Here is a 72089-nt window from a genome sequence, read left to right as displayed (position 1 = left end):
TCTCCTGCCTACTCCCTATAGCCTTACCAATTGGGAACCTATCAACCTCTGTGCCAAATATACCTGATTGCTTGGTCTTCTCTATATTCTGTTGCAATGAATTCCACAGATTCACCACTCTCTGGCTAAAGAATTCCTCCTGGGAAATTGGGAGTGACTGTCCACTCAATCTATTTGCCCTTATTATCTTATACACCTCTATCAAGTCACCTCTCATCTCCTTTACTCCAAAGTTAATAGCCCTAGCTTGCTCAACTTTTCTTCATGAGACATGTTCTCCAATCTAGGTAGCATCCTATTAAATCTCTAATGCACCTCTTCTAAGGCTTCAACATTTTTCCTATAATGAAGAAAATAGAACTGAGCTCAAAGCTCCATTGAGGGCTTACCTGGGTTTTATAGAGCTGCAACATTACCTCACAACTGAGTTCAAACCCACAGCTAATGAAGGTCAGCACATTATATGCCTTCCTAACCATCCTATCAACTTACTCAACAGCTCTGAGGGATCTCTGGAACCCCCCCGTACTTCCACGATGCTAAGAGTTATGCAACTTATGCTTCCAGTTCTGACCTTCCAAAGTGAGCTGACTTGGCAAGATGGAGAATGGTTTCGAGCTGGGTAGCCCAAGTGCATTGTGGCACTGGAGTCCGGGTCCTAGAGCGAGACACTACCTGGTGCTTTAAACCGTGGCACAGATAGTCTGGAAGCCCGACTGTCGGGAACAAAGGCGAAGGTCGGCCTAATTTCACTCACTCTCCCGTGAATGTTCATTCATTTCTCCATGGTGATGAGGATGCTCTTTGTTTTTGCCCCGCTGGTATCATGAGCTGGGCCCAAGGTTTGGGCCTACTCTGTCTGCTCTGGGAGTGGATCTGGGACTCAGTCTAGTTCAGAATGCTGTTGGCTTGCTTCTATTGTCTGCATGATTTGTGTTATTTTCTCTCTTTCTCTGCACAGTGGTTTTTGATCTGTCTTTTTTTTAATTGGGTTATCCGGGTTTCTTGTTTTGTGGCTGCCTGTAAGCAGATAAATCTTAAGGTGTATAATTTATTCATTCTTTGATAATAAGTGTGCTTTGAATCTTTGAATCTGTGAATCACTCCACACTTTCCCAGAATGAACTCTACCTGCCACCGCTCTGCCCAGCTCTGCACACTGTCAATGTCCAATTGCAACAACCTAATCTACACTGTCTACTATACCACTAACACTAACCTTTGCATCATTGCCAATTATGTTTGGTTATGCTGTCTAAAGTGACTCAGGAAAAGACAAGAAGAGAAAGTTTGATTACAATAAAGGACTTTCAGTCTCAATGCATTACTGCTTGATACGGCAGCTACTCTGCAAGAAACTGCAGAGAGTTGTGGACACAGCTCAGCACATCATGAAAACCAGCCTCCCCTCCATGGGTTACACTTCTGACTTCCTCAGTAAAGCAGCCAGCATAATCAAAGACATTCTGTCTCTCAGGCCAAAGAACAAAAGCCTGGAAGAACCTACCACCAGGCTCAAGGACTGCTCCTACCCAGTGTTATCGGACTTTTGAATGGACCTCTTGTAGAATGAGAATCACTCTTGACCCCATAAACTACCTCGTCATGATCTTGCACTTTATTGTTAACCTGCACTGCACTTTCTCAATTGCCTTTACACTTCATCCTGCAAGTTATCCTGTTAACTTATTATAGCTCAATGCACTGTGTAATGATTTGATCTGTATAAACAGTAAGCAAGACAAGCTGCTCACTGTATCTTGGTACATTTGAGAATAATAAACTGATATTAATACCAATTAATCTCATTCAGCCAGAAGTTTCAAACAAGTGATCAGGATGGAAAAGGTTAATAACTGAGCTGTGATTATTATTGTGGGCAGATGGTAACTCATTAATTCTCCTCTGCTTGGTAGAGTGCCAAGGAATGTGATATGATGGTTAATTTACCAGACCAGCAGTCTGTGTTCTGGGGCATTGATCCAGGAGAAGTGAGTTTGAATCCCATCATAGCAGCAGGGAAAATTATACTGAGGAGTAAATGTGAGTAAATCATGTTTACTTTGTGAGTAAATCTGGAATCAGAGAAAGGTTAGTTTCGCTAATGGTAAAAATGAAATCACCAGTCAATTCCATACATAGCACCAATGAAATTCAGGGAGTAAGACCCTCCTTTCTTAACCACTCTGGCCTGTATGTGACTCCAGTAAGGTTGGGATGGCACAACAGTGTAGAGTTAGCACAATGATATTACCACACTAGTGACTTTATTAGGTACAACTGTACACCTGCTCCCTAATGCAAATATCTAATCAATCATTCATGTGGCAGTAACTTAATGCACAAAAGCATGCAGACATCGTCAAGATGTTCAGTGCTGTTCACTATACTCAGTCCCACTTCCAAATTGTTAATGTATGTCATTAACCCTGCACCAACACATAAGATACAGGAGCAAAGCTAGGCAAATCGGGCCATCGAGTCTGCTCTGCCATTCCATCACGGCTGATTTATTCTCTCTTTCAACCTCATTCTCCTCCCTTTTCCCCATAACCTTTGAGACCCTGACTAATTAAGAACCTATCAAGCTCCAGTTCAAATATACCCAATGACTTGTCCTCCATAGCCGTCTATGGCAATAAATTCCACAGATTCACTGCCTTTTGGCTAAAGAGATTACTCCTCATCAGACATCCCTCTTTTCTGAGGCTGTAACCTCTGGTCCTAGATTCATCCACTATAGAAAATATCCTCTCCACATCCACTCTAACTAGGCCATTCCATATTCGATAGATTTCAATGAGGTCCCCACCTCATTCTTTTAAACTCCACCGCATACAAGTCCCGAGCCATCAAACACTCCTCAAACGTTTGAATGAAACACTCCTTTCATTTCGGCAATCATTCTTGTGAGCCTCCTCTGGACCTTCTCTAATGCCAGCACGTTTTTTCTTAGGTAAGGGACCCAGAACTGGTCACGATACTCTGTGTTGTTGCCTTATGTAACATCAGTATTACATCCTTGCTGTTATATGCTAGGCCTCTCAAAATGAATGCAAATATTGTATTTACCTTCTTTACCACCAACCGAGCCTGTAAGTTAACCTTTAGGGAAACCTGCACAAGGACTCCCATGTCCTTTTGCACCTCTGATTTTTGAATTTTCTCCCTGTTTTGAAAATAGTTTATGCCTTTATTCCTTATACCAAAGTGCATGACTATACACTTCCCTACACTGTATTCCATCTGCCACTTCTTTACCCATTCTCCCAATCTGCATAAGTCCTATAGACTCCCTGCTTCCTCAACACTATCTTTGTATAGTCTCCAAACTTGGTCACAAAGCCATCAGTTCCATCATCCAAATCATGGACATGTAACTGACTCCTGTGGAACCCCACTTGTCAATACCAGCCGAGCTTTATTCCCATATTTTGCTTCCTGCCAATCAGTCAATCTTCTATCCATGCTGGTATCATATCTGTAATTTGATGGGCTCTTATCTTGTTTAGCAGTCTCACGTGCGGCACCTTGTTAAAGGCCTTTTGAAAACCCATGTATACAACATCTACTGACTCTTCTTTGTCTATCCTGCCTGTTATTTTCTCAAAGAATTCCAAAGGATTTGTCAGGCAAGATTTCCCCTTAAGAAAACCATATTAACTTTGGCTCATTTTATCATGTGCCTCCAAGTACCCTGAAACCTCATCTTTAATCAATCCAGATAAGTGTGAGGTGATGCATTTTGGAAGGACAAACCAGAAGGTTCTGTACAGGGTTAATGGTCGGTTACATGAGTGTGGATGAACAGAGGGACCTTGGGGTTCAAATCCGTACATCCCTCAAGGTTACTGCATAGGTTGATAGGATAGTTAAGAAGGCCTATGGGATGCTAGGCTTCACTAATAGGGGGATTGAGTGATGGGGTAGACCTGTAGTACTTAAAGTTTTTAATGCCTAGTGGGGTTTTGTGATTATGATTTTAAAAAAAGGGAATAGCACCTTTGGTTGACCTTGTAGAAGCTGCTGCATCTGAGCACATCACCATCACGCACACAAGTAAGTAAATACAGAAACTCCCATCAGTGTCATTTTACTCTTGCAGTTTCTAATTCTACCTAAGGATTGGATTTCAGTTTTTTATCAACAGAGCCATCCCACCCCATCTGCTTGCCTGCCTGTCCTTCCGATACAACATCTATCCTTGGATGTTAAGAGCTCTGCTGCACTCCACTCACTTCTGACTGCCAACCAGAGAAACACCCACTTACCCCAACTCCCTGCCTTCTATCCATGCTAATGCATTACCCCCAACTCCCTGCATCTTACCTTATGGATGTCTTTGATGTGGCAGCTTATCGAAAGCATAATGGTATCCTAGTATACAGCACCCACCTGTCCCACTCACTATTTCCTCAAAGAACTCCGGGAAGTTTGTCAAACAGGACCTGCCCTTCATGAATCCATGCTGTGTCTGCCTGATGGAACCATTTCTAACCAGAAGTCTTGCTATTTCTTCCTTAATGATAGCTTCAAGCAGTTTCATATCTACAGACATTAAGCTAATTGGCCTGTGGTTACCCAACTGCTGCCAACATCCTATTTTAAACAGTGGTGTGACATTCGCTATCTGCCGGGATCTGCCCAAAGCCCAGAGAATGTTGGTAAATTATCACAAACGTGTCTGCTACAACATCCACCCTTTCTTTCAGTGCCCTGGGATGCATCCCATCAGGACCAGGGGACTTGTCTACCTTTAAGATCAGTAGTTTGCTCCCCAATACCTCTTTAGTGACAACAATTGTACTGAGGTTCTCACCTCCCATCGCATCCATAACATCTTTTTCATGTGTCCTCGACTGAGAGGATTGACACAAAATAGTCATTCAAGGCCTCAGCCATTCCCACATTACCCAATATTATTTCTCCCTTCTCATCTTCCAAGGGACCTATGTTCACTTTAGCCGCCTCTTTTCCACTTTATGTAATTATAAAATCTTCTACTGTCTATTTTTATATTTTGTGCTAGTTTATTTCATAACCTGTCTCCCCTTTCCTCATTGCATGCTTTGTGTTTCTTTGTTACTATTCATGGTAGTGAATAGAATCTTGGTTCACATGAATGAGTTGGACTGAAGCTGTGCTGTATTAGTCTCCTGTGCTGTCTATGACTCTATGAGAGAAAGAAAAAGGTGAGAGAGGGAGAGACTGAGAAAGAAAGATATAGAGTGAAACCCTCTCTTGCTGCTCCCCCTCTGTGATCTCCGCCACCCTTTTCCCCAGCCCTTTATCTCTTTCGCCAATCAACTTCCCTGTTTTTTACTTCACCCCTTCCCCTCTCCCAGTTTCCCACCACTCTTGATGACTTTGTAGACATGAGCTTTTAGTTTGAGCTTCTTTCACTTCCTCAGTTATCCAAGGCTGGCTCTCCCCACCCGTACAGCCTTTGCTGCTAACTGGGATATATCTTTGTTGAGCACCATGAAAAATAGCTTTGAATGTCCTCCACTGTTTCTCAACTGTCCCACCATATAGCCTGTGTCTTCAGTTCCTTCCTCATCCTGGAAACCAGAGCACCGGAAGGAAATCCCTGCAGTCTGGGGAGAAGGTACAAACTCCTTACAGACAGCAGCAGGAGTTGAACCCTAATCTTCTGATTGCTGGCACTGTAAAGCATTATGCTAACCGCTGCACTACTGTGCCATTCTATGCAAAATAGAAGACTATTTTGCCTCATCTCCTCTTTAGTACCTCTCCATATTACTTTGAAATACATCACGGGCACATCCCTCCAGGAGATGCCACCTCAGGAAGGCAACACCCTTCATCTGGGCCATGCCATCTTCTCACAGCTACCATCCGGCAGGAAATGTAGAAGCCTGAACTCCCACACCACCTGGTTCCATAACAGTTACTTCCCTTCAACTTTCTGGAAAGTAGGAGAATCAGAGACAACCTTATCAAAATATATAAAATTATGACATGCATAGATAAGTCTTTTCCTCAGGGTAGGGGAGTCCAAAACTAGGGGGTGTTGGTTTAGGGAGAGAGGGGAAAGATTTAAAAGAGATCTGAGAGGTAACTTCAAGCAATGGGTGTTCTATATAGAGAGTGAGCTGCCAGAGGAAATGGTTGAAACAGGTACATTGATAACATTTAAGAGGCACTTGGACAGGGTACATGGATAGGAAAGGCTTTGAGCAATATGGGTCAAATGCAGACAAATGGGACTAACGTAGAGAGGAATCTTGGTTCACATGAATGAGTTGGACTGAAGCTGTGCTGTATTAGTCTCCTGTGCTGTCTATGACTCTATGAGAGAAAGAAAAAGGTGAGAGAGGGAGAGACTGAGAAAGAAAGATATAGAGTGAAACCCTCTCTTGCTGCTCCCCCTCTGTGATCTCCGCCACCCTTTTCCCCAGCCCTTTATCTCTTTTGCCAATCAACTTCCCTGTTTTTTACTTCACCCCTTCCCCTCTCCCAGTTTCACCTACCACCTCGTACTCCTTCCGCCCTTCCCCCCACCTTCTGACTTTCCCTCTTCCTTCCCAGTCCCGACGAGGGGTCTCAGCCCGAAACGTCGACCGTTTACTCTTTTCCATCGATGCTGCCTGGCCTGCCGAGTTCCTCCAGCATTTTGTGTGCGTTGCTCAGGATTTCCAGCATCTGCAGATTTTCTTGTGTTTTAGATAGAGAGAGAACGGGGGGAAACAGTGAGAAAGAGAGAGAGGGAAAAGTAGAGTGAGGAAAAGAGATGTAGAGAAAGAGAGAAGGGGAGAGAGAGAGATAGAGAGACTGAGAAAGCGTGAGGGAGAGATAGAAAGGGTAGACCAGTAGATTGAATAGAAAAGCATCTCCTGATATACGAACCCTAATTGCCTTTTCATCCCCGGTGAATGAGCGTCCAAAATAAAGGCGAGCTATTTTATTTCATTGCCCTTACTTCTGAAACTCAAAGTTTCAGGTGGACAGTTTAAAGCAGATGAACGTATCCTGTTGTTGATCCTGAGTATCCCTGGGCACAGATCAAAGCAACAGGATCCCATTCCTGCCAATTATAACAGATCTCCACACGGTATCCACTTACCCACAGCAACAATGAAATCTCAGTTGGTGAGGTGAAGGCTTCAGAGAAAGGGAAGAAGTGGCCAGTGTTTCTAGTAAAGTCGAGACTCCTGTCTCTGAAATAACTCATACAGATATAATCCCTGAGAGCATGAATGTCCTTGGTCACAGAGATCGATGCAACCAATAGCAAAATTTATCTCAAGTGTCACGTTACAAGTACTTTAACTCTATAATTCCATTGTAAGTAGCCTTTGAGAATTTGTCCATTATGTAATTTATTTTTTTATTGAAGTTCATCAAACAAACATTTTCAAAAGATGTATTTCAGACATTGTACATATATATCATATAATCATATATATCACAAAATCTCCACAAAGTATTTATCTGGGGTATACACTTATAGAAAAGAGTGGAAAGAAAAAACAAGCAAAAGGAAAGAACTATGTACAAGTAGGGAGTGATCTGTTTTTTGATAATTTTGCCAAATCTTTTGGCATAATGATGCCCAAATATTTGAAAGACTCTGTGTGCCATGCCCAGGGGTATCGACTTTCAATTTCTCTTGGTGGGCTATAGTAATATGAAAGTAATTGGGTTTTATCTATGTTGATCTTGTATCCTGTTAATTGACCATATTGTTCAAAGGATTGCATCAATTTAGGTAAAGAGTATGTTGGTTGCCCTAGATATATCAAAATGTCATCCACATAACAAGTCAATTTATGCTCTGTCCCTTTAATAGTAATTCCCCTGATATCTTCATTTTGTCTGATGTATTGAGCTAATGGTTCTAGATATAATGCAAAGAGTTATATAAATATTATATTAGAATTTGTCCATTATGAAAGGTGAAATTGACCAAAGTACAATATAAACAACACAAACAAAATTGCTGGAGGGAGGACCTTCTAAGGAAGGAAATAAAAAATTGACATTTCAGGCTGAGACCTGTCATCCCCTCTATAGATGCTACTTGACCTGCTGTGTTCCTCCAGAATTTTCAAAGATCAAAGTACATTTATTATCAAACTATATATACATCATACAGTCTTGAGATTCGTCTCCTTACAGGCAGCCACAAAAAAAAAGCCCCAAAGAACTCATACAAAAAGATATTCAAACACCCAATGTGCAGAGAGAAAAAAAATCATGCAAACTATTAAAGTAATCAAGATTAACCAATATTGATTTAGGATGCTCAAAGCTGTTGTGCAGGTTGACTCTGTGGTTAAGAAGGCGTATGGTGTGATGGCCTTCATCAATCGTGCGATTGAGTTTAGGAGCCGAGAGGTAATATTGCAGCTATATAGGACCCTGGTCAGACCCCACTTGGAGTACTGTGCTCAGTTCTGGTCGCCTCTCTACAGGAAGGATGTGGAAACCATAGAAAGGGTGGAGAGGATGTTTACAAGGATGTTGCCTGGATTGGGGAGCATGCCTTATGAGAATAGGTTGAGTGAACTCAGCCTTTTCTCTTTGGAGTGACGCAGGATGAGAGGTGACCTGATAAAGGTGTACAAGATGATGAGAGGCATCGATCGTGTGGATGGTCAGAGACTTTTTCCCAGGGCTGAAATAGCTAGCACGAGTGGGCACAGTTTTAAGGTGCTTGGAAATAGATACAGAGGAGATGTCAGGGGTAAGTTTTTTTTATGCAGAGTGGTGAGTACGTGGAATGGGCTGTTGGCAATGGTGGTGGAGGCGGATACGATAGGGTCTTTTAAGAGACTCCTGGATAGGTACGTGGAGCTTAGAAAAATAGAGGGCTATAGGTAACCCTAGGTAATTTCTAAGGTAAGGACATGTTTGGCACAGCTTTGTGGGCCGAAGGGCCAGTATTATGCTGTAGGTTTTCTATGTATATAGGTATAGGAAAGTTAAACTAAAGAAAAGTATCTATTCTATGTCCTAATCCAACAAGGCTGTACAAGGGAAAACATTAACAGAATGCAGAGTAGAAGTTACAGTTACAGAGGAAATGCAGTTACACGGACAGTCTTGAATTCCTGAAATGACATGAGGGTGGGGAGATGGTGCAGTCCTTTTACAGTTTACACAGGACCCCTAGATGTTTAGTCTCTTTCTGACAGAACCCAGAATAGTTTTGAGAGTCCTTTAGTGACCATTCAAACCAATCCTAACCAGCCCTACTGCATGCAAAACCAGTGATCTCCTCAAGCTGAAATATCACAGCAAAGGTTAATTTGGTGCCTATAACACTAACAATGCTTCAATTGCAATATTGGAACTGGAATTGGTTTATTATTGTCACATGTACTGAGATACAGTGAAAAGTTTGTCTTGCATACTGTTCGTACAGACAAATCAGTAAACTCCAAGGCCTGGGCCTCAATACCCCCTTGTGCAATTGGATCCTGGATTTCCTCACTTGTCAACCCCAGTCAGTTTGGATTGGCAAAGACATCTCCACAATCTCCATCAGCACAGGAGTACCACAGGGATGTGTGCTTAGCCCCCTGCTCTACTCACTTCACATTGCTGACAACACCACAGTCATGGGCTGCGTCAAAGGAGGTGATGAATCAGTATACAGGAAGGAGACTGAACACTTGGCTGAGTCACGTAATAACAACAACCTCTCAATCAATATCATTAAGACCAAGGAACTGATTGTAGACCTCAGGAAAGGGAAACCAGAGGTCCATGAGCCAGTAGCCATTGGAGGATCAGAGGTGGAGAGGATCTTTAAATTTCTAGGTGTCACTATCTCAGAGGACCTGTCCTGGATGCATCATATAAATATTACCGTGAAGAAAGCACGACAGCGCCTTTACTTCCTCAGGAGTCTGTGGATTCAGCCTGTTATCAAAACCTTGGCAAACTTCTATAGATGCGTGGTGGAAAGTGTGTGTGACTGTCTGCATCACAGCCTGGTGTGAGGACAACAATACCTCTGAGTGGAAAACCTAGTGGTTTTGGCCCAGAATGTCACAGGTAAAGCTCTCCCAACCATTGAGCAATGAAACGTTCCTGTAGAAAAGCTGCATCCATCATCAAAGATCCTCATCACCCAGGCCATGCTCTTTTCTCACTGCTGCCACCAGGCAGAAGGTACAAGCGCCTCAGGACTTGCACCACCAGGTTCAAGAACAGTTACCACCCCTCAACCCTCAGGCTCTTGACAAGGAGGTAACTACACTCATTCTACTTCTGGTGTTCCCATAACCAATTGTCTCACTTTCATGCTCTCATTATTTATTGCTATTTACTTATATTTGTATTTGCACAGTTTGTTGTTCATTGATCCTGTTTACGGTTACTGTTCTATAGATTTGCTAAGTATGCCTGCAGAAAAAGAATCTCAGGGTTGTATGTGGAGACATGTATGTACTTTGATAATAAATTTTACTTTGAACTTTGAAAATCATTACACAGTGCAATGATGGCGAACAAGGTAAACCAATAACAATGCAGAATACAAAGAAGGTGAAGTGCAGGCAGGCAATAAGGTGCAAGATCACAGCGAGGTAGGTTGTGAGGTCAAGAGCCCATCTTATCAGACTTAATGTTATATTAATGTGTTCTACATATTTAAACAATGTTAATAGTGTGTTTCAGTTTTAATAGATCTTGATCTTGGATATGTCAGTGACATTCACACAAATTCAGCCTCAGTGAGAAGCAAAACATGACACTTATTGGAAATGTGAAAAAAATTTGCGACTGCACAGCAGATCAGACAGTGTCTACGGGGAGAGAAACAGAGGTAAAGACTTTGGCCAGTGATCTTCCATCAAGACACCGTAAATTTGGAGGTGAACAAGTTTCTGTGATATAGAGGAAGGAGGGAACAGGTGAAAGGTAGGAGAGATAACGACCGGTGAAGGGGAAACATGGAAGAGAGTGATAAACTCCAGTGGACATCTAAGCCAGAAACAGTCACAACATACATTACAGCACAGTACAGGCCCTTCGGCCCACAATGTTATGCCTACCTTTTTTACCATGTTTGATGTGACAACATCAGTCTGGTCTCCAAGCTTTCTTCAACTCGGTTACAACGGTGCAAATAATTGAGCCCGTGATGTAGGCCTGTTTACATGATCCCATTCTTTTACGTTTGGCTGATAAACACGGACCTCATGGTCACTTCATTTTGCCAACCAGATCTCCTGAGCAGCCTTTGCTCTGCAGACAATGCCGTCTGTCTGTAAAGCAGTCTTTTAACTTCAAACTGATAGACTGGTTCTGACTTGAATTAATATCTACTATGTTCACATAATTGCATAACACTCAGCAAATCAGAGAGAAAAGCAGAATGAATGGTCAATGTGAAGCATTAATTTTGTTCCCCGACTCCATAGATGCTGTCTGACTTGCTGCGAACTTCCACTGTTTATTGCTTTGTTTCAGATTTCCAGCAACTGCAGTATTTTGCTTTCTTTCTTGTATAGAATGACAGATGATAATAACGGCCTCAAGCAGGACTTGACAAACAAGGGAAAGAATAAACCAACTGGGAATCAGAAACATATTTGACTTTAGCAGAAAAATGGGTATTTGTTCTTGCAATGGCTGCAGGGTTTATTTATAAAGGCTTCTACAGAAGCTTTGGTGTGCTAGTACTTTCTTGATATAATACACCTCTTGTGATTGAGTTAACAATAACCCTCTTCACCCTGTCATGTAACAGCAACCTACCAAGAGAATGAAGAATAAAATGGTAAATTAATACGTTGTAAAATAAGACATCTGGTGTAGAGTCAAAAACAGGTCAACCTGTCAAATTATTGAAGAAAATTCATCTCGCGTTCAATTGCAGATGAGAATTATTCTTGATATTGATTTCATGTTCCAGCTAAGAGGTTATAGAAGTCATTATAACTATAAGAGGTTATCATGTTAACCAAACAAAGGGTTAGCCTTTTGCTGTGAGAGTTACTTTGCTATGCACAAGGGTCAGGATTTTGCAAAGTTCTATGACAGCTGCCTGGGATGTTACTGGTTCCGTTTGGTATCATGGAGGTTTAGAGCATAGAAGAGCCTATTGTATGCAGTCAGAGTAAAACATAGAACAGTACAGGCCCTTTGGCCCACGTTGTTGCACTAACCATTAACCTACTCCAAGATCAAAATAACCCTTCCTTCCCACATAGCCTTCCATTTTTTCTCTTTCATCCATATGCCTATCTTAGAGTCTCTCAAATGCTGTAACACCGCTGGCAGTGCGTTCCAGGCACTCTCTGTGCAAAATAACCTACTTTTGACATTCCCCCCTATACTTTCCTCCAATTGCCTTACAATTATGCCCCCCAATGTTAGGCTTTACTGCCCTGGAGTAAAGTCCTTGGTTGTCCACTTGGTCTATGCCTCTCATCGTCTTGCACACATCTCATCCGCCTTCTCTTCAAAGAGTAAAACCCTAGTTCTTTCAAGCTATCATCATAAGACATGCTCTCTATTTCAGGCAGCATCCTGGTAAATCTCCTCTGCACCCTCTCTAAAGCTACCACATCCTTCCTGTTTCATACAGCGATGCAGATTGGAGGTTAGAGAGACTGGGCTTGTACACGCTGGAATTAAGGAGATTGAGAGGGGATCTGATTGCAACATATAAGATTATTAAGGGATTGGACAAGATAGAGGCAGGAAATATGTTCCAACTGCTGGGAGAGTCCAGTACCAGAGGGCATGGTTTGAGAATAAGGGGTAGGTCATTTAGGACAGAGTTAAGGAAAAACTTCTTCTCCCAGAGAGTTGTGGGGGTCTGGAATGCACTGCCTCAGAAGGCACTGGAGGCCAATTCTCTGGATGCTTTCAAGAAGGAGCTAGATAGGTATCTTATGGATAGGGGAATCAAGGGATATGGGGACAAGGCAGGAACTGGGTATTGATAGTAGATGATCAGCCATGATCTCAGAATGGCGGTGCAGGCTCAAAGGGCCGAATGGTCTACTTCTGCACCTATTGTCTATTGTTTTAAGGGAATGGGTTGAGGGATACCCTTTATCTCTAGAACATGGGAATGGGTCACCCTGTGTGTGATGTCATAGATTCATAAAGTCAGAATCAGAATTATTGCCACTGGTATATGTTGTGAAATTTGTTTTGTGGCAGCAGTAACAGTGGAAGACATAAAAATTACTGTAAGCTGGAATAATAAGTAAAGAAATAAATAGTGTGAAAGAGGAATAGAGAGGTAGTGTTCATGCAATGTCAGAAACCTGATATGGAGGGGAAGCTGTTCCTAAAATGTTAGGTGTGGGTCTTCAGGCTCCTGTACCTCTTCCTTGATGGTAGTAAAGGGAAGAGGGCATGTCCTGTGCGGTGAAGGTCCTCAATGATGGATGCCGACTCCTCGAGGCTCTGCCCCTCAAAGATGTCCTCAGTGGTGGGGATAGATGTGCCATGATGGAGCTGATTGAGTCTACAACCCTCTGCAATCCAACATACCAGGCGATGAGACAACCAGTCGGAATGCCTTCCACTGTACATCTGAGCAAACTTGTCTGAGTCTTTGGATGACATATTGAATCTCCTCAAACTCCTAATGAGGTGAAACTGCTGATGTGCTTTCTTCATGATCGTGTTGGGCTCAGGTTTAGATCGTGGAGCATGGCAGCAGGCCTTTTGGCCCAACTCATCCATGCTAACCACTAAGCTAGAACCTTTTGCCCATGTTTGACCTGCGTCCCTCTAAAATATTCCTGTCCATGCACCGATCCTAAAACCTTTAAATGTTGTTAATGTACCTGCCTCAACCACTTCCTCTGGCAGCTCATTCCAAATGCGGACCACCCTCTGTGTGGAAAAAGGTGCCCCTCAGATTCCTACTAAATCTCTCCACTCTCACTGCAAAGCAATTCCCTTAGTTCTTGATTGCCCCAACCCTGGGAAAAACCTTATAACAGGAGGCAGTTTTCTGTAAATTTCTACTTACTGCCTCGAGATGCCCTCCCTATATAGTCCAGGACTCAGAAGTAAATGGAAGGACTGAAGCTTTGCACTGGGTTTGAGGTCTCGATCTCCGAGTCCTTTTTACTCTCTTTGACTGAAGACGAGGGTGGGCTTAATCACCGATGTCTACTTCTGTTGAGGGGTGGCTCCAAGGATAGGGAGGTGGTTCACATTTTCCAGGGATCCCTGAGCTTCATCGTCAGGCATGATGTACACAGGGTGGGGGGGGGGGGGTGTAATTTATCGCAGGACCATTGTTAATGTAGGGACCAACAGCTGAGCACATATTTACCCCTCAGGATACCACAGTACCAGGGCACCACGGTAGTGTAGAGGTTAGTATTAGCCTTTACCACACCAGGAAATGAGGTGCAATTCCCGCTGCTGTCTGTAAGGAGTTTGTATGCTCTCCCTGTGACTAAGTGGGTTTCCTCTGGGTGCTTTGGCGTCCTCCCACAGTCCAAACACGTACTGGTTAGTAGGTTAATTGATCATTGTCTTGTAATTAGGCACATGTTAAATAGATGGGTTGTTGGGTGGGGCAGCTAGTTGTGCCAGAAGGGGTGTATCTCTAAATTTTTTGAGCTGGGGGTAAGGGTATTTGCGGGTCACTGATCTTGCAGCATTTTGTGAGGGTGGGGGGGGGGGAGTTGAGGATTGATGATCATGTTGCCATTCTTTTTCTTTGTGGGGGACTTGGGTTTGCTGCTTCTTTTTGAACTGACTTCCATGGTTTTGTTTCGTGGCTATCTGGAGAAGACGAATCTCAGAGTTGGATGCCGCATACATACTTCGATTATAAAAGAAACTGTGAACCTTTGAAAACAAGATGAATCAGGACAAATCATCAGATCATTATCATCTTGCTATTCATGGGAATTTGCAGTGCCTAAGATGACTACTGCATGCCCAATGTCAGAACAATGATTGAAGGTTTCAAAACTCTTTAGGACCTCCTGAGTTTATGAATTATTTTATGGGACAAAATAATTTCAAGACATTTTATATTAAACATTTCCCACTATGGCAAAAATTATTTTATTATTAATAGTAATATTTACAATAACAAATACATTACATAACACCTTCCACCAATATAGAATGTAGAACAGAACAGACCCTTCAGCCCACCATGATGTGCCGACCATTTGAGAAACCTTTCACAGTTCTGTGTAAAACAAAAATTGTCGACATTTTGAAAAACAAGAGATTCTACAGGTGCTGGAAATCCAAAGAAACACACACAAAATGCTGAAAGAACTCAGCAGGTCAGGCAGCATCTGTGGAGATGAATAAACAGTCAACCTTTCCTGCTGAGAGGCTTCAGTGGGACTGGAAAAGAAAGGAGCAGAAGGTAACGTCAGGTGGTGGGTGGGAAAGGCAGGTGAAAATGATTCACAAATGTGAGGAGCTTAGGAAAATACTGAATTAACAACATGTCTAACTACTGGAAATTCAGAGCAAACACACAAAACCAGGAGCCCTGATGGCCCAAAAAGTTAGCTGTTTATTCCCCTCCATAGATGCTGCCTGTCCTGCTGAGTTCCTCCAGCATTTTGTGTTGTCGATATTTTGCACACAGGGACACATAAAATTACGTTTATCAACAGAAGACAAGTAACAAAGTTAATGAAGTATATTTTTGACTTATTTTATATGTATATTCTGTGTAAATACAACTTAAGATCACATTTCAAAATCATCAGTTAAGTATACTGAGTATACATGACAGATATTGCATTAAGGTAATATATTCTGCATAAGGTAATATATTCAGCACCAGTTCATACATATAGTTACATTTGATAACGTGAACTAAATCTGAATAAGCATTTCACATTATGCCACTCAACCAGATCACAGTGTTCTACTAATTTCATCCCAAGACACTAAGGATATGTTGCAAATCAGCTGAAAATCCTGTTCACGCCGCAGTTGGGAGTATGGTTCACTAGAATGATCATGGGACTGAAAGGGTTCATGTGCAAGGACTCTTTGATGGCTCTGGTCCTGTACTCACTGGAGTTTAGAAAAATGGTGTGGGGGGGGGGGGGGGAAATCTCATCAAAACCTATGGAATATTGAAAGGCCTGGATGGAATGGACGTGGAGAGGATGTTTCCCCATCAGGACAAGTCCAGTACCAGGTGGCAAAGCCTCAGAATAGAAGAGCACCCCTTTAGATCAGAGATGAGGAGGAATTTCTTTAGCCACAGATCAAGTCATTTGGTATATTTAAAGCAGAAGCTGAAAGTTCCTGATTAGCAAGGACATCAAAGGTTACAGGGAGAAGGCAGGAATGGGGTTTAGAAGGATTATAATCAGCTATGTAGGCAAAAGACACACTCGAATTTCCAAAGAAATCGGTTACGTTAGTATGGAGAATGTTGGTCTGCAAAAAGATGAGAAATTATTTTAGAAATATAACATGGGAGGGAGGGTGGGAAAGGGGCTGCTATCTCATTGCTGGTGTTGTTCTGTGGAGTATCGCGGCATGCTATGCTGGTGTCGGAATCTGTGGCAACACTTGTGGGCGGCCCCCAGCACACTCTTGCGCTGTTAACGCAAATGACGTTTCACTGTACGCGACGAATGAATCTGCATCGGAAATTCAGTTCCGTTCACCAGACAGAAAAACAGGACTTCCGAAAATGAGTTGGACAGCGAAAGGGTTTATAAGGAAGGAGCACAGTAACAGAGATGTGGAGCCCTTTACAATGTTAATTTGCAAGTTATATAAAAATACTTAATTAAATACACTTTATCTGCAACTGAACTCATTAGAATTACAGACTCAGGACCAAGAGCCACTCTGGGCCAGTTTTAACTGGTTTTAAAACATTACAGAAATTGTTGGCAAGCACTGTATTTTCATCAACAGAATGGACCTTCCCTTAACATCATCGAAAAGTCTTGTTCATAAACTTAAGATCTCATATTACCGCTTTGAGAATCATATCCTCCTTCGTGTAATTATAACCCTTAATAGATTACTTAATATGAGGCAAAGTGTCCATGAATGTCTCATTAAGGACAATATTACAAAACATTTCTGAAGACTTGACAAAGGCACCCGTCAATATCTTGTGTAAAGTGAGCAGCTTATTAATCACTCTATTTGTCTGAATTGATAAAGCATGTGCAGTTGAAGTGTTAGTGACTTGTTTGCCATACTCTTAACCATTCTTCGCCTGCAGCCACACCCAAAAACTATTGTAGACTTGGCCTTTTTGGGTGCAGGGGCACGGTGTCCCGATGTCAGCGTTCAAAGTTTGTGCATGTAGTGTGCAGATGCAAACTCCCTGGATCAGATGCCCACACACCCTTTGACATGGCCAGCTGGTGAATGATCAGGCTAGCATCGTAGTGTACACTTAGTGTAATGCTATTACAGCAACCCGGGTTCAATTCCCACCGCTGTCTGTACAAGTTTGTACGTTCTCCTCATGACCACATGGCTTTCCTCTAGGTGTTCCAGTTTCCTCCCACTTTTCAAAGATGTGCGGGTTAGTAGGTTAATCGGTCACAAGCGTGTAATCGGGCGTTGAGGGCTCACTGGGCTGGAAGAGCCTGTTAATGTGCTGTATCTCTAAATAAAATATGGCATCAACAGATTTATCAACAGTTTGCAGACTGTAACCATCATATGCAAGCCAAGGCTGGAGGCAAGTACAGTATATGACCAGATATCATTTTGGATTCTCAGCTCTGAGGTACATCAAGACGATGGCTGTCATGATAACTTGGGCAAGTAAATTCCAAGTGTTACACTGTCTTTAAACAGCCTTTCCCTCCTACATAGCCCTCCATTTTTCTATCATCCAAGTGCCTATCTATGAGTCTTTTAAATGCGCCTGATGTATCCGCCTTTACCACCACACCTAGTAGGGTGTCCCGTGCACCCACCACTCTGTGTAAACAAGCTTACCTCTGACAACCTCCCTATACCTTAGAAGTACGTCCTCTTGTATTAGCCATTTCTGTCCTGGGAAAATGTCTCTGGCTGTTTGCTCAATCTATGCCTCTTATTATCTTGATGGAGGCATGGAAGTCACCTCTCATCCTCCACTTGCTCGCTCAACCTATCGTCACAGGGAATTTTATGAAAAGGTTTGAGAAAGCTTTTCTCAGAGTCAGTAACCCAGGAGTCCCAACGTTACCCAACTTGACATGCTGCATAGTCCAAACTAAAGGAATGAACATTGCATAGCTTGGGTGAGAGCCTAGAACAGAGATCAGTACAGCACAGGAACAGGCCCTTCAGCCCACAAGGTTGTGCCAAAACAATTAAATTAGTAAGTTACTGGCTAACTTAACCAATCCCTTCTGCCTACACATTGTCTATATCCTTCCATTTTCCTCACATTCATCTAAACGTCTTTTAAAATACTCTGATGTTTCTGCCTCTACCATTGCCCCCAGGCAGTGTATTCCAAGTACCTACCACACTCAGTGTCAAAACCTTGCCACTCACATCTCTTCTGAAATTACCCCCTTTCACCTTAAATGCATGTCCTTTAGTATGAGGCATTACAGTCCTTGGAAAAATATATTGTCAACTCTATGTCTCTCATAATCTTATAAACTTCAATTAGATCTCCCCTCAGCATCCAGAACTCTGGAGAAAAGTGAGGCTTCATATGTTTCACTGGGTTAATTTGTTTCCTGTGGGCTCATGCCAAGACTGGCCTGGGTTTGCTGGGATTCTTGAGAATATCTGATGGATGTTGATCACGCAGGTACCTTTTTTTCTGGACACACGTATCCGGTTAAATAGTGCCTTCCCCATCTCGCATTCCCAGGCAATCGAATGCAAGTTCACACCCCAACAATTTTCTGTGGAAATCCTTTTGGTTCAATCCAGAGGCAGCGTAGAAAGAGCCTGCATCCTTATTCCTGAATTTATTTATTTATTTATTTTTTTTTTTAAAAAGAGCATTATAAATATTCCCAGAAAAGATCAGTCAGGGTGTCATTGATCCTTGCTAAGCCTCAAAATACCCAACCTGCGCAGTGCTTCTCTACGGGATTCATCATTGGAATTGCGGCCTGAGAACTGGACAGTAATCCCCGGTGTCCGGAATCCCGATGGCTGCTGGAAAGAGCTTGCTCTGCGCACCACTGGAGAGTCAGGTAAGTCAGTCCGGGGGGCAGAGTCCGTGGTTCCGGATGGCAGGGAGGCAGATTTCAGGGTGAGGCCGGCCGGGTGAGTGCCTTTGGACACAGCGGGGACCATCATGGACTGGCTCGAGCCAGAGCCCCTGACCTTTGGTCTGTAGCCATTCAGTAGCCCCGAATCGACTTCGTCCGGCGATTCGTTGACTGAGCCCAGCTTTGGCGCTGCCATGCCCGCCGGTTCATTGGACACGGGATGCTTCAGAGACCTGCTCCTTCTGGGGCTGTTGACTAAGCCCCGAAGTTGACTTGGCTCTGACTCTGCGGCAAGAAGGCTGGTGCCGCCAAGGTTTGCCAGCACTTGAGCTTTGCGTTCTTGCACTTTGACCGCCGCCTTAGAGATGGTGTTGTTGTACTCCTTGTTCGGCACAGAGATGCTAATGTTGGACGGGAACCTCTGGACTTTGATGTTTTTGTACGGGAGCGCCTGACCTTCAGTGAGCGAGCTTGTACTTGCTTGCTCCTTCTCCTGGGTCAACGGCTTCCTCTCGGTCTGAGGCGTGGGCCACGGGATCCCGTTTCCCACACTCTTCTCGGCAATCTTCTGCGCGATGACCATCGGGGTTGGCACCGACCCTGGTGGCTTTGTATGACTGCAGTACGCTTGTACGGGCTCTAGTGCAGATTCGGGAGAATTCCTCTCAAAGCTCCTTTGCTTTGTTAACTGCAAGGGAGAAAGGGTGTTTGGCTCCTTCACCGCAGGCTTCTCTTGGTTCACCTGGACTTCCTCTTCACCTTCATCAACTGGAACAAAGAAAAGAAAGCAACTTTTCAAATACTAGAAGACAGATAATGGCATGGTAGCATAGTGGTTAGTGTGATAATATCACAGCTCGGGCATAAGAAGTTTGTATGTCCTTCCTGTGACTGCATGGATCTCTTCCATGTGCTCCAGTTTTTTCCCATAGTCAAAAGACGTACTAGGTAGTAGATTAATCGGCCATTGTAAATTGTCCTGTGATTAGGCTAGGGTTAAGGAGGTGGGTTGCTGGGCAGTCCCTTCGTTTGGCCAGAAGGGCCTGTTCCATGCTGTTTTGCTGAATAAGTAAGTTTCACCACAGTGTAGCAGCTTGAAAGTTTGCTGCTCACAACTCCAGCAACTTGGGTTCAGTCTGTGTGTGGAGTCTGCATACTTGCCCTGTGACGGCATGGGTTTCCTCCCACATTCCAAAGATGCGTGAGCCAGTGGGTAAAATGGTCCCTGGGAACAATCACTGGTGCGTGGAAGAGTGGAGGAATTGGGGGGGGGGGGGGGGGGGGGAGTTGATGAGGTGGGGAGGACAAAATGGGATTGGTGTAAATACGTGCTTGATCGTCAGTGCAGACTCTGTGGGCCAAAAGGCCCGTTTCCAATGCTGTCTGGGCCAATGACCTTTGTGGATAGTCAGAGACTTTTTCCCAGGGTGGCAAGGGCTAAAATGAGGGTACATACATCATTTTTAGGTGATTGGAGGAAAGTATATGGGGCGTAGGAACGGGAGGGATATCAGAGGTAGTTTTTTTGACAGTGAATGTTGGGTGTGTAAAATGATGATAAAAAAAATGAAGTGCTATGTGGGAGGGAAGTGTTAAATTGATTTTAGGAGTAGGTTAAATGGTTGGCACAAGATGTGCCGAAGGGCCTGTTTGCATTGTAATGTCCTATACTCCTCTCAGCCTCCACTGCTCCAGAGAAAACAATTCAAGTTTGTTCAACCTCTCCTCAATACCCATGTTCTCTAAATCAGACAGCATCCTGGTAATGCTCTTCTGTATCCTCTCCAAAGCCTCCGCATCCATCCCATAATCGTGTGGCCAGAGCTGAATGCAATTCTTCAGGTGCAGCCCAACCAGAGTTTTATAAAACTGTAACATAACTTTCCGCCCTCAAACTGAATTCCTTGAGTAATAAAGACAAGCATGTTGTACTCTTTCTTTTCCACTCTATCGGCCTGTACTGGATCTGTGGGCTTTGACCCCAAGCTCCTCCTTTACAAACAGCATTTATTTCGATGATCAAGCCTCAAGTTAAACACATTGAAATCCATGGAACAGAATATAGTTCAGTAAATAACGTACCTGGAAACACATTATCATATTTAGGGATGAATTCCACCGGCTGAGATTTGGTGGCCACTAAGTCAATGATTTCCTCGTTTTCTGAGTAACTTCTTTGCAGTGTGATAGGATCCTTGACTCTTGGGCTGGAGTTTGAGCTGTAGTCCTCAAAATCATCATTCAGAGAGTCAAGTGTATTCTCGAAGAACAAAATACACTCTTGCTCCTCGCGAGACAGGTAACTCATGAACTCGTCATCCTACAGAAACAAATGAATGAATAGGCTTCAAAAGGCAAATCATCAGAGCTCAGTGGAAATGCACACCGGTTCGTCCCTGGCTGTCAACACCGCTGAAAGTTGATCTTGGGCCCAGCGTATTGATGCAATTATGAAGAAGGCACGCCAGTGGCTATACTTCATTAGGAGTCTGAGGAGATTTGGTCCGTCACCAAAGGCTCTAGCAGGTATCAAGGAAAACATTTTAACTGATTTCATCACGGTTTGATATGTTGGGGCCACTGCACAGTATCGGATAAAGCTGCAGAAGGCTGTAGACTCAGCTAGCATGATCGAGAACACCTTCGAAAGGTAATGCCTCAAAAAAAGGTGCCATCCATCATTAGACCCACACCACCCAGGACATGGCCTCTCCCCATTACTACCAGGTACAGAAACATGAATACACACTCACTGCTTTAGAAACAGTTTCTTCCCCTCTACCATCAGATTTCTAAATAGACAATGAACCCATGAACATCACTTTTCTATTTTTTGCTCTCTTTTTTGCACTACTTATTTAATTGCTTGTTATTTTTTAATCTATATTTCTTACTGTAAACTTATGGTATATTTTATGTATTGCAGTGTAGTGCTGCTGTAAAACAAAAGAATTCACAGCATGCACTCAATAACCACTGTATTGGATACCTCTTATACTTAACGAAGTGGCCACTGAGTGTATGTTCATGGTCCTCTGCTACTGTAGCCCATCCACTTCAAATTTCAACATATTGTGCATTCAGAGATGCTCTTCTGTACATCACTGTTGTAACGTGTGGTTACTTGAGTGACTGTCACCTTCCTGTCAGCTTAAACCAGTCTGGCCATTTTCTTCTGACCTCTCCCATTAACAAGGCACTTTTGCCCACAGAACAGCTGCTCACTAGATGCTTTTTTTTTGTTTTTATGCACTACTCTCTGTAAACGCTGGAGACTGTTGAGTGTGAAAATCCCAGATCATCAGCATTTTCAAAGATACTCAAACCACCCCATCTGGCACCAACAATTATTCCACAGTCAACATCACTTCGATCACATTTCTTCCTCATTCCGATGTTTGGTCTGAATGACAAATGAACCTCATGACCATGTCTGCATGCTTTTATGGACTGAATTGCTGTCACACGATTGACTGATTCGATATTTGCATTTACGACCAGGTGTATAGGTGGACCTCAAGATGGCCACTGAATGTACCAGTGATAACAAACCCGACTCTGACTCACTCCTTGAAAGAGCAGAAAGTTGAATCCACCTGAGGTGGACATCAAAGATCCCTTGGTGCTTAAAGAACAGGAGGGTAGACCCAAGAGATTGGACTTGCTGGAATCTGCAGGAACACTCTGCTTGAGGATCTCAGTGAGTCGAGCAATGTGTGTGGGGGAAAAGGAATAGTCACCCTTTATAGAACTTACACAGAAAAAAAACTTCAGTGAAACGTCATCTATCCCTTTGCCTCCACAGATGCTGCTCGATCCACTGAGTACCTCCAACAGACCTGCTTATTTTTATCTGTCTCTTGTGATTGGCCAGTAATTATTCTTCAAATGAACACGGAACACTAGTCAGATATAGAATAAGGAAATTAAGCATTAAAGCAGCTGGAGCTTCAAAGATTAAAGCTTTGAGCAGTGCCCATTTGGAGACTGGAAACCTGAGAGGATGTAGTTCACTGATTCACTGACCAAACAGAAAAGGCAGGACTCGTGGCAGCTTGGAGCCTTGAGCGGCAGCCAATCAGTGTTCAGGATCGATTGACAAGAACAAATAAAAGTATGGCAGGGGCAAGTGGAGTGGCTATTGCTGGAGCGGCCAGCATTGGAGGAGTCAGAGTTATAATGGGGATTTTGAGGCTCTAGCTCTTCGAGGATTATTTCAGAGAAGGCAAAAAAAAAAGGGTGTAGGTAGAGTTTATTGTTTTTCCTTCTTTATAGCTGCTCAGTTAGGAACAGTAGAGATGCCAGGCAGGATAGTGGAATGCTCCTCTTGCAGGACGTGGGAAGGCAGGGAGACCTCTAACCACACCACCTGTGAAAAGTGCATCCTCCTACAGATTCTAACACTCCTAGTTAAGGAGTTGGAGTTGGAACCTGATGAACTCTGCATCATTTGGGAGGCTGAGGTGGTAACAGATAGGGATATGGAGAGGTAGTTATGCCCAAGGTGCAGGACACAGGAGACTGAGTGACAGTTACAAAGGGGAAAGTGCAGAGTACCCCCGAGGCCATCCCCCTCAACTGTTGTGGGGGGGGGGGGGGAGGGACCTAGCAGAGGAAAGTCACAGTGGGTCGGGTCTCTGGCACTGAGTCTAGCTCTGTGACTCAGAAGGGAAGGGGGAGAAGAGGCAAGCTGTGGTGTTAGGGGATTCATTAGTTAAGGGAACGGAGAGGAGGTCCTGACCAGAACGAGATTCCCGGATGCTTTTTTGCCTCCCGGGTGCCTATACCTTTCTCTTAACCCAGGCCTCAGTACCTCTTGAAAACCAAGACTCCCTACACCTGTTATTCTGCAGGCCCACACAAGTTTTATACTCTCAAAATTTCACTTTTAAGGCCTTCCACTTACCAAGTGCAGCACCTTTGCCAGAAAACAGCCTGACCCAATCCACACTTGCCAGCTCCTTTCTGATACCATCAAAATTGGTCTTTCTCCAATTTAGAATCTCAACATGTGGATCAAACCTATCTTTTTGCATATTATATTGAAACTAAAGGCATTGTGATCACTAGATGCAAAGTGTTCCCTGTACAAACTTTTGTCACCCAATTCCCACTAGCAAACCTTCCCACTGGGATATTAGTCCTCTTTCTGTTCAGGTGCAAACCGTCTGTACAGGACCCACCTTCCCTGGAAAAGAGCCCAACGATCCAAAAATCTTATGCCCTCCCTCCTACACCAACTCCTTACCCACATGTTAAACTGTATAATCTTCCTATTTCTGGCCTGAAAGAGAGGGACAAATGAGGTGCATATGGAATACAAGAGAACAGTTAAGAAGGGTATCAGGAGGGATAAAGGTTACGAGTTTACTTTTGCAGGTAAGGTGATGGAAAATCACAAGGGATTCTACAGATACGTTAAGAGAAAACTGATTGCAAAGGACAAAATTGGTCCTCTGGAAGATCAGAATGGCAGTCCATGCGTGGAGCCCAAAGAGATGGGGGGAGATCTTTAATGTATTTTTTGAATCTGTATTTATTCAGGAGATGGACAGAGTCTGTAGAAGTGAGGCAAAACAGAATGGATAAATCCCCAGGGCCTGACAAGGTGTTCCCTCAGACCCTGTGGGAGGAAAGTGCAGATATTGCTGGGGCCCTGGCAGAGATATTTAGATCATTCTTAGTGATAGGTGGTGCAATAGTATCAGCACCGGACTCCGGAGCGAAGTTTCCTGAGTTCGAATCCAAGTTGGGTTTGAGTGTCAAGCTCAGCCTCATAAAAACGAGAATAGTTTGCTACGGAAACACTGTCATGACGGTGTCCCGATAACTCCACTGCCAATTTAAGGGCTGTCCTTCTTCGTCTTCTTCAGTGACAGATGAGGTGCTGGAGGATTGGAGAATAGCCAGTGTTGTTTCAATGTTTATAAAACACTCCAAAAATAAACTAGGAAATTATAGGCTGATGAGCTTGACACCTGTATTGGGGAAGACACTGGAAAGTTATCTAAGGGAGTGTTTGAATAGACGTGGACTGATTAGAGATAGTCAGCATAGCTTTGTGTGTGGTACGTCGCGTCTAGCCAGTATTATAGCATTTTCCGAGGAAGCTACTAGGAAAGTTGATGAAGGCAAGGCAGTGGATGTTGTCTACATGGACTTTAGCAAGGCATTTGACAAGGTCCTGCATATATCCAACTCATCTTGAATGCCAAGCGACTGAGTCAGCTTGACCAACACACGGGAGGCTGGTCAACAAGGTTCAGTTGCTCAGCATTCAAGATGAGGTAGTAAACTGGATTAGACATTGGCTTTGTGGGAGAGAGCTGAGAGTGGTATTAGATCGTGCCTCTCTGACTGGAGGCCTGTGACTAGTGGAGTGCCACAGGGATCGGTGCTGGGTCCATTGTTTTTTGTCATCTATATCAACAATCTGCGTAACAATGTTGTTAACTGGATCAGCAAAAATTTGTGGACAACGCCAAGTTTGGGGGTTTTATGGACAGCGTGCAAGACTGTCATGGCTTGCAGCAGGAGTCTGACCAGATGGGAAAATGGGCTGAAAAACAGCAGATAGAATTCAATGCAGGCAAATGCGAGGTGCTTCACTTCGGTAGGACCAATTAGGATAGGTCTTACACAGTGAATGGTAAGGCACTGAGGAGAGGTGTAGATCAAAATGATCTGGGAACACAGGTCCATAATTCACTGAAAGTGGCAAAACAGGTTGATAGGACTTGTAAAGAAATCTTTTGGCACGTTGGCCTTTGTAAATCAAAGTACTGAGTACAGGAGATGGGATGTTATGTTGAAGTTGTATGAGACATTGGTGAGACTTAATTTGGATTACCGTATGCAGTTTTGAACACCTACCTACAGGAAAGACCTAAATAAGGCTGAAAGAGTACAGGGAAAATTTGCCCAGTCTGGAGGACCTGAGTAATAGAGAAAGGGTGAATATATTTGGACTTCATTCCTTGGAACATAAAAGATTGAAAGCAAATTTGAACGGACATAGAAAGAGTAAATGCAAGCAGGCTTTTTCCACTGAGGTTGAATCGGACTACAGCCAGAGGTCAAGGGTGAATGGCAAAAAGTTTAAGGGGAACATGAAGGGAAACTTCTTCACTCATAGGGTCATGAGAGCATGGAACTAGCGACCAGCTCAAGTGGTGCATGCAAACTCGATTTCAACGTTTAACAGAAATGTGGATAGGTACATGGATGGTAGGGGCATGGAGAGCTATGTTCCTGGTGCTGGCTGATGGGAGTAGAAAGTTTTAATGGCTCAGCACAGACTAGATGGGCCGAAGGGCTTGTTTCTGTGTTGTACTTTTCTATGACTCTATGGTAATCAAAGTCACAATGTCAAACACTTGAAAGGAGATGAAAAGCAAGCATTCTGCCCATTTGATCTATGTTAGCTGTCAGGGAAAGAATCCCTTCAGTCACATGGTTTCATAGTAGTTAGCCTTACTGCACCAGGGACCTGGTTCAATTCCATCTGCTCTCTGCAAGAAGTTTGTACATGACCATGTGAGTTTCCTCCCACATCCCCAACACACACAGGTTAAGATTAGCAAGTTCTTGGCGTGTTATGTTGGCACTGGAAGCATGGTGACGCTTGTTAGCAAGATGCCACTAGCACTTCCTCAGCCTGTGTTGGTCATTGATGCCAACGACTCATTTCACTGCGTTTCAACGTACAGGTGATGAGGCTAATCTTTATTTTTAATCTATTTCCCTATAACCGTGCTTTTCCTGTATCACGGGCCCATTTACATTCCCTTAATTCCTTTGCAACACACTTACTCCAAGGAGCTATTTACAGTGGCCAATGAATCCTCATCTTAGGGAAAATACTTGTGAAGGAAGCCCACAGAGTCACTGGGAAACATGCAAACTCTACACCAGGTGAATCAGTCAGATTTATTACCACTGTCTTATCAATGTGAAATTTGTTCTTTTGCAGCAGCAAAATTACTGTAAATTACAAAAAGCAGTAAATAGTGCAATTTAAAAACAAGGAATGACAAGGTGGCATGACATGAGTTCATGGACTGCTCATAAATCTGATGATGGAGTTGAAGAAGTGATGTGGGTCTTCAGGCTCCTGTACCTTCTGCCTGATGTTAGTAACGAGAAGAGGGCACGTGAGATGCCACCGATGGATGCCACTGTTTTTGAAGCACCACCTCTTGAAGATGTCTTCACTGGTGAGGAAAGTTGTGCCTGGGATGGAACTGGCTGACTTTACAACCCTCTGCACTCTCATGCATAAATGAACAATCTACGTTCACAGAAAATGCTACCTAATCTCCAGTATAAACTGCCAGCTCATTGACTGTAATAGTTAAACACTTAACTATTCTACATACCAAAGAAGTAATTACTGACTGACCATTGTCTCACTTTTATAATATTCCTTCTCCACGTTAGAAAACTTTTCTAGAGACAAAAAAGTTAGAGCTTCCTTTATCTTTAAAAGTAAAATCATTCTTTGTTCATGTCTGATAAATAGTTGGATGTAATCTAGACAGCTTGCAAACAAGTCACTGATTGTGAGGCAAATTGAGGATCTCCTGATGACTGTGACAGGGGATTGCTTTAAATGGGATCTGTATCTTCAAAATATGCTCAGGTCTGGTTGTGGAAATGGAGCCTTCAGTTCCTGAGGCAAGTTATAAGGACATCCCAGGCATAACCTTCCTCACCAGTGAGGACATCTTCAAGAGGTGGTGCTTCAAAAAAGTTAGCACCCATCAGTGATGACTCTCACGTGCCCTCTTCTCATCTGCAAAATTCACAGCTGAATGTTCGAGTCCCACTGCAGGAACATTGAACACCGAATGTAGAACAATACAGCACTGAAAAGGACAACCATAACTGTATCAAACGCAATGGCAAATTAAAGTAAATCTTTTTTTGTGTGCTCATGATCTATATGCCTCCATTTCCTGCATAGTCATGCAGGGCACGTTTCTTTTAAACACAGAGTCTGACAGGGGTGCCAGGACTATCGGCCTCTTAAATACAGTACCACTATCGTATCTGCTCCCATTACTACCTTTGGCAGCCTGTTCCAGGAACCCATGGTGAAGGATGGGGAATAATATTTGGAATATAAGGGACGAATGGGACAAGGGAGTTGCGCAAGTGAGGACAAGAGGAACCCTATCCTCATACCCCACCCCATCATCCTACTGCCATAACAGGCATCGGGTTCCTCTTGTCCTCACTACCACCCACTAGCCTCTGCATCCAGCACATAATTCTTCATAACATCCACCATCTCCAACAGAATCCCACCACCAAGATCTTCCCCACTCCCATTTCTGCAGTGATGCTCCCTATGTGACTCTCTTGTCCGCTTGCCCCTCAATATTGATCTCCCTTGTGGTGCTTGTCCTTGCTAATGGAACAAGTGCAATACCTGCCCCTACACCTCCTCCCTCCACTGCCATTCAGGGCCCCAAACAGTCCTTCCAGGTGAGGTGACTTTTCCCCTGCAAGCCTGTTGGGGTCAACTACTGTGTCCGGCGCTCCCGGTGTGGTCTCCTGTATATTGGTGAGACCCAACATAGATTGGGAGATTGCTTCGCTGAGCACCTTCACTCCGTCCAGCACAAAAAGTGGTATCTCCCGGTGGTCACTCATTTTAATTCTACTTCCCATTCCCATATGTCAATCTATGGCCTCCTCTACTGCCACGATGAGGCCACACTCAAGTTGGAAAAGCAACACCTTGTATTCTGCCTGGGCAGCCTCCAACCTGATGGCATGAACATTAATTTCTTGAACTTCCAATAACTGCCCCCCCTTCACCATTCTCTATTCCCGTTTCCCACTCATCTTATCTCCTAACATGCCCATTAGCTCCCCCTGGTGCTCCTCTTCCTCCTTTCCTTTTCTCCTCCATGGTCTTCTGTCCTCTCCTACGGATTCCCTCTTCTCCAGCCCTTTATCTCCTTCACCAATCAACCCCAACTCTTTACTTCACTCCCCTCCCCTCTCTATCACCTACTACCATGCCCTTCTTCCTCTCCTCCTCCCCCACTTTCTTACTCTAACTTCTCATCTTCTTTTCCAGTCCTGATTAAGGGTCTTGGCCTGAAACATCAACTGTTCACTCTTTTCCATAGATGCTCCCTGGCCTGCTGAGTTCCTCCCTTTTCATTCTTCTAAATTCCAGAGAGTACAAGCCCATAGCCTTCAATCGCTTCTCATAGGATAGCCCTTTAATTCTTGGAATCATTCTCGTGAGCCTCCTCTGAACCCTCTCCAACGTCAGCACATCCTTTCTTGAATCAGGGGCCCAAAACTACTCCCAATACTCCAAGTGAGGCCCACACAGACTGAGCATTACATCCTTGCTTTTATATTCTAGTCCTCTTGAAATGAATGCTAACATTGCATTAATTTCACCAGATCAACCTGCAAATTAACCTTTAGGGAATTCAGCATGAGAACTCCCAAATCCCTTTGCATGTCAGAATTTTGAATGTACTCCTCACTAAGAAAAAAGTCTATGCTTTTATTCCTTCTACCACAGTATATGACCATATACTGCCTGACACAGCATTCCGTGTGCCACCTCTTTGACCATTCTCCTAATCTGTCTAAGACCTGCTGCAGTCTTTTTGCTTCCTCAACACTACCTGCCCCTCCACCAATCTTTGTGTCGTCTGCAAACTTGGTCACAAAGCCATCAATTTCATCATCATCTAAAGCACTGACATACAATGTAAAAAGAAGCAGTCCCAACACAGACCCTGTGAAACATCACTTGTCACTGGCAGCCAATCCGAAAAGGATCTCTTTATTCCCACTCCTTGCCTCCTGCCATTCAACCAATGCCCGATCCATCCTAGAATCTTTCCTGCAAAAACACAGGCTCCTATCTTGTTTTTCAGCCTCAAGCCTGGCAGCTTGTCAGAGGGACTTCTGAAAATTTAAGTACAGAATATCCATCAATTCTCCTTTGTCTATCCTGCTTACTTCAAAGAAATCCAACAGATCCGTCAGGCAAGACTTTTCCCTTAAGGAAATTATACTGGCTTCAGCCTATTTTATTCATGTGCCTCCTAGTACCCCAAAACCACATCCTTAACAATTGCCTCCAACCTCTTCCCGGCCACTGAGGTCAGGCCAAAAATTTCCTTTATTCTGCCCCCCTCCCTTCCTGATGACATTTGCCATTTTCCAGTCTCTCTGAAACCATGCCAGAATCTAGTAATCTCTTCAGCTACCTCTTTTAGAACCCCGGGGTGTAGTCCAGGTGACTTTCAACCTTTCATTTGCCCAGTAATAGCAACTGCAGTCACTTCTGCCCCTTGACTCTCTCAGGCTCCTGCATATTGCTAGTGTCTTCCACGGGAGGGAGACTGATACAAAATACTTATTCAGTTTGTCCGCTGTTTCCTTGTCCCCTGTTACTATCTCTTCAAACTCATTTTCCAACAGTCTAATATCTACTCTTGCCTCTCTTTTACTGTCTATCTGAAAAAAAACTTTTGATATAATTTTTAATATAATTTGCGAGCTTACCTTCATATTTTATCTTTGAACCCCTTATGAAATGATAGAAGCATATCATGATCAGGTTTATTATCATTGACATGTCATGAAATTTGTTGTTTTGTGGCAGTAGTACAGAGCATAGACAGAAAATATACCAAGTTACAATAAGCAATATATTAAACAAATTAGTACAGAATGACTGCAATATAGTGAGGTAATGTTTATGGACAGTTCAGAAATGTGATGGAGGGAAGAAACTATTCCTAAAACATTGGGTGTGTCTTCAGTCTCCTGTACCTCCTCCTTGCTGATAGCAATGAGAAGAGGGCCTGTCCTGGATGGTGGCGGTCCTTAATGATGGATCCTGCCTTCTTGAGGCATCACTTGTTGAGGATGTCCTCAATGGAGGGGGTTGAGGGGGGGGGGGGAGCTGGTACTCATGGTGGAGCAAAGTTTACAACCTTCTGCAGCCTATTTCAATCCTGTGCGCTGGATCTTCCATACCGGGCAGTGATGCAACCAGTCAGAATGCTCTCCACAGTACATCTATAGAAATTTGCCATAAACTTTGGTAACATACCACATCTCCTTCAACTCTTAATGAAATAGAGCCTTTGGCATCCCTTAATTATGACTGCATCAATAAGTAGGGCCCAGGATACGTGTCAACAAATTATTTTGAGGAGGGGGACTTCTTTCGCTATGTCCTGCCCAGTATTTTTCTTTCAACCATTAGCGAAACTGCAGATTTCATAATAATGGTGAAGGAGCCTTCTGCGCATAAATGAGCTGCCATATTTCCTTGAAGCAGCAATGAACAAGATCATAAAAGGTGACACAGTAACATACAGTATATTCCTGGGAGCAAAAGCAAACTCTTTCCGTGAACAAAATAAAAGGCAGCTGAACAATTTAAAACCCAAACATGGGATTATCTTTAGCGTGGAAATGACAGCAAGTTAGTCACTAACCGAATTGGAGTTCCTCGACGTGGAGCTGAAGCTGCTGTCCCCATTCGCCATCCTTTCAATGCCGTTCAGCCTAGCGATGGGAGAAACGTCAAAGTCCATCTCTGCGTACAATGACTCCACTGGCATCTCAGAACAACTTCAGCAGCGGGTGAATGCGAGACAGTGTTTTCAAACTGGAAACAATCATTCAGACCCTGGGTATTGAACAAAAGGGGAAAGTTAAAATCTTCAGCTTGTAGGGTGGGATATTTTACAAGGCACATGTCTCAGCTGGTCTTCTCCCTCATGAGGACAGTACCCAACTGATGTAACAGTGCACTATAATCTCTGAGGACAAAAGAACCCCAATGCACACCAGTTTTTATTGATGCACATAGAAAACATCTTGTCCAGATGAATAATGGCTTGGTATGGCAACCACTCCGCACGCGACCCCATGAAACAGCACAGACCTTGGACACAGCTCAGCGTATCACAGAAACCAGTCTCCTTTCCATGGACTTTGTCTGCGAGTCTCTCTGCCTCAGTAAAGCAGCCAGCATGATCAAAGACCCTAACCACCCCAGACATCCTCTCTTCTCCCCTCTCCCATTGGGCAGAAGATACAAACACCTGAAAGCATGTACACCTACGTTCAAGGAGAGCTTCTATCCAGCTCTAGGCAGACTCTTGAACTGATATCTTATACAGTAAGATGGACTCTTGACTTCAAATCTCGGTTGAATCTTGCATGCTATTGTTTACCTGCACTCCACTTTCACTGCAGCTTCTATATTTGGGACTCTTTGCAGACAGTAAATAATACTGGAACATCTTTTAACTCAGTAACAGATTGATATTTTACAATTAGTTTGAGATCAAGGCAGAAATATGATCTCAAATTAGCCAGAAACCCCTTGAATGGCAAAGCAAGCCTGATGGATTAAATAATTAAACTTCTGTTGCTACGGCCACTGTTAAAACATAACTACACTTTTGGAGTATTCTAAACAGTTTTGGGCCTTTTATTTAAGAAAGGCTGATTGGACATTGGAGACGGTCCAGGGGAGATTCATGAGAATAATCCTGGGAATTAACTGGTTAACATGCGAGAAGCATTTACAAGAATGATGGGGAAGTCACTAAACGCTAGCTTACATTGAAAGACTGAGATAAGAGTGGACGTGGAGAGGGTGTTTCCAACAGTGGGAGAGATAGATCCAGAATTCAAGCACATTGCTTCAGAACAGAGATGAGGAGGAATTGCTTTAGCCAGAGAGTGGTGAGTGTGTGGAACTCACTGCCACAGATAGCTGTGGAGGCCAAGTCATTGAGTATATATTGATAGTGAAAGTTGATAGGTTCTTGATTAGCAAGGGCATCAAAAGTTACTGGGAGAAGGTAGGGGAATGGGATTGAGAGATTAATAAACAAGCTATGATGCAACAGCCTAACTCCTTTGTCATAAGACTACTGCGCTATTAGCTTGGATTTTTACATTTATTTATTTAGAGATCTAGCACAGAAGGGCCCAATAAGCCATGCTGTCCAGCAACCCATCTATTTAACCCTGTGTAATCACAGGACAATTTACAAAAACTAACTAACCCACTACCTGGTACGTGTTTGGACTGTGGGAGGAAACCGGAGCACCTCAAGGAAACCCAGGCAGTCACACGCAGAGAATGTACAAGTTCCTTACAGCAGGTCTGGGAATTGAACTTCTATGGCCCAAGCTGTAATGGTGCTGAGCTAACCACGATGCTACCGCAGCGCCCGAGACTTATCATTTAAATCTCTGCGCAAGACATTGAACCCAATACCCGTGACTCAGACTTAGCAAGCCTCACTCCCCTGTACAACATCAGCGGCTTTCACACAAGCATGCACTCACTGGGTTACTTAAACAATGATTGATTTGCATTGTAAAGATTGAATGAAGGTAATTGAACACAGACAAACTATCTCTGTAATACGCAGTAGAATCTATACAAGAGATCCCTCCAAGGCCAGAAATCCAGATGCAAAGGAACTCAGCAGTTCAGGCAGTATCCAAGGGAACGAATAAAGGGCTGAGGCCCTTCATCAGGAATGGAAAGGAAGGGAAAGGATGCCAGAATAAGGAGCAGAGGGGAGGGGAAGGAGTACAAGCTAGAAGATGATAAAGTGAAGCCAGGTGGGTGGGGAGGGGGATGAGGCAAGAAGCTGGGAGGTACTTAGCTTGGATATTTTAAATAATTACTTCAGATCTGGAAGTTCTGCAGTCTGGGGTACAGTATTGAAGTGGTTTAAGTTCTGAACTAGCATCAAGAGTTCAGGACTGCTGACAGATCCACACAGGAGATTGAATACAGCCAAGGTTTCTGGAGAATTTAAAATTAAATCTATTTGGAATTTAAAAATCAAGAACAGTTGCAATGAAACCGCCAGATTATTATAAAAACCTTCTCGGCTCAGTACCGCCCAGTGGCAAAGGAATGTTACTGTCCTCACATGATCAGCCCTCTGTGGCCCCAGAGACATCAATATGGCTGAGAGTTAATTGCCACTCCATTTATGGGCAACAAGGGGTGGACAATAAATGTTAATATGCCAGCAACATCCACATCCTGTGATTAGAAACAAAAAAATTACCAGGAGATTGACCTGTCAGTTTTGTAGAGACAGATACAAGAATCTGAACTTAGAACACAGAACAGTTTGATAGCACATAGTATACACAGCAGAGGCTCTTCAGCTGTGCTACTCTAGAAGAAATCTAACTCTTTCCTCCCACATAGTCCTCCATGTTTTTTTCATCCATGTGACAAAGAGTCTCTTAAATGTCCTTAATATATCTGCTTCTACCACCACCCCGGCAACACATCCCATGCACCCACCACTGTGTAAATAAATCTCTGACATTCCCGTTCCTTTCACTATCCAGAGTAAATTTTGGCCTCATTGTGGCAGAAGAGAAGCCATGGACCTGCATGTCAGAACGGGAATGGGGATCGAAATAATCCATCTCTATAATATTCAATGAAAACAATACAAGACCGGTAATGAGACAAGGATTCGATGTGATGCATGAGCTTGCCAAGGAGTGAAAACAAATACACAACCTATAACATGAAGTATTCATTCCATTATAGTCCTGTATTATTTATTCATCACTGCTCACGCTGTAATAATCCACACCTTGGAGTTATTGGAGTACTTCTGTGTGCCCTGTACATCAGGGACACCCTCGGACAGTCAGCAAGTTACTGCCACTTTCCACCACAAGCTACTAGCGTTGCAGTGGCGAAGCTGGCCGAGCTGCTCACGCGCAATGCCAGTGACCCCGGTTCAATTTTAACCAGGTCAAGGGGGCTCTGGTTTTCTGCTGAATCCCACAGATGAATGGATGGGTAGATTGAGACCGTGCCATTTGGCCCGTTGAATCTGCTCTGCTGAATTCCTCGCCCTCTCAACTCCATTCTCCTGTCTTCTCCCCTAACTGACACCCTCACTAGCCAAAACATATCAACCTCCACCTTAAATATATCCAATTACTTGGCCTCCAGAGTCGTTCGTGACAATGAATTCCACTCTCTCACTAAAGAAATTCCTCATCGCTGTTGTAAAGGAACATCCTATTCTGAAGCTGTACACTCTGATCCTGAGCTCCCTGGCTTTTGGAAACATCCACTTTAGCGAGGCAGTGGCAAGTGTAGTCAGAGTTAATGGCCGGTTTGTGTGATGGACTTGGGTGTGAGCACAACAGTTTATTCAGCTACACACAATTCCAGTACTTGACAAACATGAGGAAATCTGCAGGTGCTGGAAATTCAAGCAACACACACAAAATGCTGGTAGAATGCAGCAGGCCAGGCAGCATCTATAGGAAGAAGCACTGTCGATGTTTCGGGCCGAGACCCTTCGTCAGGACTAACAGAAAGAAAAGATAGTAAAAGATTTGAAAGGAGGGGGAGAGGGAAATGTGAAATGATAGGAGAAGACCTGAGGGGGTGGAGTGATGCTAAGAGCTGGAAAAGGGAAAGGATCATGGGACAGGAGGCCTAGGGAGAAAGAAAGAGGGAGGGGAGCACCTGAGGGAGATGGAGAACAGGCAGAGTGATGGGCAGAGAAAAAAAAAGGGGGGGAATAAATAAATCAGGGATGGGGTAAGAAGGGGAGGAGGGGCATTAACAGAAGTTAGAGAAGTCAATGTTCATGCCATCAGGTTGGAGGCTACCCAGATGGTATATAAGGTGTTGTTTCTCCAACCTGAGTGTGGCTTCATCTTGACAGTAGAGGAGGCCATATCAATATCAAAAGGCAAATATCAAAAACATTCCAAGCAACTTTCAGCTGGTGTCACTCTGTCCATCTCACGTACTTATCAACAGAAGCCCCATTGTTGATAATGGCAGACAAATAGGCCCCGTCTTCTGTGAAGCTTGGAGTGTACTCATTATTAAAATGAGATGGTTTGACATGAGAAAAACTAGGTAGCATAGATTTAAGGCTGATTTATACTTGTGCATCACATCGATGCTGTAGGTAATGCGTACCCTACGCTGTAAGGTGACATGCACCTCTCCAGAAAAGTCACTCACATGTCGCGGCGATGCAGACCACAACAACTGTGATTGGTCCACTTGGTAGCATCGCATTTCCTCCTACGCATTTCCGGTTGCTTCTTCTCCACCATGTCTGTAGGCTGTGCGTACACCGATGTGAAATAGATGAACCAAATTGTCAAATCATGCAAAAATGTTTGAAATGCATTTCCTTGTCCGTGTCTCTCACAAAGAGACTCAACAAGTGGCATAGAAACCCCACCGCCAACTAGTGTTTGAGCCCACCAACGCATGCTCGCTACGGCAGAGCGACGCAGAAGTGAAAATCAGGGTTACGGCGTAGCCCGTACGCACAAGTATAAATCAGCCTTTAGTGCATAGCTTAACAGCACAGATCAGGGCTCGATCCCGTCCACCATCTGTAAGGAGTTTGTTCCTTCTCCCCATGACCATGTAGCTTTGCTCCTGGTGCTCCGGTTTCCTCCCACATTCCAAAGGCAAACGGGTTAGGGAGCACGCTATGATGCTGACACTTGTGGGATGCCCAGCTCAACCCTCAATTTGATTTGACAAATTTCACCCAGCAGACATGAAGCTAATCTATCTTTCTTTCTCTCAAAAGGAATATCCATTATAAACACACACAAAATGCTGGAGGAACCTGGTTAAGTCGGATAGCATCTATGGAGGGGAATAAACAGTCAATGTTTCAGGCAGAGATTGGAAGGGAAGGGGACAGAAGCCAGAATAAGGTGGAGGAGAGGGGAAGGAGTACAAGCTAGCAGTTGATAAGTGAAACCGGGTGAGGTGGGAATGAAACAAAATGCTGGGAGGTGATAGGTGGAAGAGGTAAAAGGGTGAAGGAGGAATCCAATACAACATGACAGCGGACCAAGGGAGAAAGGGAAAGATAGGGGGAATCAGAGGGAGGCAATAGGTAGGTGTGAAAGCATTAAGGTAAGGATATACTTACCTTAATATCCAGGCAGGGATAGACTACAGACCCTCCAAGAGGACCACAACCCTGTTGTAGGGTTTGGAGGCTTGCATGCTTCAGTGACCTGGAGGGCTAGAGTCAGGGCCTTGTGCTTTACCTCTTGGTAGGGTCACCCATGCCAAACAATCAAAGGGTAGAGGCCAGACTAAGAGTGGTCCACCAGTCCTCCAAGTTCAGGGGTTCAGCTCAGGGCAAACAACCCTAACCGGTCAAAAGAAAGTTGTTATGGAAGTAGCAACGAAGAGTCCCTCTTATCTGGGTGATGGTATGGACAGACAGAGTTGGAGGAGCATCATTGCTGCCCTATACGCCAGCGGTATAATGGGTTGAAAGTAGGAGTGCAGACAGCCAAGGTAAGGAAGGTCTATGAGGAACATAGTTTCCCCTTGCACACCAGGGGTCAAGAGACAATTCAGGCTGTCAGGGAACACACACCAACTAAGGGCCAATTGCTTCAAAGTAATTGATCTTGCAAGTTTGGAATTCAAACAATTTACCAGATGGTCAATACCTGTAGCTGATAAGCCAATTCTGTATAAAAATAGCAATTTTCTGTCCTGGCTTCAGAACAGTGCGGTGACAGGGGCTATGTTGGTCACCTTGTGCACAAGTAATATAAAGTGTGGTTGAGTCATAAGCACGCGTGTGTTCTGGGTCCAGTTATTTTATTATCAACAATGGCGTAGGTCATGAGGGTGGGGGAGAAGATTTGAGAGGGCAACCAGAATGGGAGGGAAACAAAAGGTGGTGGGGAGAGGAAAATAAAGATCAAATCATTGCGCAGGGTATTGAGCTACAAAACAGTAACAACGCAGAATAAAGTGTTAACAATTACAGAGAAAGGGCAGTGCAGGTAGACAATAAGGTGCAAGGCATTAAGATTGTGAGGTCAAGATTCCATCTTTAGTGCACTGGGAGATCATTCAGTGTTCTTATACAACATTGAGATAGAAGCTGTCCTTAAGCCTGATGGTATATGCTTTCGGGCTTCTGTATCTTCTGCCTAATGGGAGAAGAAGATAATAGAATGTCTGGGTTGGGAGGGGTTTTTGATTACATTGGCTGTTTTAATCAGAATGAGGTTTACTATCACTGACATACCTCATGAAATTTGTTGTTTTGCAGTAGCAATACAGCACATAAGAAATGACTAAGTTACAATAAGTTTCTTCGAATTTAACCAAAGGGTCAAAAGTGAGATTTCTGATTTTTTCTAAATTTAAACAAGATATAGTTTGGGAAAACCATTGGAATGTAGGAGGAGGATTCATCTCTTCCGAATTCAATCAAGTGGATCTCCTAGCCATTAATGTAACAAATGGAATCATCCGACGAGCTGAAGAGGGTAAATAACTATGTTCCATCATCGGTAAACCAAAAATTGCAGTAATATGAGGATGTAAATCAATACACAAAACTGTTGAAATATCAAAAATGTCTTTCCAATATTTCTCCAAAAGAGGACAAGACCAGAACATTGGAGCCAAAGAAGCTACCTCAGAATGATATCCATCACACAGGATTTATACGAGAGTAAAAACGAGCTAGCTTGTCTTTAGACGTGTAGGTCCTATGCACCACTTTATTCAACATTTTCATATGATGTAACTTGACCTCTTCTGAATCCTTTTTATTAACCTTAAATATATGGATACAGGAGTGGAGTTAATTACGTTATTGATTGTATCCGATGTAATATAATAGCCCAGCTTTGTTTAGTTTAGTTCAGTTCAGTTTTTTGTTTTCTAATTTGGGGTGTTTTTTTTCCCCCACATTTTACTTAAAACATGTTTAATTACATTAAGAGTTTGAGAGGCTTAGTACACTTGTGTAATCTATAGCTTTTATTCGCATATGCTATTTACCAATAATGTAATCCCAACCTCTTTGTACTATTGTTAATATTATTGTTATTTGAAAACTAGTAAAAAGATTTTTTTAAAGTTACAATAAGAAATATAAAAAATAGTGAAAGATAAAAGAGCAAAATTGTGAGGTAGTGTTCAGAAATCTGATGGTGGGGGTGGGGGGGGTGGCGAAGTTGTTCCTGAAACATTGTGTGTGTGTGTTTTCAAGCTCCTGGACCTTTTCCACTGGTGGTGGTAATGAGAAGAGGTCATTCCTGTTTGATGCGGGTCTTTAGATTAGATTAGGTTCAACTTTATTGTCATTGTGCCGAGTACAGATACAAAGTCAATGAAATGCAGTTAGCTCCTAACCAGAAGTGCAAAGAATAGTGTTATTTACAAAATAACTGCGAATAAAAAGTGCTACAGTACACGAAAATAAAAGTACTAAGACAGTACAATATGGATGCAATACTGCTTAGTGCTGTGATGTGAGGTTCAGCAGGGTCACAGCTTCAGGGAAGAAGCTCTTCCTGTGCCCGGTGGTGTGGGAACAGAGGCTCCTGTAGCACCTACCGGATGGGAGGAAAGTAAAAAGTCCATGATTAGGGTGAGATGCATCCTTGATAATGCTTTTCGCCCTGCCCAGACAGCCTTTATGGTAGATGTTCTCAAGGGGTGCTGATAATCCACTGGGCAGTTTTCACCACAGGCTGGAGTGCTTTGAGGTCCAATATAGGTCAATTGCCATACCACACTGAGATGCAGTTGGTGAGTATGCTCTCAATGGTACAGCGGTAAAAGTCCGTCAGTATCCTGGGACAGAGGTGAGCTTTCTTGATGCTCTGCAGGAAATAAAGGTGCCGTTGTGCCTTTTTGATCAGGATGGAGGAGTTCAAGGACCAGGTGCGATCCTCAGAAATGTGGACACCAAGGAATTTGAAGCTCGATACACACTCCACTACAGCTCCGTTGATGTAGATGGGGATGCGAGTGTGGCTCCTAGCATGCCTGAAGTCCACAATGATCTCCTTGGTCTTCTGGGTGTTAAGGGCCAGGTTGTTACCGGCACACCATGTGGCCAGGTGCTGGACCTCATCCCTGTAGGCCGTCTCATCATCCCCTTTGATCAGGCCAACCACCATGGTGTCGTCTGTGAACTTGATTATGGAGTTAGAACCATGTACAGGTGTATAGGTGAAAAGGGAGTACAGAAGAGGGCTCAGCACACAGCCTTGAGGCTGCCTTCTTGGGGCATCTTTTTTTGAAGATGTCCTTGATGGTAGGTAGGATCGTGTCCATGGTGGAGCTGGATGAGTCTACAACCTTCTGCAGCTGTTTCCGATGATGGTCATTGGAGCCTCCATATCAGATGGCGAGGTGCAGACGGACTGAATTCCAATGTGACAAATACACGCCTGATAGCATCGTCACTGCCTGAGCTGCTGCACTTCAAGAAGGCAGCTCACCACCACCTTCTGGAGGGGAACCTGTGGCAGTGCATTGCCAGGGAGGTTTGCATTCTGAAGACGGTTAAAAATGAATTCTGTAGCAAAGCAATTGTTAACTAACCCCTGGGCTTGTACTCACTGGAATTCAGAAGAATAAGGGGGGGGGGGGGGGGGGGGGGAAATCGCATTGAAACCTGTCTAGTATTGAAAGAGGATGTTTTCAATGGTGGGGGAAATCTAGGACCATAAGACACAGAGGGACATCCATTTAGAACAGGTATGAGAAGGAATTTCTTTAGCCAGAGAGTGGAGAATCTATGGAATTCGTTGCTACAGGCAATGAGGTCAAGTCATTGGGTATTTTTAAAGGCAAAGGTTGATAAGTTCCTGTTTAGTCAGAGCATGAAGGGACATGGGCAGAAGGCAAGAAATTGGGGCTGAGGGGGAAACTGGAACAGGCATGATGAAATGGCTGAGAAAACTCAAATGAGACAAATGGCCTAATTCTGTTCCCATATCTCATGAGCCAAACACGTGGTGGGGATTGTGACTTGCATTCCAGCTTAAGGTCATATGAGCCCCACTGGATTGTTGTTATATCAAGTCTGACCAGGATCTCATGCTGTTGAAATAATTATGGTTTCATCTCCCTAGGCTATAATTATAATATTTAAACATTTCAGCCCCCAAGTGCCTGGCTGATGATTGGTGGTTTTACATTTCATTGCATGATAACTAAATAAATAGTCTTACTCGGCAAAGTTTATGCTTTACCTGAACGTGAAGGGCATGCAGAGGATGTGAGGGCTCAGATACTCCACTCAATTCTCTTCAATTATATTGATTGTGTGAGTCTTTATTCACTGCTTTGTCCCACCTCAAATAACACCCAGGTAAACGATGGGCAACGGAGAGGAAAACCAACAACAAAACCTCACGATGTGTGGGATTGGTTTATTATTGTCACGTGTACTGGGTTAGGGCACTCCAAGCACACCCTACAACCTTACCGGCTTCTATCACCTTGGCTTCATCAGTTTTTATTTAGCGGTCGGCACGATCACTTTACAGCACCAGCCATCACCGGTCGGTGTTCGACTCCCGTTGCTGGTTGTAAGGAGTTTGTATGTTCTCCCCATGACTGCATGGGCTTCCTCCGGGTGTTCTGGTTAGGAGCAGGGTTAGCACAGCTCCTGAACGGTCAACCCATATATAGTACATGGCTCACTTTGCAATCAAATGGATACCTTTGACCCTCGCCAATTTTTAAAATCGATGCACCATCAAACGCATCCTACCTGGATACATCATGGTTTGGTACAGCAAGAAACTGTAGAGCTGCGAACACAGCTCAGCACATCACAGAAACCATCCTCCCCTCCACTGACCCCGTCTACACTTCTCACTGCCTCGGGCGAGCAGCCCATCTTGGAAAAGACCCTACCAACCTGGGACATTCTCTCTGCTCTCCCCTCACATCAGGCACAGGATACAAAAGCCTGAAAGCGCATATCACCAGACTTCCATCCAAATGTTTTAAGACTATTGAACAGCTTCCTACGATAAGGTGGACTTTTGATCTCACGATCTACCTTGCCTTAGCTTAATACCTTGCACTATTGTCTGCCAGGACTTTCTCTGTAACGGTAACACTTTATTCTGCATTTCGTTACTGTGTTCCCTTGTACTAACACAGTGAACTGTGTAATGAAATGAACGGTATGCAAGACAAGTTTTTCACTGCACCTTGGTATACACTCAGTGGCCACTTTATTAGGTACACCCGCTCACTAATGCAAATATCTAATCAGTCAATCACGTGGCAGCAACTCAATGCAGACATAGTCAAAGGTTCAATTGTTCAGACCAAACATCAGAACGAGGAAGAAACGTGATCTAAGTGACTTTGACCATGGAACAATTGCTAGTGTTAGACGGGGTGGTTTGATCATCACAGACACTACTGATCTCCTGAAATTCTCATGCACAGCAGTCTCTAGCATTTACAGAGAAAGGTGCAAAAAATAATCATTCGGTGAGCGGCATTTCTGTGAGCAAAAACACTGTCAGTGAGAGGTCAGAGGATAATGGTCAGACTGGTTCAGGCTGAGAGGAAGGGAACAGAAACTCAAATAACCATGTATTACGACAGTTTGTGTACAGAAGGGCTCTGCTGAACGTACATGTTGAACCTTGACATGCTGGTCTGACCAGCTGAGTTCCTCCAACATTTTGCTCATGTTGCTCTAGATTTCAAGCATCTGCAGAATCTCTTGTGCACATAGGGTGGGTTTATTCACTGGAACACAAGAGGCTGAGGTACGACCTTAGTCTACAAGACCATAACACACAGAAGAGTGAAGCCATTTGGCCTATCCAGTCTACTCCACCATTCCATCGCGGCTGATTTACCATCACTCTCAACCCATTCTCTTATCAAGCTTTATAAAATTAGCAGTAGCACGATAGGCTAGATATCACCAGCCTGAAACCATCAGAGTATCCTCAGTTACGGTCACACTGTACAGGAAAGATGCCATTTAAGCTGGAAGCAGTTCAGAGGGGATTTCTGAGGATACTCTCAAGACTTGAGGGACTGAGCTATGGAGAGAGGGCTAGCAGTTGGAGACTTTATTCCTCAGTACAGAGGTGGCCACGTAGACGTATAAAATCACGAGGGGCATAGACAGGGTAAATACACATTTCCCCCCGCAGGACTGGGAAATCAAAAACTGGAGAGGCAATGTTTTCACCCAAATGACAGTCAGTGTATAGAGAGAGCTGCCAGAGGAAACAGTTAACGCGACAACAATAATTGCATTTAAAAAGCACTTGGGCAGGAACATGAATAGGAAAGGTTTAGAGGGATTTGGACCACATGAGGGCAGGTGGAACTTGCATAAATGCTAATCTTGGTTATCGTTCACCAATTGGGCTGAACAGCCTGTTTCAAAGCTGTATAATTTTGTCAGCTAACTACACAGCGCAAGTTTCGGGTGAGAATGGAATTTACTCTGTGAACTTTGTGCAAACAAGGAAATTTCATCACACCCAGGTTTCAATGACAATAAACTAATCTGACTCCAAATCACAAAATGTTAAAGATCTGAAGGGTAAAACTTCTTTGCTCTCCAGAGGGCAGTGAATATCTGGAACAAGCTGCCAGAGGAGATAGTGGAGGGAGATTATTTACAATGTTTAAAAGGAATTTCAACAGATGCACATTTAGGAAAGGTGCAAAGAGGGCAAATGGGATTGGCATTGACAGGCATTATAGTTGGCATGGAGAAGGTGGGCCAAATAGACTGGTAATCTGCTGTACATTTAAACACAGGACGTGGTGGGTGCCCGGAATGCACAGCCAAGGCTGGTGTCGGAGGCTGACGTAAAAGAGACATTTTAAAAACTCAGAGTAGGCATGCGGATGAAAGAAAAATAGGGTCGGGAGGGTTATGGGTGGTGCAGGAGGGAAAGGTTATTCTGATTGTGGAGTAGGTACCAGTGATTAGCAGAATCACCTACAATGCCAGCGAGCACTGAGCAGGGATCAATCCCTGCCGCTACCTGTAAAGGGTTTGTTTGTACGTTATCCCCGTAACCGTGTGCATTTCCTCCGGGTGCTGTGGCTTGCTCCCACACTTTAAAGACGTGCAGTGAGGGTTAATGAGTTGTGGGCACGCTATGTTGGCGCCAGAAGTGTGACGACACTTGCCCCAAGCACATTGCAAACATTGATGCAAACGACATATTTTACTGTACGCTTTGATGTCTCGCTGTACATGTAATAAATAAAGGTAATCTTTAATTAATGTGCCAGAAAGATAAATGATTGCCAGATGACATTTTAGACAGATAAAATGGGAGGTGGTATGTTTGGTTGGGTGAACAGGGTGGTTATGTATTACTGGGAAGGCACTGGCTGAGGAGAACAAAAATCTCAGAGTACAAATACACCAGTCACTAAAAGCTATGCCACAGGTTAGCATTAAAAAGATATTGGTTAATCACCAAGAAGTCACATTGGGCTTAAACCTGAAACCTGTACAGATCACTACAAACGCTTCATTACAATGCAGACATGGAAAGCATCCTACACGCCCTTTTAACAACCTGATCAACCTGTTCTCTAGTTTTAAAAGATCTGCAATTGTCTCCTTGTTCCTTAACATCTCAGGACCTTCTTGCTATATTTGACAACCTGTCCATTTTACTTTAAGACTACAGGTCTCCACCACTTTTGAACTGGGTGCACAATCCATTTATAGTTGGTGGATTACTTGATCACTTGAGTCAAATAAGATGTTCTCCTAAGAGGTTGTCTATTGGTGGGTCCTCGGGTGGCTGTCGAGGACCATCTGGGATCCACATATTCTGTTGCAGTATGGAGGGAAGTAAGTGGTGGCTGTGGTGAGCATTTGGGTCTTTTGGTTGTTCAATTTCTCCTTCTTGTTCTCTGCAACACAACAGAGGTCATCTCCCTCTTGAACAGATTTCCTCCAGGTGTATCAACTGAGTGCAAATATTTCCCAGTTTTAAAAAAAAAAGCAATGTTGAATTTCTTCAGGCTGATTTTGATGTTATATTTGAAGCGTTTCCTTTGCCCACCAGAGGCTCACTGACCTTCCTTCAACTGGGAGTAAAGGATCTCTTTGGGGAGACACGAGTTGGACCATCTGGAAGATATGATCCGTCCATCGGAGTTGGTATTAGATTATCATGGTGGAAATGCTGTTCACGTTGGCCTCCACCAGTATGCTGGTGTGAGCAAGTCTGTCCTTCCAGCTGATCCTCAAAATCATTAGTAAGATTCTGTGGTGGTGTTGGTCCAGGGCTTTCAGGTGTCTACTATAGACGACCCATGATTCGGCTCCATACAATAATGCAGGAAGGACGACTATTTTGTAGACTAAAAGTTATGTCTGGACCTGTAGGGTGTGGTCTTCAAAGACTCTGCTCCTTAATCTTGCAAAGGCACCACTAGCACTCCTCAGGCAGTAGTTGATCTCTGAGTCGATGTCTGTGTTTGAGGAGAGAATGTTGCCAAGGTAGGGAAAGTGGTCTACATTTTCAATGGCAATATTGTCAACTTTATGGAGGACTAGATAAATGGCTGGTTGGGTGGTGCTGACTAGTGTCTTTTTTTATATTCAAAACAAGACTCAGGGCTCTATCGCCTTGGCAAAGGCATTCAAGATACATTTAAAGTCTTTGCCTGAGAGTGCTGCGATGACATTTTAATCCACGTACTCTTTCACACTGATCGTGCAGACCTTGAACCAGTTGAGGGTGAAAAGCCTGTTTTCCATTCTACACACAACTGGGATCCCCTGTGGCAGGTTTTGACCAATGACATGAAGGATGGCAGCAATAAAGATGGCAAATAGGGTGGGCACAATGATACAGCTGTTTGACCCCCGTCTTCACAGTGAAGGGGGCTGATTCAGCATCACTATTGCCGAGTACTGTGGCTGACATGCCATCATCAGTAATCTCAGTACTTGTAAATACAGGTACTTGTCAGGGCAGCCACGTCTTGACAGTATACTCCAGAGAGCTTGACAGACCTCTATCAAATGCCTTTCTCAGATCTCAAAAAGCCAAGTGCAAGGGTTGCCTTTGTTCACAGCATTCTTCCTGTAATTGGTGTGTGTGTGAAGACCATGTCTAGATGGACTGAAACCACACTGTGATTCACGGAGTACTTCTTCAAATAGCAGGAGTTAGCTGCCAAAGATAGCTGTAACCTCTTTGCCCTTTGTTAACAGAAAGGAGATGCCCCTGTAATTGCCACAACCTGCCCTGTCTCCCTTCTTGAATATGGTCACTATTAAGAGTACCCCTGAGCTCTGAGGGCAGTTGCCCTTTTTTGCAAACCCTCAGGAGCAAGGCAAATATGTGGTGCAGCAGTGCTCACCCTCCTTCCTTAAGGATCTCTGCTGGGATCCCGTCAGGAGCTTTGTTGCTTTTCCGGCTCCTGATGACATCATGGACCTCTTTCTCACTGGGAAGTTCACCCATCTCACAGATCTCTGGAGGATTTGGTCAGTAACCTCTGGTTCAGCAGTGCTGTTGTGGTTAAAAAGTTCTTGAAAGTGCTGTCTCCATCGATCACTGATATCCTTCCGATCCTTTAGCAAGTCCTTCCCATCCTTTGGGTGCAGGTGGTTTAATCCACAGTAACTTCACACCATAGACTGCTCTAGTGGCACTGAAGAAGCCTCTCGTGTCACCAGAGTCTGCCAGTCTTTGGATTTCTAGGGCTTTCTCAGTCTACCAAAAATTCTTTAGCTTCCTCACCCTGCCATGGATATTTGCCTCGACCATCCACATGATCTGCAGCTGCTACAGTTTATTCTGCATTGTTATTGTTTTAGCTTATATTACCTCCATGCTGTCTAATGATTTGATCTGTATGAATGATAGGCAAGATAAGCTTTTCACTGTATCTCAATACATGACAATAAACTAATACCAATAATAATTTAAAAAGCTAGTTTCTGTAACCATGAATATGTAACAATACCTCCAGCTCCTCTATATTCATCCCACAAACTCCCCTACCCCCCAAACCCACACACACACACACACACTTCACGCCCCAGCTAACCCCTACCACCAATTCCTTTCTGGCTCTGGTTCCATCTGCCATTCCCCTCTCCCCTAACATTTCCCATTCTCACCTCCTTTACTGATCAGAATCCAGCACTGGCAGCTCTTTGTGCTCCTGCCCATCTCCCTCCGGCAGCAGTCTCCACCTCCACACCTCGCTCCATTTCCCTCCACCTCACTCCGCCTACCTCTCACTCCTTTTCCTGCCTTCATGCATCACTCACCTGCCACCGTCTCTCAGCTTCATCCCTGCTCCCCTCCTCTACCTGCCTGCCATCTCACATTTCTCCTCAGACCACCAATCACCGCGGAATCCTTTCTTACAACCGTCTTCCCTTCACACAGTCCATGGATAGGGAAGCTTCAGAGGGATAAAGCCCAACCGCAGGTATATGGGACTAGCTTGGGTAGCCATCCCAGTTGGGATGGAAGAGCCTGTTTCCGTGTTGTCTATCTCTACGAACCTACGACAAATCTATCTGTAAACAGGGAGACATGAGCCTGCAAAGGTATGAACAAGGATCAAAACACCCAAATTCTCCAACCACAGCCCTTAGAATTATTGGTTTATCATTGTCACATGTACTGAGGTACGGAGAAAATCTTTTATTTTGCATACTGATCATTTCATCACATCAATACATTGAGGTAGTGTAAGGGAAAACAATAACAATGCGGAATAAAGTGTTACAGTTAAAGAGAAAGTACAGTGCAGGTAGACGATAAGGTACACAGGTCATGGCAAGACAGATTGTGAGGTCAAGAGTCCATGTTATTGTGCAAAAGGTCTGTTTAAGACTCTTTGGAAGCTGTCCTTGAGCCTGGTGGTACATGTTTTCAGGCTTTTGTATCTCTGCCTGATTGGAGAGAGAAGAGAGAATGTCCAGGGTGGTGAGGACTTTGATGCTGTTAGATTTCCTCCCATTTTCAGCACCATGACATTCCTACAACTCACTAACCCCAATTTGTAAGACTTTGGGCTGTGGGAGGAAACCAGAGCACCTGGAGGAAACCCATGCAGTTACGGGGAGAGCGTACAAACTCCTTAAAGACCGCAGGGGGAATTGAACCCTGATCATTTGCACTGTGAAGCATTAGGCTAAACACGACTGTGAAGGAAATCTGCTGACTTTACTCAGCCCGTCAATATCCGACGGCAGGTTCTCTGTTGGCGAGCAGCTTACAAATCTAGCTTGTAGCATTGCCTCAAAATCCATAACCCAGACCAAAAAACACTAATCCTAAAGGTGATTAGTGTCTGTAACACGGAAGTAAACAGTATTGAAAACCTGTTGCAAACTTGATTTGAAACCGGTCTCAACCATTTTTAAAATAAGTATGCCTAATCTACCTGGGTTCGTCAAAGATCACTTGAGCTTCAGGCACTGTAAATATTTCAGAAAAGACCTTAGCACATGGACAAACAAAAGGCTTTTTAAAAAATTGGTGACGTGTCATGAACCATGCTACATGAACCCTATCTTGTTATTTCCACTTAATGCACTATTTAGTTATTTAGTAATTAGTTTAAAAATCTGCTTTTGTATTGCACTGTGGCCACAAAATAAATTTCACATGGTCACACACACACAAACAAAATACTGGAAGAGCTCAGCAAGTTAGGCAGTATCTATGAAATGGAATAATGAGCCAACGTTTCAGGCTGAGATCGATCATCAGGACTGAAAAGGAAGAGGGCAAAAGCCAGAATAAGGTGGCATGGGGAGGAAAAGATTTCTTTTGTCAATGTTTTCACTTTCCATAGATTCTGCCTGACCTACTGAGCTCCTCCAGCATCTTGTGTGTGTTGCTTAAGATTTCCAGCATCTGCAGAACCTCGTGTCTATGACTCGTTGCTCCACCATGAAGCCCCTCTGAGGTAGGCCAATCCCCAAAAAGATTCTTCTCTCTTCATCCCCGTCTCCCACCCACCCACATCCCCCTCACCTGGTCTCACCTACCACTTAGCAGCTAGTACTTCTTCCCCTACCCCACTTCCTGCTTATTCTGGCTTCTGCCCCCTACCCTTTCCAGTTCTGATGAAGGGTATCAGCCCAAAACATTGACTATTTATTCCTCTCCCTTGCTGCTGCCTGGCTTGCTGATGTCTTCCATTGTTCTTTTGTACGCTGGTTACGACTTCCAGCATCCGCTGAATCTTTTGTTTAAGGTCACGATTTACTTTAGGATCAAATTTTCTCTTCCACTAGATTGTACCATTTCAATGTTAATACACTTTTAAGCACATCCTATATAAACATCTTTCGGCACAGACAACTAAACTAAATCCACCTTAATCAATGAAGAGTTAAGACTACCTGAAAAAGACAAACCGCCCTCACCTCCTACATAAACCATATACCAACCTGTACAAACTGGTATTTCTGGCTTTGAGGAGGTATTAAGTTCACTTTTCATACTGAACACCTGGAACAAACTGTTCCGCTCATCTCTCCAATTAAATTCCTTCTTTAGCCCTTTGCCTTTCTCACCTATCGCCTCCCCAACTTCTCACTTCACCCCACCCGCACTCATCTACCTTCCCCCTCCCATGGTTTCACCCATCAATCCTTCCCTCCCACCACCCCATTCTCGCATCTTCCCCCTTCCTGTCCAGTCCCGATGACGGGTCTTGGCCTGAAACGTCGACTCTTTATTCCTCTCCAGGGATGCTGCCGGTCCTGCTGAGTTCCTCCATCAGTTTGTGTGCTTAACTCTGGAAGAAACTGGTTAATAGTTTTCAACCCACACTGCAGAATGTGGGAAAGATTACTTACATGTCAGCAGCCTGTTTGTAGATTTACAGCTTTAGTTATTGCACTGCCTATACATTGGAGTTATTAGCATCCTTTTTATCTAGTTTCAAAATTGCAAAGAAATCACTGAACCTGGCTCAGATCAGCTATTTGAGGTATTCGACTAACAAAACTTCTCTGAACTGTTTCCAAACTATTAACATTCCCTCTAAAATAAGGATTCCAATGTTACACTCAACATCCCAGATATGGCCTCACTAATGTCTTGTATAACTGAAGCATAATCTCCCTACTTTTTACTCACTTCCCTCGCAATAAACAATTTCACTATATTACATCTTTGAGTTATTTGCTTCACCTGAACATCTTCCTCTTGTACATTACGCATGGGGGCATACAAACCCCTTTGCATTTTTGAGCTCGGTGATGCCCCATTGTGAAGATAAAAAGACATAACAGAGGAGCAGAACTAGGCCATTCAGTCCATCGCGTCTCCTCCGCCATTTGATCATGGCTGATTTATTATCCCCCTCGACCCCATTCTCCTGCCTTCTCCCTGTACGCTCTGACACCCTTACTAATCAAGAACCTATCAAATTCCACTTTAAATATACTCAATGATTTAGCTTGGTCACAGCCATCTGTGGCAATGAATTCCACAGATTCACCTCTCTCTGGCTAAATAAATCCCTCATCTATTCCAAAGGGACATCCTTGACTTCTGAGGCTGTGCCCCTGGTCCTCGACTCTTCCATTTTTGGAAGTGTCCAGAATTACATTATAATATACTCATTTTTAAAAAAGACATCTTCCTAACTTACTTCGCTCTTTAGCTATGCAGTACAGGTTTCCTCCCTTGTTGAAATAAATTGGAGGTTTTGGTGTAATCATACAACCCTTAGTTGAACATTCAGAAGCACATCACCAAACTTTGTTAAACCAATAACTAACTAGAGTGGTTTTCTATTAGAGAAGCCAGCAGCTGCCACCACAGTGATACTCATCTCTGCATTACTTTTATTTTATTCCATTGTTACAAGTATCCTATGTAACAATGATAAATCAAATGTTATTCTTTAATTTGGCTGTCAGCATCGACGCTTATCGGTGTTTAATTGATACACCATAGAAAGCATCCTATCTGGATGCATAATGGCTTGGTATGGTAACTGCTCTGCCCATGACATCAAGAAACAGCAGAGGGTTGGGGACATAGCTCAGCACATCATGGAGATCAGCCTCCCGTCTAAATTTCTTGCTGCCTCTGTAAAGCAACTAGCAAAATCAAAGACCCCACCCACCCTGGATATTTTCCTTTCTCCTCCTTCCCCCCCCCCCCCCCCCGAAGATACAACAGCCTGAAAGCAGGTACCATCAGGCTAAAGAATAGTTTCTATCCTATTCTTAAACAGACCTCTCGTATGACAAGATGGACGCTTAACCTCACAATCTATCTCACTATGATTTTGCACTTTACTGCTGCACTTTCTCTGTAACTGTTACACTTTAATGTTGTTTTTAAGTTTGTTCTACCTCAGTATATTGTGTAATGATTTGATCGGTATGAACACTATGTAAGATAAGCTTTTCACTGTAACTTGGTACGTGACAATAATAAACCAACACAATTCTATTCCCCAGAAAATGTTGTATTGTCTCCGAAGGTGAGTTTGAGCACAAGGAATGGAAACAGCGATAGACAGTTCAGCTCCTTGATCTTTTGTACCATTCAGTAAGATCAAGGTTGATCTTTTTCCACAATTACTCTTCCCTGCAATAGATCCCCATCTTCAATATACTCAGTGGGTAATGCAGGAAATTCAGACTAGCTGAGTGGGCTCAGTGGTCAGCATGGACTCATTGGGCCGAAGGGTCTGTATTGTTCTGTGACTCTAACTAAACCTCACCAAGCAGCACAGTTCTACATCTTGTTCTTCATCTCCTGTGATTTGTCTCAAGCCTTTGAATACTGGGATGCAAGTTAACATTTCCACTGGGAATGATTCAGCTTGATTTAATCACAAAGAAATTTGACTCATTATTGACCTAGTACCTTCTGAACATTTAGCTTCAGTTTCTAAACAGTTTGATTTATTTAAATATTGGTTTATGATTCCTTTCTGGTGATTAATGGAATCAAACGATGCTCCTTCTATTGTTTGTTAACTTTCCAGTGTCATCATCTCAAGGTCTGAGTAATCAGGATGTTTTGCATATGAGTTTTTTTTCTGTGTTCATTCTTGAACAATTTTTTTTGTGACTGTTGTCTTTTTCTGATGCTATGTGCCTGTGATGCTGCCGCTAGCAAGTTTTCATTGCACTTATGCTGATGATAATAAACTCAATTTGAATTTTTCTGTGAAAATTAATTGGCTGAAAGAACACATTCTAGTCCAACTTCAATGTCACACTAACAACTTTTTTTTCTCTCCTCGGGCACTTTAAAATAGAAGTTTGCTCATGAAAAGCATTTTCCACAACTTCAGGACATCCCAGCTCACCTCAGAGTCAATGAAATAATTCCAAATTTTAAACTTGTGCTAAGTTCAAATATCAAAGTAAATTATTATTGAAGTACCGTACAAGATTGATTTTCTTATGAAAATTCAGAGCAGAATAAAGAAAGGCAAGATAATCAATGAAAAACTACACACAAATGAAGACTTTTGAAGAAAGTTCACTGTAGGAAGCATAGAAGCTAAACTTAGTACAGCCAGCTGTCATAGAAAGCAATATGGTAGTGAATAGGTGTCACTAATACTGGTGATTAAAAGGTTGGAATTCTGCTCAGGACAACAGAGACAACTGTGTTTTTCTTCTCAGTTATGGTGACTTAGAGCTACTATTTAAAATTCTCATCTGAAAATCAGTACCTGTATTTTGTTTCTTCACTGCCCTGTAATATTTTCATTTAACATCTCCTGTGTGTTGTTTTCTGTACCTGCACACCCAAAATAACACTCTGCAAGGTTTTTGCTGTACCTGTACCCTACCTTGCGCACATGGTGATGAACTTGAGCAACACACACACACAAACAAAATGCTGGGGGACCTCAACAAGTCAGGCAGCATCAATGGAAAGGAATAAAGCGTTGACATTTTGGGCTGAGACATCTTTTATTCTTTTTCCATAGATGCTGCCTGACCTGTTGAGTTCCTCCAGCATTTTGTGTGTGTTACTATTGATTTCCAGCATCTGCAGAATCTCGTGTTTACAATGAACTTGACTTGATTTGCCTTAATCCATTCCTCTACAGCTTTGGAACGTCAACCCACAACTTCAGACTTGGAGACAATAATGTCTGAACCGCAGCTGACGTCTAGTCGATAATAGCACCATCAAAAACTGTGCTATGTTCACTTGCGTGCCTGCACTTGAAATCTGATCTGCTTTCATTTCTGAACGACGCAGCATTGGATCACTTTGCATGTAAACTTCTTTAAATGAAATAAGTGCAGTCTTTCTGCTTATAGTGTTGAGGATGGTGTGGGTTTGCTATTGCGTTGCAGTCACTGTAAAGTTCTCTGAACCTGCTGAAGGAGAAGCAAGTGCTATTCTCTTTGGAGTGAAGATGACTTGACAGAGGTGTACAAGATGATAAGAGGCATTTCTAGAGTGGATGGCCAGAGACTTTTCCCCAAGGGTGACAACGGACAATACCAGAGGATTTAGTGGGTAAAAGTTTTGCTCTGAAGGTTGCAGGGACATGCTATTTCATCCGTTTTGTGCAGAGATTTACCAAATCACTACCGGGATTAGAGAGCATCTCCTATGAGGATAGGTTGAGTAAGCTAGGCCTTTTCTCTTTAGAGCGAATGGGGATGAGCTGCAACTTGATAGAGGTGAACAAAATGATAAAGAGGTATAAATCGAGTGGACATTCAAAGAATTTTTCCCAGGGCAGGAAAGATGTATACAAAGGGGCATAATTGTTAAGTGATTGGAAGAAGTATGTTGGGGGAGGGGGGGGGGAAGAGAGAAGGGAGCAGTTGTAGGTTTTTTTAATTAAAAAAAAGTAGTGGGTGCATGAAAAACACTGTCACAGGTGGTGGAGGACACAGATACATTAGGGACATTTAAGAGACTCTTAAACAGGCACATAGATAAAAGAAAAATGGAGGGTTATATAGGAGGGAAAGGTTAGATTGATTTTGGATTAGGTTAAAGGGACAGCATAACATCATGGGCCAAAGGGCCTGTATTGTGCTGTACTGGCATCGGTGTCCTTTCTGGGATTGGCACCAGTAGGCCCACACTTGACAGATCATGCCCTTCCATGCCTGATGCCACTTTCCCAAAACAGGAACTTTGTTCTGAGCTCTGCATGGACCAGGGAACAGGAGCAGATTATGGTGAACTACATATACCTGTCTGGACACGCCCCCCTGCTGACTGCTCCTGTGGCTCTTCCCACAGACCCCTGTATAAAGGCGATTGGAGGCACTGCTCCTCCCTCAGTTTCCAGGATGTTGTGTGATGGTCTCTTGCTGCTGACAGTGCTTTCTTGCAGCTAATAAAAGCCTATCTCTCGCCTCATGTCTCCGAGAGTTATTGATGGTGCATCACAGATCCATCTGCCCATTCTGTCTGTGCCAATTATGATCCCAAATTAAACTAACCCCTTCTACCTGCAAATGGCCCACATTCCTGCATACCCTGTCTTACAGCCCCCTAAATTCCACTATCCCATCTCCTTCCACAATTACCCCTGGAACCCTACCACACTCTGCGCAAAAGTAAACTTGCCATCCACAGCCCCTTTAAACATTTCCCATCTCACCCAGTAGAAACAGAAGGGACAAAGGCAGGTTACTGGCGCCTTAAAACCAGTCGCTTCAGGCAAATGGCAGCTCACCTACGAGAAGGAAAACTCTGATCTCAAACCTCCGCTGCCTCGAGGCTTTACCCACTCATGGGGAAGGCTCTGGGAGTAAACGTTGATGGAAAAATCTGGAGCTGCAGTCCCTAAAGGCAGTCCTACATTGCGTTCAATGCTGACTGGCCACTCCATCAATGCTGCTGGTGCCAAACTGTGACGGTCTCTGCTGTTCCTTTGGATTTATCAGATGCGTGGAGAGGGGGAGCTTGCTACATGGGCAACAGCTTGCTCTCCACGTCATGCTGCCCAGGATTACATATCTGGACAGCTTGGACGCAATATCCATGGTCAAATCTGAGGCCTCAGACTCAGATTTCACACAAAAACTATGCCCTCTACTATTCGACATTTCTATCCTCCGGAAAAGGATTTGACTGTCTACACTTGTTATAATTTGATTAGCTTCTAGCAGGAAGCACCTCAGCCTTCACGGCTCCAGAGAAAATAACCCAAGTTTGTCCAACCTCTCCTGATAACATTTACCCTCAAACCCTGGCAGCATCCTGGTGAACCTCCTCTGCACCCTCCTCAGGCTGACAAGGGAAATTATATTCAAGGACGTGTTCAAAGCTTCCTTGGAGATTTTGACTCTTGGAAATCTCTAACCTCGGACTGTTCAAGATGCAGAAGGTGCATCTGGGATGGTACTAAATGCCTTAGGAGTCCACAGAAGGCAAGGACAAGCAGCAGAAGGGGTATTAAGGACACCTTGAAGAGGTGGCAGCAACCAACATTCAGGACTCTCACCATCCAGGACATGCCCTCTTCTTTTAACTACCACCAGGAAGGTGGTGTTGGACCTTGCACCCATGCTCCAACATCATATTTCTGAATAGTCGAGGAACACTACCCTCTATTTCTCATTTGCACTATTTATTTTATTTGGATAGCATGTGAAACAAAGCTTTTCACCTTACATGTGACTATAATAAACCAATTTAATAAACTTTTGTCTTGTATCCAATCCCTCTTGAAATAAAGGCTACATACTCTTTCTGGATTGGGATCAAGACTGGCCAGAATCGGGTTTGTTAAAAATTTCCATCTGTGTGGATCTCCACTGAGAAAGGTGCTTTAGAAATGCAAATCTCAAAGTTCAAAGTAAACTTATTATAGAAGTACATAAATGTCACCATTTATTATTCATCTGCTTGCAGGCATTCACAGCAGAATCTGACTTTCCTTCTCCAAATGAATCACCAGCCTCCCTCCCTCCCTCAGGGATATTTAGGAGCTTGTTCATTTCACAAGTTCCCATCAGAAGTGCTTTCAGACTAAACCTTTAATAAGAAAGTCTATGGACTTGGCAGAAAGCATACAATCTGTAGATTCTAATCAGGCTCCCCTTTGTTGTTTGAAAATAGTATTATGTGACTTCCTGTCGAATTATGTAGAAATCCCTTTGGCCCACAATATCATGCCAACCCATATAAACCTAGTCCATGATCAATCTAACCCTTCCCTCCTACGCAGCTTATTGCCCTCCATTTGCGTACCCATTAAGAGTCTCTTAAACCCCTCTATTCTATCTGCCTCTACCACCATCCCTGGTAATGTGTTCCAGAGATTTATCACTCTCTGCTTAAAAAAACCTCTGACATCGTCCCCTGGTCACTTTAAACAGATGTCTTCTGGCATTGGTCATTGCTACCCCTGGGAAAAGGGCACTCATTATGCCTCTCAATCTTTACAAGGTTAAACAATAGTAGAATGCAGAATAAAGTTTGCTGAGAATGTGCAGTGTAGGTAAACAAGCAGCAAAACTACAGTAGATTGTGAGAGAAACAGTCAACATTTTGAGTTGAGAACCTTCATCTTGGTTGAACAAAAAGTGACAGCTAGTATATAAAAAAAGACGAAGGGGAGTGATAGAGAAACTTTTTATACCGGTCACCTTCCCTGTACTCTTTCAGTTTCAGCTTGGTCCATTTCCCTCCACAGATGCTGCCTGATCCATCGAGTTCCTCCCTAGTAGTTTGATTTTTGCTCCAAATTCCAGCGCCTGCAGTCTCTTGCATTTACAAAGATCCCTTTTTAACTTTCTACATAATTTTCTGCAAACCAAGTACTCCAAATACACCCCAGTCCCATAATAACACACCAGGTTAGCCTCCAGTTCCAACTAGCATTTCTAGAAATGGGTGGATTGCATTCCAGACATTTTTACATTTCATTATTTGACAGCAGACCCCAATTTCCACAGAAAGGCTTATAACCCACGCCACTGAGGTGCATTCTTTTGTAATTAAAACCCGCATTTGATGACTGATTATTAAATCAAAAATATCTGATAAGCTGTTCTAGTACAAATGACAAATAAACAAAGCATTTGTAAACCGAAGATCTACATGGCACAAAAATGTTTACAACAACAATGCAGCAGAACTTCAAGACAAAAACAGGGCTATTCAAATACATGTGGAAGTCCGTATCCTTGTTTTAAAGGTCATTTTTACGCGTCATGCTTACATCAGAACATACAGTGAAATGCATCATTTGCATCAACTACCAACACAATCCAAAGAGGTGCCCGCACACATCACCCCATTTAAGGTGGCAACACAGCATGCCCACAGATTCCTCCCACATGCAACTTACTAACCCAAAGCGCTGGGAGCAAACGGAAGCACCCGGAAGGAACCCATGTGGTCACAGGGAGAAAATAAAAGCTCCTTACAGACAGCAGCAGGAATTGAACCCCAGTTGCTGGCACCGTAAAGCAAAACACTAACAGCAATATCACCATATTTTACTAGCGCTAGTATACACAAACTACTATGCTAACAGCATAGCAGACACATTAAAAACCAAAATAGTTATTTGCACAATGCGGTCCTAATTTAAGCCATTAGTGGACCAACCTTTTGCTCCTCTCAGGCTACGTTGACACTCCCCGGGTGTAGAATTCATGCAAACTCGTAATAGCCCACCACTAGACCAGGCAGCTTAAATGACAGGATCTGAACTCGCTCAGAACGAGTACTTCTGCTCCACAGAATTGAGATCCCACTGAATACGGGAGAGAAGCCCAGGCACCTTGCTCCGACAGTGCATTTGTGGGACAAAATAAACCACACCACGTTCACTGTTTGTAACATGCACTGCCAGAGATAGAAGAGATGGCAGACACTGGAATCTCAGCAGAAATTTAGCTGCTGGAGGAGTTCAGCCAGCCAGAAACTGCAGAGAGAAGTGGACACAGCCCAGTCTGTCACACAAAGCAGCCTCCCCTGCTTTCAAGTGCCTCTAGAAAACAGTCAACATAAACAACCGCCTCTCACTCCATTCGGGCAGAAAATATAAAAGCTCGAGAGCATGAAGCATCTGGCTTCTGCACTACACTCTGGGTGGCACGGTAACGTAGCAGTTAACATAACACTATTACAGCACCCGCAATTAGGGTTCAATTCCCACTGGTGCCTGTAAGGAGTTTGTACATTCTCCACCCCGCCCATGACCGTGTGGGTTTGCAGCTCCAGTTTTCTCCCACATTCCAAAGATGTGGAGGTTAGTAGGTTAATTGGTCACATGGGTGTAACTGGGAGATGTGACTTGTTAGGCAGGTTACTCTGCTGTAGCAAAATAGAAGAAAATTGGAGCAGAATTAGGCCATTTGGCCCAGCAAGTTTGTTCCACTATTCAATCATGGCTTATTTATTATCCCTCTCAACCCCATTCTCCTGTCTTCTCCCCATAACCTTTGATTCCCTTACTAAACAACAACCTATCAACCTCCACTTTAAATGCACCCAATGAGTTGGGCCTCCACAGCCATCTGTGGCAATGAATTCCAGATTCACCACACGCTAGCTAAAGAAATTCCTCCTTATTTCTGTTCTAAAGCAACACTCTTGCATTCTGAGGTTCTGCCCTCTGGTTCTCGACTCCCCCACTACTGAAAACACCCTACCCATGTCCACTCTATCTGGGCAATATCTCTAAATAAAATACAATGGCACAGCAGACTACAACTGCTGGAAAATGGTGCAAAAAAAAAGTCTGAAGTTCTGCAGGTCAAGAGGCATCAGTAGAAGGAAAGGGACAGGTCAATACTTCAGACCCTTCATCAAGACTGAAAGATAAAATTCAAAGTTCAAAGTAAACTTATTATTAAGGCATGTACAGCATAACAACCTTGAGATTCATCTTCTTGCAGGCAACCACAAAACAAAGGAACACAATAGAATCCATCAAAAGCCACACTCAAAGACTGTCACATATTCAATGTGCAAAAGAGGTCAAATCATGCAGATATAGCCAAAAAAAAAGAAAACAAGTAATACAGGGAAGGTGAATTACAAAGTGCCCAGAAGTAAGCCTACGGGCCACAGTGTCAGTCCAGCATGCAGGCGAGGGAAGCTAGTCCCAATGGCTGAGGGGTAACAACTGCTCCCAAACAGGTGGCACGTAACCCAGGACTCCCACACCCACAACTGACGGTAGTAGCCAGAGGGGGAGATGGTTCAGGTAAGGCAGAATTAAGGAGGTCATCTCCCCTCAACTACCTCAGTCCAGTTGAAGGCTCTCAACTCAAATTGCCAATGATCCATTTCACTCCAAAGGTACTGCCTGACCCACATTCCTCCAGCAGATCACCTTCCACACTGTATATCCTGCACAGTCAGATTTAGACTTATTTATTACACGTATATCGAAACATACAGTGAAATGTGCCATTTGCGTTAGCAACCAATACAGCCCAAAGATGTGCTGGGAGTGGCCCGCAAACGTCACCATACATAGTATGGCCACAGTGATCAGAACAAGCCCCTTTCCTTCCCTCCCATCCACCCATGGACACGGACAATCCTCAGTCCTACAGTGGACTTGCAGACATCAGGCCTCTGCCTTTCCCCAGTGGACTCGCAGACCCACGGATTCAGGCACCTGGTCTCACTTCCAGGACTCCTGATTCACTTTCAGGCTTCGATCTGCAGTATTGACCTCAGGACTTGATGATGTAACCCTGAAATCCAGGCCTCCAACGCCAGACTCACCAGTGACAGGATCCCAAGCTCCAGGCCTCGACCTCTGGACTCGCTGACTTGCACTCCTAGGGGTGGTCACCGGCCCTAACGTCTCCTGCCCGGACTTACCACGGGGAGGGGGAAATCACTGACCTGGGAGGGACCAACTCTCAACCTTGCTAATCTTCATCCACCACACTTGTCACCCTGACATTCATCCACATTGTTGCTGGTCTTCAATCTTGGAGCAGAAGCCCAGACTCCAGCCTGGCCTCCCTACTCCCCACATCACTGTCCATAACCCGAACCTGACCCCCAACTCCCCTCTGTCCCAAAAAACCACCCCTACAAGCCTGAAAGAAAACTAAATCTGAGCCGCATCCTTGAGAGAGACTGCAGAGTTTGCAGGCAGAATGGTACCTACAAACTCCTGCCTCGAAGGATGGAGTACAAACCAGCGAAGCTCAAATTTCCCTCCTCCCTAAGCCAGCAAAGCAAAGGCCCAATCGCCACACCCACCGATGTCAGATACTCAACATGGACTGTGTAAGGAGTTCTGCACTGCAGCCCAGGCAGTAAAATGCTTGTATCATGCCTCAGCAATGAGGCATAGTTTTGTTCCAGAGGGCTCAAGACAGAACTCTCGATGGGTGGATTTATATTAAATCACTTACAGTAATCTAGTATTAATAGCATGCTCGGAACCTGACAAGTCCTGTTAACAGAACACACCTTAAATAGTTAACAAATCAAGTCAGTACAGTCAATGAGAGTATGACACATCACTATGAATCACCATTTCTCAATACCATAAATGCAGGATGTCACAGAATAAGTGACCTCATAAGGTATGGCAACAAAACCAACATGGTTAGTTGGCACATGTGGAAATGACACAATACAGGGGTTGAGTGGGAGAAGAAATCAACCGTGACCCAATCACAAACAAAAGAAACAAAAGAGAAAATCTAAGCAACACACACAGGAACTCATCAGGCCAGGCAACATCCATGGAAAAAGTCAACATTTCGGGCCAAGACCCTTCGGCAGTACTGGGGGAAAAAAAAAGCTGAGTAGATTTAAAAGATGGGGGGGGAAGGGGAGGGACAAAGTAAAGAGCTGGGAAGTTGATTGGTGAAAGAGACAAGCCATGGAAGAAAGAAAGGGGGAGGGGGAGAAAGAGGAGCACCAGAGGGAGGTGATGGGTGGGCAAGGAGATACGGTGAGGAGGGAAATGGGAAATGGGGGGGGGGGGGGAGCATTACTGGAAGTTTGAGGAATCGATGTTCCTGCCATTAGGTTGGAGGCTACCCAGATGGAATATAAGGTGTTGCTCCTTCAATGCAAGTGTGGCCTCATCACAACAGTAGAGGAGGCCACAGATAGACGTATCGGAATGGGAATTGGAAGTGGAACTAAAATGGGTGGCTTACTGGGAGATCCCATTTTTTTTCTGGCTGACAGAGCATAGGTACTTGGCAAAGCGGTTTCCCAAACTATGTCAGGTATCACCGATATACAGGAGGCCACACCAGGAGCACTGAACACAACAGATGACCCCAACAGACTCACAGGTGAAGTGTTGCCTCACCTGGAAGGCCTGTTTAGGGCCCTGGATGCTAGTGAGGGAGGTGGTGTAGGGGCAGGTGTAGCACTTATTCCGCTTGCAAGGATAAGTGCCAGGAGGGAGATCAGTTGGGAGGGACGAATGGGAATGAGAGACACGTGGGGAGCGATCCCTGCGGAAAGCAGGAAGAGGGGGGTGCGGGGGGAGGAAGATGTGCTTGGTGGTGGGATCCTGTTGGAGATGGCAGAAACTTTGGAGAATTATGTGCTGGATGCAGAGGCTGACAGGGTGATAGGTGAGGACTAGAGGAACCCTATTCCTGGTAGGGTGGCACGAGCAGGCGTGTGTGAAGTGATCAAATGGTGGGGTGGACAGATGTGACAAATGAACAACTTCTGTTCCAGTGTTCTTTTGGTGTGTTTTTTTCTGGCATTTTCAGTTTACCTAGTGGCTACTTGATGGGCCATGCAAGAAACTTAGCAACTCAATGCATAGAAGCATGCAGGCAAGGTCAAGAGACTCGGGTATCATTCAGACCAAACATCAGATTGAGGAGACAGGCAAGACCAATTGAGGGGGGAGGGAAGGGTGGAATATAGTGAGAAGCTGGGGGTGGTGTTAGGGGGAAAAGTTACAGGGCTGAAGCTGGACACAGACATTGTGGGTTGAAGGGCCTGTTCCTTTGCTGTGTTCTAACAGGGACAGCTACTGTAATGCTTCATAGCGCTGGGAATCGGGGTTCAACTCCGGCCGCTGTCTGTAATGAGCTTGCACGTTCTCCCTGTGACCATGTGGGTTTGCTCTGGACGTTCCCGCCAACCCCCCCATTCCAAAGACGAGCGGGGTAGGGTTGGCGAGTTGTGGGCGTGCTCCGTCCGCGCTGGAAGCGTGGCGACAGCACATCCCCAGAGCGTTAACAGAAACGACGCATTTCACTGCATGTTTCGATGTACAAGCGACAAAGAAAGCCAAATCATATCACACAGTCATTTTTATCGCCAGTATGCGAAACATAGCAGAATTGAATGTGGTTCGGTGCCAAACGTGAAACACAGGACAATGCCGTAACAGACAACACAACAGCAACCAACAACTTACAAGACATCGTGCAAACAGCCACGAGCAATCTACAATTAGTAGAACACGCGCAATCAAACAAACTGAACGTGAACATACAAAGAGACTGAATAATTATCAACAGAATAAGGAGAACAGGGAAAAGCATTTAGCGGATGATGTACTGGGACGGTTCAGGTATTACACCTGAGTGAGTTTCGTTAAGAAGCTAGATAACTACAGAAAAGCTTCGGAGATGACATGTAGTCCCGACAGCAATGGAGATAATGATATTAAATCTTTACCTTAATACCTGGTTCACTAATATACTACACAATTCTGCACAGATACTGGGAATCTGAAATCGAAGCAAAAGGTATCGACAACCCTGAGACGCTCATTGAGAGATACAAAACTAATGGCCGGGAAGTGATCTACATCAGCAACTTACTCTCTCTCTCTCTCTCCTGAGAGCTTTCAGCGAAAATTCAGGTATAGTAGACCAGCACTGCTCCCCGAGACGATTCGTCCAGCACACAAGAGCAATCGCGGGTTAAACCGAGCCAAAAGCACAATGCCGCCGCCGCGCCACATCCTCTCCCAGGACACACCTGAATTGTTGGCGGTATTACCGCCGTCTGAACTGCGTTTGGCGGTGGAGGCTTAGGAGCGTTAATCTTTTAATGAGTTTCCATAATAACCCGTGCTGACTCGCGATTAACTCATTATTATAAAACGGCTGTGCCGAAGCAGGGGCACAAAGAGATTCCGTACATCTTGACAACAAGAACGCCAAATAAAATGCTAGAGGGACTCAGCCGGTAGAACAGCACCTAGGAGGGCAAGAGCAGCCGACGTTTCGGGCCGAGACCCTCCATCAGACTCCCACCGTTCGACCTGCTGACTTCCTGATAAATGGTCTCCACCCGAAACATCGACTCTACATTCCTCTCCAATTCCTCCAGCGTAGTGTCCAATTGTAAGTTTCAAGACCAATCGAATCAACACACACCTTGGCTCCGTATTACACGGGGGAACATGTGTACAGCAAATTCTACAGAAAATATGAAATGCTAACTTAATTCCACATTTCACATACATCAACGCATGTAAGGTTAGAAGTTTTCGGCCCAGGATAAGAATAAGACTTAAAAATCCAACCCTCCCCGCACCTTACAGAATTCTCACTGGTGTACCTGAAGCAAACTGGCGACAATTCCTTCTCCGCACCAGAAGCGAGCCGGTTCTCTCGGAGATGTAGCCAGAAGCCGTTCTACGGGCTGAGTGCCCTCCCTCGGCGAGTTACTGATTAATTCGCCCGGTGGGACGACCTCTCATTTCCAGGCACTGTTTGATCACCGTGTTTAGGTCTCCGTTTGTTCTCCTGTCCCCCAGGACGCGCTCAGAGGGAGAAATGTTTGTAAACACATACACATACAAACGCACGACTGAGCCCGCACTCTCTCCACGGACCTGCACGGTGAGTATAAAGGGCGGTGCCTCCTTCAAATGCTATAGGCAAAATGCACCCCTTAAACCTAAGTTAGAGATGATATCATCTTTGGCTGCGTTTGTGCTGGCTTGGGCAGGATGTGCGCAGATCAATGCAAGTCCACCCGTTGGCGTGTTTATTTCTTTCTCATCCAGAGTACATGACCACCTTCAATATCTTTAAAAAATAAAAGAGAACTTCCACGTTTTCATGGGGAGCTTGTGCGCTTGGAGGCTGAAACAGCGCCACCTTGTGTTGGACGCTCCCGCTCTGGGTTGAGGAACCTTGGGGGCTCCAACCGTGTGAGCAACGAACAGAAAATAGTGGAGTGAGAAGAAGCGGGAAAGAGCTGGCAGGAGATAAGTAAGACTAGGTGAAGGGGAAGGTACGTGTTGGGGGGGGGGGTGTAATGAAGTAAGAAGCTGGGAGGTGATAGGTGGACGAGGTAAAGGGCTGAAGAAGAAGGAATCTGATAGGTGAGGGGAGTGTCCCACGGGAGAAATGGAAGGAGAATACCAGAGAGAAGTGATGGATTGGTGAGAAAAAGGGTAAGATGGGAGCCAGAATGGGAAATGAGAGGAGGGGGAGGGGAGAGAAATTACAATAAGTTAGAGAAGTCAATGTTCATGCTGTCAGGTTGGAGGTTACCTAGATGGATTGTGAGGTGCTGCTCCTCCCAAACTGAGAGTTACTCCTCCGGCATTTTGTGTGTGTTACTCTAGATCTCTAGCATCTGCAGAATCTCTTGTGTTTGTAGATTAGAGATTTGACCTGGGCATTGAGCAAACTCATCATCTCCTCTTCCCCTTTCTCCCATGGTCCACTGTCCTCTCCCATCAGATTCTTTCTCCTCCTATCACCTCCCAACTTCTCACTTCATCCCTCCTCCTGACCCACTCAGAGTCTTCCTCACCTGGTTTCACTTATCACCTGCCAGCTTGGACTCCTTCCCCTCCTACCCTTACCTTCTCATTCTGGCTTCTTCCCCTTCCTTTTCAGTCCTGATGAAAGGTCCTGGCGCAAAACACTGACTCTTCATAGATACTGCCTGACCTACAGATTTCTTCCAGCACTTTGTGTGCTTTGGTCTGGGTTTCCAGCATCTGCAGAATCTCTTGTGCTAATGTGCTCCTGCACATGCCTTCAAAAAGAAGGTTGCACCTATAATCAAAGATCTCTATTGTACAGGCCATGCTCTCTTATTGCTGAAAACACTCTATCTAAATGCATTGCACTTGGTATGCCAACTGCTCTGCCCACATACACAAGAAACTGCAGAGAGTTGTGGACACAGCTTAGCACATCATAGAAACCAGCCTCCATTCCGTGGACCCTATCTATACTTCTCACTGCCTCAGTAAAGCAGCCAGCATTATTAGGTAAATACATCACCCAGCCAGACATTATCTCGTCTCACCTATCCACTCAGCAGAAGATACATAAACCTGAAAGCATGTAAAGCCAGGCTCAAAGACAGCTTCTGTCCCACTGTTATAAGGTTCTTCACTGGGCGTTTTGTACAATAAGATGTGCTCTTGGCCTTGGAATCTTCCCTGTTGTGATTTGCACTTTATTGTTGACCTGAACTGTACGTCTTGGGTAGCTTTTACATTTTATTTCACATTGTTATTCTTTTCCCTTGTTCTATCTAAATGCATTGTGTAATAATCTGATCTGTACGAAAAGTACGCAAGACAAGCTTTTCGCTGTATCTCAGTAAATGTGGCAATAATAAACTAAAATCAATATTTTGCAACGGACTTTGCCTTGTTTTTGTTTTAATTTTGTTCTGGCTTGTATAATTGTGTTTTAATTTATGTTTTCTTTGTGAATGACGTGTCCCTGGTGCCCTGCGCCTGTGACGCTGCTGCAGGTTAAGTTTTTCATCGCACCTTTTCATACAATGCACTTGTTCAGATGGCAATAAACCCAACCTGAGAACAGCTTCCATAAGTAGAATCATAGAGCACCACAGCACAAATCAGTCCTTTATGCCCATCTAGTGCTGAACTGTTATTCTGCCCAGTTCCTAGCACCTGGATCACAACCCCCACCCCCCCCCCCCCGACCCCTCACATCCATGTACTTATGCAAACTTCTCTTAAAAGTTGCAACCAAACCTACATCCACCACTTCCACTGGCAGCTCGTTTCACACTTCCACCCACCTCTGCGTGAAGAAGCCCCCCTGTAGGTTCTGCTGATATATTTCACCTTTCACCCTTAACCTATGACCTCTAGTTCGAGTCTCACCCAACCTCACTTGAAAAAGCCTGCTTGCATTTACCCTCTAATATATATCCTTTCATAATCTTATATACCTCTATAAAGTCCCCCCTCATTCCCCTACACTCCAGGGAATAAAGTCCTAACCTGTCCAACCTGATGCACCATCAATAACTCACGCTGAGACTTAGGAAGCGAGATATCGGCTTTTATTGACTGGAAGAATAAACAACACTACATCCTGGGGAAAATGAGGGAGAGCAGCAGCCCACAGTCGCCTTTATACAGGGGTCTGTGGGAGGAGCCACAGGAGCAGTCAGCAGGGTCTGTGGGAGGAGCCACAGGAGCAGTCAGACAGGTATATCTAGTTCACCACACAACCTTTCCCTATAATTCAGGTCCTCAAGTCCCAGCAAGATCCTTATAAATTTTCTCAGCACTCTTTTAATTGTATGGATGTCTTTCCTGTAGGTAGGTGATCAGAACTGTATATTAAACATAAAGGCCATATAATGACTGTTACTCTCAGCATGACTACCATGGGTATTTTTGTTTTCAAGCACTTCCCTGCCCTCAGGTTGGGTGAGACAGGAAGTTGTTTAATTGGAGTATAAACTTGTTACTCTTCTTTTAGTTTAACTTTCTATCTTGATTATACTGTATGTCTATAACTTTTATATAATCACCTGTACGTGTATAATTGTTCACCAAATTTTCAGTAACTGGATGTCATAGGTCAAAGGTGGAAGGTGAAATATTTAAGGGAACCCTCAGGGGGAACTTCTTCGCTCAGAGGGTGACGTGAGTGTGGAATGAGCTGCCAGTGGAAGTGGAAGATGCAGGTTCAGTTGTAACATTTCAGTGAAGTTTGGATGGGAAGGATACGATCCAGGTGCAGGTAGATGGGACTAGACCGAAGATCAGGTCAGCATGGACTAGATGGGTCGAAGAGCCTGTTTCTGTGCTGTAGTGCTCTATGGCTGTCTTTCAGAACCACCTGAGAAGGCATTTGGGGAAGAGTTAGATTGATCTTAGTGTAGGTTAAAGGGTCGGCACAACATCGTGGACTGAAGGGCCTGTACTGTGCTGTAGTGTTCTGTGTTCTATGTAATTTGTGTAGTGCAATCTCCCCTCAGTACCATGCTGCTGAGGTCACTGGAGAGCCTAATTCATTGATAACCATTATTATCATATCCACCCTCCATTGGCATTTTCTGAATCAGCCTCACTCAGACTGCAGTCACCCATGGCTAAGCAGATAAGATCTAGATACTCTGACGCACAAAGGTAGCCAGTCTTGACTTTTGGACAGGTGCCCTAAAATAAACCAGTTTAATCCTGTTGCCTACTGGAAGGCCTGTGTTCCTGCTGGTATCTGAACATAATACAACGATGGAAGAGTATTGTAATCCATCTCAGAAATGGAACTGGTTTTGGATTCGTGATCTGGAAAATTTTTGTGTGTGTGTGTATTCACAAACAAGAGAAAATCTGAAGATGCTGGAAATCCAAGCAACACACACAAATTGCTGGAGGAACTCAGCAGGCCAGGTAGCATCTAGGAAAAGAGTACAGTTGAGGTTTCGCACCAAAGAATTGACTGTACTCTTTTCCATAGATGCTGCCTGGTCTGCTGAGTTCCTCCAGCATTTTGTGTGTTATTTATTTCATATTTGCACAGTTTGTGATCTTTTGCACATTGTTTGTTTGTCAGTCCTTGTGTGTAGTTTTTCATTTATTCCGTTGTATTTCTTTGTTCTACGATGAATGCCTGCAAGAAAATAAACCTCAGGGTATTACAGTGAATTCTAGTTAATTGGGACACTTCAGGACCAGTACATTTTGGCTCAATCAAGCGGCTGCCCCTTTTAGCCGAAGTTTCATGGAAATAGTTAAAATATATTTTAAAAATAAACTAACGTTTAACTGTAACTAATTATGTATATAAATGAAATACAGAGTGAATTAGAACACTGCCAAAACTACAGCACTGTAAAACTGTGTATTAGTTCCTAATAGTTATCGATGGAGGAATTCCTCCAGTATATGGTGCTGTGTTGTTTTGATTGACTGTAAACTAACAAATTCAACACAATAGTGCAGATAATGGACTGCCTTCAAACTATGCTTTCAGCAATTGCATCATCCAAATCATCACTTTATTTCCAACATTCAAGGTGATTATCGATATATTCAAATTCTTCATAGTCCCTAACTTGTTGAAGTAGTGAAATGGTTTCATTTTCAGTCCCGGCCATTTCTGGAAACTCCAAGCCTGAATGATTGAAACCACAGTGAGTAAAACAGTTTTGAACTGTCTTACTGTTTATTACTCGCCAACTATCAGTCACAAAAATTACTGCTTTTTGAACACTAAAAAGCAAGTGATGCTATTTAAAAACTGTTCACTCTAAGCACAATGAGGTATCTAATGGCCACACGACATGCACTCACCAGACACTAGTTAGAAAATGCTCGGTAACAGTCTCCTGCCCCAATAAAGCGGTACGGTGTCCCAAATAAACAAAAGGAATCCTAGGCATTCTCTTGATTTGTTCTTGTTCTTTAAGAGTTGTCTGAAATAAGTGGCTGCCCGGATTAACCAATGGTCAAATTCACTGGAATCCTCTGTATATGGTAACATATATGTACTTTGATAATAAATTTACTTTGAAATTGTTACCCTGAGGTGAAAAGGAAAAGTTGTTAGACACAGCCTGACAATTGTAACCTGCCAGCTTGTCCAGTGGGTGAAATGTAGCCCCTCTTTGTCCATCCCTGGGTGTACCTGGAGAAGGAGCATGGGTAAAATGACAGATTTCCAGAATCAGTGGGCCCCTCAGGGGCCTGAGTGTGTTTCAGACAATGATTTGAAAATACTAGTAGTATATTTTATAAGGTCCTGTATATTGTATAAGATTATTGTTGAATCCTGGTGACCAGCAGACCAGGCAACATCTATGGAGGGGAGTATTAGGGGATACGGTGAGCGAACAGGTAAGTGGACATGAGACTAGGTTTAGATCAGCCATGTGATCTCCTGGACCAGTTTTCGATAGCCTGGATGGGTCGGAGAGGAATTTTCCAGATTTTTTCTCCTTAATTGGCAACTCGGTTTTTTCCCCCCGGGTGATCACATGGGTTTGGGCGGGATGAATAATAAAATAAAATGGGCGGCATGGTGCCCTGTTGGTTGGCACTGTTGCCTTGTGGGATTCGGTGAAAACTAGAGTTGATTGGATCAGCCATGATCTTGTTGAATGGCGGAGCAGGCTTGAGGGGCCGATTGGCCTACTCCTGCTCCTATCTCTTATGTTCTTATGTAAACAGACAACGTCCTGGGCCAAAAGCTACCTAAGGTTTTCGGCCCGAAACATCGACTGTACTCTTTTCCATAGGTGCTGCCTGGCCTGCTGAGTTCCTCCAGCATTTTGTGTGTGTTGCTTGGATTTCCAACATCTGCAGATTTTCTCTTGTTTCTTACTGAGTACAGGAGATGGGTTGTTATGTTGAAGTTGTATAAGTTGTGGCTATACTTGGAGTACTGTGTGTAAATAAGGTTGAAAGAGTACAGAGAAATTTTACAAGGATGTTGCCAGGTCTGGAGGGCCCGAGTTATAAGAAAAGGACGAATAGGTTAGAACTTTATTCCCATGGTAGCATAGTGGTCAGCAGAACGTTTTACCATACCAGCCACCCAGGTTCAATTCCTGCCACTGCCCATAAGGAGCTTGCACGTTCTCCCTGTGACCATGTGGGTTTCCTCCAGGTGCTCTGATTTCCTCCCACATTCCAAAAACGTACAGGTTGGTAGGTTAATTGGTCATTGTAAATTGTCCCATGATTAGGCTAGGATTAAAACTGGGGCCGGGCAGCGCGGCTCGAAGGGCCAGAAGCCCAACTCTGCTCTGTATCTCAATAAATAAATAAAAAGGCAGAGGATTCAGGGGAAATGTACAAAATTATGAGGTATAGAAGGAGGAAATGCAAGCAGGCTTTTTCCACTGAGGCTGGTTGGAACTACAATCATAGGTCATTGGTTAAGGGTCAAAGGTGAAAAGTTTAAGAGGAATGTGAGGGGTAACTTCTTCACTCTGAGGGTGGTAAGAGTGTGGAATGAGCTGACAGCACAAGTGGAGCATGTGCGCTTGATTTCAACGTTTAAGAGAAGTTTGGATAGGTACATGGACAGTAGGGGTATGGAGGGCTGCAGGTCGATGGGATTAGGCAGTTTAAGTGGTTTTACCTTGAACTAGTTAGGTTGTGGGGCATGTTTCTGAGCTGTACTTCTCTATGATTATATGTCTTTTTAGATAAAGGGCCCAAAACTACTCACAATGTTCCCAGTGTGGTGTGACCAATGTCTTATAAAGACTTGGCATTTCATCCTTGCTGTTATATTCTAGTCCTCTCAAAATGATTTGCCTTCCTCACAGCTGACTCAATTTGCAAGTTAACCTTTAGGGAATCCTGCACAAAGACTCCTAAGTCTCTTTGCATCTCAGATTTATGAATTTTTTCCCTATTTAGAAAATGGCCTATACTTTTATTCTTGCTACAAAAATGCATTACCATACACTTCCATCATCCAAATTGTTAACATACTGTATAACGTGAAAAGAAATGGTCCCAATACCACCCCCTGCATAACACCACTAGTGACCTTCAACCAACCAAAAAAGGCCCCCTTTATTCCCACTCTTTACCTCCTGACAGTCAGCCAATTGTCAATCCATGCTAGTATCTTTCCTGTAATACCATGGGCACTCTCTCCCACCTACCCCCTCACCTGGACTCACCTATGACCAGCTGGTTCGTACTCCTCCCCTGGACCCACCTTCTTATTCTGGCTTCTGGCCCCTTTCTTTTCCAGTCCTGGTGAAGGGTCTTGGCCCAAAATGTCAACTGTTTATTCCCCTCCATAGATGCTGCCTGACCTGCTGAGTTCCTCCAGCATTTTGTGTGTGTTGGTCGCGGAGTACCATTGCTCTCTCTGTCTGAGGAATTGATTGAGATACTGTTTGAGAATTGGTTAAATTAGTTTTGTTTTCCAACTGAGTGAGGTAAATAGTAAGAAATGTTTGCCCATTGCATTGGGGTATAAATCAAAGAGGCAAAGTTTCAAAGTAATGGCCAGGACATAATCTACAAGATTATGAGAGGCATAGATAGGGTGGATAGTCGGTACCTGTTTCTCAGGGCACCAATAGAAAACACCAGAGGGCATATGTACAAAATTAAGGGAAGGAAGTTTAGGGGAGACATCAGGGGTAAGTTTTTTACACAGACGGTTGTGAGTGCCTGGAATGACTTGCCAGGGAAGGTGGTGGAGGCTACAACATTAGGGGTATTTAAGAGCCTCTTGGACAGGCACATGGATGAAAGAAAAATAGAGGGTTATGGGGTAGTGTAGGTTTAGTACTTTTTTAAAGGATTATATGGGTCGGCACAACATGGAGGGCTGAAGGGCCTGTACTGTGCTGTAGTGTTCTATGGTTCAAAGACGTAGTTGAAATCTGGACACACTGCGTTTTCTGTTACTTGAGCAATGAACTTATTGTTTGCAGTGCCAGGGACATCCAGGTCACTCTTATTCTCAGAGAGTTCAGTCCCTTTGGCTCATACAATAAATCCAAGGAAGATACCTGTGGCAACAAGCACAAAATACTGGAGACACTCAGCATCTGAGAATCAGAATCAGGCTTATTGTCACTGACATATGTCATGAAATTTGTTGTTCTGTGGCAACAATACATTAAAACATTAGTGTATGTTACAATAAATAAATAGCCCAAAAAGAGAGCGAAGTAGTAAGGTAGTGGTCATTCTGAAGTCTGATGGTGGAGGGGAAGAAGCAGTTCCTAAATGATTGAGTGTGGGCCTTTATGCTCCTGTACCTCCTCCCTGATGGTAGCAATGAGAACCTGTCCTGGATGGCGAGGGTCCTCTATGATAGATTTTGCCTTCTTGAGGCATCGTTTTTTGATGATGTCCTTGATGGTGGGGAGGCTAGTGCCCGTGGTGGATCTATGGAGTGAAATGAACATGTGACATTTTGGGCTGAGATCCTGACGGAGCATCCTGGC

At 43.9% G+C, this 72089-nt stretch overlaps 1 protein-coding gene across 3 annotated transcripts; it reads right to left on the bottom strand.

Moving 5' to 3' along the window:
* Window positions 1-15011: 15011 nt before the first annotated feature.
* On the bottom strand, window positions 15012-64086 carry LOC140738761 (proline and serine-rich protein 2-like). Of its 3 annotated transcripts, none has more exons than XM_073066541.1 (4): window positions 63483-64086; window positions 31631-31824; window positions 21222-21459; window positions 15012-19907 (listed from the first exon to the last, which is right to left on the bottom strand). In XM_073066541.1, the coding sequence occupies exons 2-4, from the start codon at window positions 31754-31756 to the stop codon at window positions 18961-18963; spliced, it is 1311 nt and encodes a 436-aa protein (XP_072922642.1). In that variant the 5' UTR covers window positions 31757-31824; window positions 63483-64086; the 3' UTR covers window positions 15012-18960. The 3 variants fall into 3 exon arrangements, with proteins under 3 accessions (XP_072922642.1, XP_072922644.1, XP_072922643.1); XM_073066543.1 differs by lacking the exon at window positions 63483-64086 and adding an exon at window positions 62898-63030; XM_073066542.1 differs by lacking the exon at window positions 63483-64086 and adding an exon at window positions 57558-57806.
* Between the last annotated feature and the right edge of the window lie 8003 nt (window positions 64087-72089).

Source organism: Hemitrygon akajei, chromosome 14, assembly GCF_048418815.1.
Source record: "Hemitrygon akajei chromosome 14, sHemAka1.3, whole genome shotgun sequence".
NCBI lineage: Eukaryota > Metazoa > Chordata > Chondrichthyes > Myliobatiformes > Dasyatidae > Hemitrygon > Hemitrygon akajei.
Note: the sequence above shows the minus strand (reverse complement) of the source record. Positions and strands in the feature narration are given on the sequence as shown.

What these genes read in the sequence shown, in the direction of transcription:
- LOC140738761 (XM_073066541.1), bottom strand. Translation starts at nt 31,756, where the DNA reads ATGCCAGTGGAGTCATTGTACGCAGAGATGGACTTTGACGTTTCTCCC. An exon ending in CGTCGAGGAACTCCAATTCG is followed by an intron (nt 21,460 to 31,630) that starts GTTAGTGACTAA and finishes TTGTTTCTGTAG; the next exon opens with GATGACGAGTTCATGAGTTA. An exon ending in ATATGATAATGTGTTTCCAG is followed by an intron (nt 19,908 to 21,221) that starts GTACGTTATTTA and finishes TCTTTGTTCCAG; the next exon opens with TTGATGAAGGTGAAGAGGAA.